This window comes from Apaloderma vittatum, unplaced genomic scaffold (genome assembly GCF_000703405.1).
Source record: "Apaloderma vittatum isolate BGI_N311 unplaced genomic scaffold, ASM70340v1 scaffold14051, whole genome shotgun sequence".
NCBI classification, from domain to species: Eukaryota; Metazoa; Chordata; class Aves; order Trogoniformes; family Trogonidae; genus Apaloderma; species Apaloderma vittatum.
Genome location: NW_009697464.1, coordinates 1 through 56,765, shown reverse-complemented (window position 1 = coordinate 56,765; position 56,765 = coordinate 1). Strand labels below are relative to the sequence as shown.

Here is a 56,765-nt window from a genome sequence, read left to right as displayed (position 1 = left end):
CTTCCCCCAGTCTGTAGCGCTGCATACATAAAGATTGTTTTGAGTTTGCAGTTCTTGAAAGTGAAGCTAAACATACCTGTTTCGTATTCTTTGAAGTTGTAGTCTCAGCAAGGAAAACAATGTCAGAAAAGACACTATACTCTGTATTTTCTCCATTGACCCTGTGTTTGCAGATAAAACAATTCAATACTTTCAAAGCCATAGAGAACAGTCTCCCCACTGATAAATAAAGTAGTAATTTAACAAGTAGTTCTATGGAATATCAAGAGATAAAAGGTTAAAACCAGAAAGGAATTACTAACTCCACCTTGAACTACTGTTACTACAGTCTCAACCAGGTCAAGTTTTAACTTTGTTACCAAAAGAAACAAGAAGAAAATCTTTCAAAATTGAGTGACAACTCTTTTTGAGCTTTTTCAGGTTACCAGCATCTTGCACCTAGAGGGAGAATAAAGATGCTCCCCACACTGAAAACCCCCAACTCTCTCAGCCTGTCGTCATGCTGTCCTTCATGGTGCTCCTCTGGACTTGCACCAACAGGTCCATGTCCTTTTTATGGTGGGGTCCTCAGAGCTGAACACAGTACTCCAGGTGAGGTCTCACCAGAGATGAGTAGCGGGGCAAAAATCACCTTCCTTGACCTGCAGGCCACGCTTCTTTTGATGCAGCCCAGGATGCAACCGGCTTTCTGGGCTGTGAGCACATATTGATGGCTCGTGTTCAGTTTTTCATGCACCAGCACAGCACCCCCAAGTCCTTCTCTGCAGGGCTGTTCTCAGTTCACTTGTTGCCCAGCTTGTATTTGTGCTCGAGATTGCCCTGATGAAGGTGCAGAACCTTGCACTTGGCCTTGTTGAACTTCATGAGGTTTGCATGGGCTCATCTCTCAAGCCTGTCAAGGTCCCTACAGATACAAATCTGCATGTATTTATAAAGCTAACATAAAATGCAGTAAAATGACAAGAAAAATCACTCAGGAAGGGCTGGTGAGAAAACAGCAACTTCCATGATACTCTGTCAGAACTGAATAAAACGCCTAGGATGGCAGGGATTTGGTAGGAATTAAGCCGTTTTTCAGTTCAGTATAAAAGTACCATCAGCATAGTGTTAAATATGTTTTGGGAAGCACTGATAAAACTAAGTCAGCAGTCTTCAGTTCACACATGTACAATGACACTTTGCCGTCCTGAACAATATCTAATTGGAAAATGCAGTGGCTGAGGTCCTTGACAAACTTCCTAAAATATTTAGCAAAATAAGCACCAACTCATATCCTGCAATTCCATGTTACATTTCTGATACTTACAAAAGTATCTCCAACATGACTGAATTTATGTATCAGACACAGAGCAGTGTACCATTGATATGTGGACCCAGTTTCAGATTGTTTCCATCTCAAAAACTGTTGCTGAGTCTGAAGAAGGCCCCCAGGAAAAATGAAGGCAAATTTTTGTTTGGTTGTTTGTTGTTTTCTTTTCATTCCAGTGTCCTTCTGCATTCTAGTAAAAAATCTTGTTTCTAAACAACTAAAAAATAATTTTCTACTTTTTAAACTAATCGTGATATCTATAGCCAAGCCCTAAATATTTTTACGACACTTTTCCCAAACCTGTTCCCAAAAGATATCCTAATTGGGAGTTATTGCAGTTGGTATATAGGATAGAATTGTCTTGCATGTCTGTGCACAAAAGCGACAAAACAGATGAATCTACAAGATCAACAGAGGTGTAGGTTTGAAAATACAGATTTAAGTTCTCCAAAAATTCTAAGCTTACGTATATTGGCAAAACCTTTCAAAGTCAATAGAAGGTTTGGCACTGCATCGTCTACATCATGAATATGTGTACTTCTTGAAGAACCATGGCATTTTTAACTTTTTGCTAATTAAGATGATTTTTATTTATGCTTTCAAAAAAAAAATCAACCTGTGTGGAAGATCTATAAATAAAGACCTATAAATAAAATGAGAACCACAGACAACTGGAATAGTACGGAGACCTTTGCTGTATTTATAAAGAAATGCGAAAAGGTGGTTGGTTTCTTTTTGTCAGGTAGCACAAGCTTTTAATATCTCTAGTCATTCAGACCTTAGACTGAGATTTATTAACTTGTCAAACAAAAGCAATTTTATAACATATACCACCACAGTTCATTTCCGAACATTTATTCCTCTGTAAACAGAAAATCTAGATTTTCCTTAAACTATCTGTCTCTTTTCTTCTCCTTGAAGCAAGAAGGACGGCATGGTAGATAAAGAAATTCTACGTGAAACAGAAAGAAATATTCATGAACTTCTTTACACTTACTTATTTATATCTTTATATAAAGATCATAAAGCTAGAGATTAGAACAGACTATTACAGTGACTACTCCTATTGAAAAAAATTTTTGGTGCCAGTAATCTGCATCAAACAAGATCAAATAGGGGCATAAACCCAAGAAACTGTTTAAATTGAACGTGGTAACAATACTGAATGGAGGATGGCCTCTGTCCAGGAGATGATGTAGAATATCCTCCACATTTGAGGAATATGGATGAGAAGGAAAACAGAACAGGGCCACAGCTCCATGTTTACTTTCTGTATTTTATACTATGCAATTACCTAGCCAGGAGTTAAAGCTACAAGAAGTGTCAGGTTTCTGTCTGCTCTTCAAATCTTTAAGCGCTGAACAAAACAATTCCAAGGAAATCTAAATAATTGTGGAAAGATATTTGGTTCATAATTTTAAGTTAATAGTATCTGTGGAGCAGAATCTTGACTATGAAATTCTGTGGCTATTTAGTGTCATAATTCTCAAATACAAGTTTATTAGTCATTAAAATTAGGAAAGAAAACAGAATGAATATGATAAATGCCAGGAAGTCCATCAAAGGGTCATCAAGATGGCTAAGGTGGTAGAAATTTGCCCTATGAGGAAATGCTGATGCACAGCTTGGCTTGTTCAGCCCAGAGAAGCCTTTAGGAGGGCCAAAGAGCAGCTGCCCAGTATCTCTGAGACAAGGTGCTTAATATTAACATTTATCTATCTCTTTACCAATGTATATAGTATGAACATGACATGATGGTCCTAAGTTGAAATAGGATAGGTTTTATCTGACTAGATATAAAGGGAGATGGTAAAATAACCTCACAAAACAACCAGAACAAAGAATCACAGCAAGAATTAGGCACTGGAAAATGTTGTCCAGAGAAGCTGCGTGGTCAGAACGAATCTTGTCTGAATTCAGTATTGACCTGCTCTCAGAGGGCTGGATTAGTTACTTTGCAAGGTTCATTCTGACCAGAATAACCAGAAAAGTTAAAACAAAGTACCTAAGTATCATCAAGCACTCCTCTGCTTCAGTATTCAATCCATCAAAGCATTAAGAATAACTTCTAGAATACCAGAAGTATACTGCATAATGACCTTTTGTATGTACTGTATATCAGAGCATTTATTACCTAGAAGCCCTGCCTGCCAGGCCAAAGGTAAATATTCTCTTTCTCGCACATGCCACTTCCTGCCGTCTCTGCAGTATCAAGCAAAATCAACAGATATCTGAACAATGGAAAGACTTTTCCTACCATAAACCAAGATGATTCTATGATAATACAGTCAATATTAACTTCAGACATTTTTTGATATCTCAGTCTTTGTCTAGACTATGAGGACATCCCATTTTCTGAGTCAGGGCATGGGGAAGGTAGGTACAATAAAGTGATGCTCCCAGGTGGGAACAAATGGATTAAGACTTGTCCCAGCAGAACTGCAACAGAAAATATGGGAGAAGATACTGCAGATCTAATGTAGCTCCTACAGCTGAAACTCCTAGGAAACTAGGGTAGAAGAGCTGAGAGATGTTCAGAAAGCAGGGTTTTTATTAGGAGACTGAAAGAGGACTAAGATATCTACTTGGAAAATCTACACGTGAACTGGTTATCTATGCTCCCGTTAGGCAGAGAAACATGATCATAGAATCATAGAATTGTCAGGGTTGGAAGGGACCTTAAAGATCATCTAGTTCCAACCCCCCCGCCATGGCAGGGACATCCCCCACTAGATCGGGCTGCTCAGAGCCCCATCCAGCCTGGCCTGAAAAACTTCCAGGGATGGGGCTTCCACCACCTCTCTGGGCAACCTGTGCCAGTGTCTCACCACCCTCATGGTGAAGAACTTCTTGCTAACGTCCAATCTGAACCGATCCATCTCTAGCTTCAATCCATTCCCTCTAGTCTTATCACTACCTGACATCCTAAAAAGTCCCTCACCAGCTTTCTTGCAGGCCCCCTCAAGATACTGGAAGGCCACAATAAGGTCTCTGTGGAGCCTTATTTTCTGCAGACTGAACAGCCCCAACTCTCTCAGTCTGTCTTCATAGGAGAGGTGCTCCAGCCCTCTGATCATCCTCGTGGCCTTTCTCTGGACACGCTCCAGCATGTCCATCCTTGGGAACAGGCTACTGCTCTTTGGGAATAGGGCTTAATCTTATAGCCTGACAGAGGAGAGGCAGCTGCAGCTCTGTGCCCCCTGGTCCAAGCAGTAATGAAGCCTAGCACATATTCCCAGCAGGCATATGCATACAAACACATACATAAATATATACATTACATGGCTAGCCACACGGATCAATGTTGTTCCACTCAGCACTGACACGAGCCCATGGCTCTGCCCAGTGTGTGATTCCAGTTGCTGGCTCCACACGTAGACACACAGAACAGATGCCCTCCAGCCAGAAAAAAAGAGTTACAGGTGGCATTTGTTAAGATAAGACAGACTGTGTTGGTCAGAAGCAGGGCAGGGCCAGACAAATGTGTCACCTATTTACACATATCCACCTCTTTTTATCCTCTTATCCCTCTATTTCCCTGTAACAAATCCTGAGCAATTCAAAATGCTCTGCCCCTGCAGCCCTCACTACGTGCCATACCCCAGGCAGCATCTCTCCTTGGTCCAAAAGGGGATTCAGCACTGATTCACCTTGATGGGTCTCATGGCTGAATGATTCATCTGTATGGCTCTCCTGGGACAGCCCTGGGAGGGCCCGGACAGCCTGTCCCTCCCTCCAAGTCCTTAATCTGGACTTCTGTCTGTCTTCAGGACCTTGTGTTCCCCTGGCTTTGTGTATATGGGTCTCCAATGGGCTGGTGGCTCCTGTGGTGGGCTTGGGAGCAGCTGGATAGGATGTGGATTGGGATGTCCCACCTGCCATCACCTCTCTGAGCTCTTTCGTGGGTCTGCAGACAAGCATTTATCCTACAACTTAGGAGCTGCACCCTGTGGCAGATCTTCCATAGGATCTATCTAATTCTGTGCAAGTTTATGCATCACATGCTGCGTGATTCCTAACATGCAAGACCAGGAATCCAAGCAGTTTCTTTCACAGACCTTTATAAGTAGGGCCTGCCACACTATACAGTACACTAAATATAGAAATCAATAGGAGAAAAAGAGATGCTCAAATCAGACATCTTATTTTTTCTTTCTTCTCGATGCTGCTATTATTCCAGCGTTCAGTCTGATCCTAAAGCAATACAGCACAGCATGTCACAAGCATTATTATGTCTTCATACTGCCAAGTAACTGAAATCCTTTTATTAAAATACAGCATTCTGTGATGGATTTCTTCATCCTTGGAGTGACATTGAGCCTGAAGCTCTTACGAGTAATCACTTTACACAAAGCCAGATCACATACTCAACTCAGACAGAGAAGCTAAGGACTCAATTCACAGATTTTTTTAAATGGTGTGAAAGCTGGTTGGACTGAATTGTTCCTGCAAAGAATGGATACATTGCAAAAATTCCTGAAAAAAAAAAAAATACACTGAAGGCCTTTGCTGAATAATTGACTTATGGAATCTTTTACTCATCCTTCATTAACACTGTCTTACTGAAACAAAATGAACTCCCAAAATTATGAGAGAAACAAAAAGAAAGTTATTCCATTGAATATTAATCATCTTAAAAAAAATTTAGGATGTCATATGCTAACATCACATCTGTAGAAAAAAGAGCTGTAAATAGTAAGATATCAGTAAAACAGTCTTCTGGCCTAATCAAAGTCAGCCATCATCTTTCAAGTGTACTTTCTCTTCAACTGATTGCTAAGATGATAAGAAAATAAAATCAAGTGACAGGAGAAAGGGACAGTAATAATTTGTCCAAATGCCTTAGAATTAGTAGTTAATGTAAGATAGAATAGCAGATGAAACTCCAACATCAGTGTTTCTAAAGAAAACCTCTTTACTTTGAGAGACATGCCAAAGTATGTATTTGCAGCTGACTCTTTCCACTATCTTCGTGAGATTTTAAATTTAGACTTGTAGCATCCTAAATGTTTGAAGAGTTTTTGCTCTAATGTTAGCCCTGTCACATCTACCAATCCTCTTGAGACAGAATGCTTAGCCTCAAAAAAGTAATGCTTTTACTATTTCAGTATATACATCATTAACTTATCTACTGTTTCCTCTCTCTTCATCTACACTCCCTAAAAATGTTTGGGAAAACGTTAAGGACAAATGGGCTACTGCACACTATTAACTCTTCATAATTTATAACAAAGCTATAGAGATTACTTATTGCAGTTACAAATTCAAGTTTTCATTTTCACCTTCAAGGCCCTATATTATCTTGCCCACAATTACTGTATAGGTCTTGCTTTTATTTCCTTCTACTCCCTAGACATCTTCCATTCTTTCACTTAATTGCATTCTTTATCTCTTTCTCCCACTTCCAGTAGTATGTCTTATATCATGCTGACCTTTGTGCCTTGTACAATCTCCATGCCCACACTCTTCATCCTTCTTCAGCAGTATCTTAAAAAATACACTCTTTCAGGAATCACTGGTACATCCTCTTCTTCCTTTCCTTCTTACTGTTGAGCTATTAACTGAAATTTGTCTTGCTTAAGCCAGAGAATACAGCTGAAAATTAATGCAGAGCTGGCCGATTCACTTCCTAATTCTATCAGAAATGACCTCTGCTAACTCTTTTAACTCTGAGGAAAATTGAGGGACGATACTTGGATGTCATCTGAAATAGGAACTGGGAATCTTGTTCACTAAAAAAGCCACAACATTCATTAAATAAATGCCAATCAGGACGTGTGTGTGTTTGTAGCAACTATTTTCCACAAGCTATGTCTGTACTTCTTATAGTCTTAAATGTTTATATGTATTTCATAGTGCTCTGAAAGCTGTCCAGAGCAGGCTCCATGCCCATCAGGCAGTGTACATGAATTTGATGCTTTTCCCTCCCTCAGTGTTCAATGTGCAATTAAATACAAATACAATGTACACAGTGAGCAGGCATGACACACAAACATCAGGGAACGCAAAAGCATTCCCAGGTCTAGTAATGGTTGCAGTATGGCAGAGCCATAGCATTATTCCTGACTCCTAGAACACCTGACTGCAGGACTCACAGCTTCCTAGACTTCAAACATCTGCTCTACACAATGCAACTCTTCATGGAAGTTATGGCATTACCATTGTATTAGTTATTACTATATTCAGAAAGTATTATTATCTTCTAAGGAAAACATTAAAATAGCTCAGTCAGTTAGAGCATGGTGCTGATAATACCAAGGTCACAGGTTCGATCCCTGTTCGGTCCCCATGTGTTGCCTGATGTAGTTGAGAGGCGTCCCTGACCATGACAGGGAGTTTGGCTTAAATGATCTCTAAGGTCCCTTCCAGCCTAGGCCATTCTATGACTCTATGAAAATAATTGCAAACACTTTTTGGTGAAGTTTAAGAAAAAAACCATTCTCAGTGAAAATTTATGGCCCAAAAAGTTAAAAAATTACAGCTGAAAGCAGTCTTCAAAGGATATATCACAGCTAATCTTAAAACTGCAAATGCATTCTACCTAAGATACATGATCATTCTGCGTAGAATAGAAGATTCTGTTGACATTCTCTTGGGATAATTGCATTATTGAAAGTAGAAAGCAGTAAGATAAGTTACATACTATTATGCTTTTTGCCCAGGGCAAAAAGCAATATTTTGAGTCTGCAATAGCTTTGAAGCTCAGGACAACAGGCTTCAACCTCTAATGTTTCCACTCTGTAGTTTGAAGCTGCAGGATGCAATAATGTTATCTGGAGATATCAAGTGAATGCATTGCTGTGATCAGGTATCTGTTCAGGAGAAAGATGACAATTTCCTAATGGAGGAAACCATGTTCCATAACAGAAGATATTTTCAGTTATGGATGAAATCTCATCAGCTAGCCTTTGTTAGTCCGTAAGACCCTGAGGCTTTGAAGCAACTAAATTATGAAGTGAAGGAGTTACTAATATTAAAAAACTTTTCTCATTACTATGCTACTGCTTTAGAAAGTAATTGTAGATGCATTTTACAATTCTGGTGTTACTCAAGGAATTATTGACTAGTAATCTTTACCTCTATACTTGATAAAATCTGCTGACACAAAGTTATGGAGGTTAACTGGGATAAGAAACTTGGGAGTGACAAGGTAGTCTTCTGGGCAGTCAAGTGTCAAATGAAATGAAATGGTCAAGAAATGCAAGCAATACATTAGCTGGAAAAAATAAATGACATGTACATCTTGTAACATTCAGTTGAAGTACTGGACACCACTGTAGACAGCCAAGTGTAAACTCAGAGCTTGGCTGGTATTGTATACATTCATAGACATGTATAATGTTATCTCATGTGGAATATCCTATGTACTGTATGCTACAGACATTAGTCTATGTTAAAATGTTTTTTGATAGGAAGGGTCCAGAGAAAAAATTAGAATGCTCATGAAGAAAAAATTATAATAAAAAACATCCACCACCACCTGCCACTCCACCCCAAAAATCCCAAACACAACCCCTTCAGATGGTGAGAGTTTGAACAGACTGTAAAGTATTTTACTTATGGAGCAAGAAATAAAAAAGGGATCTGACAAGAGGTACTTAAAATACTGAATAGCATATCAATTACTTCTTATCTTTCTCATCCATAACATAAAAAAGCTGACAGTCAGACAAGTTAGAAGGTGAGAAATTCAGAACATACACAGATTTACAGAATTTATTGTCTCAGGTAATCATCAGCACCAAGAAAAAAACAAATACTGTGGAAGGATTACTAAAATCTCTTTTTTTTCTAAAAAACCCCACGAAAAACAAAAGAAAAACAAAGCCTTCAGTTACTCAATACAGGAGCAATAGAATTTAAGTAGATAAATTAACCCCCTCTAACTGTAAGGGGATTATTAAGCCTCTGGTATTGGCTGTCATCAGAGATGGTACCAAATAAGATGGACACTGAATCTGAGCATGAACAGTAATTCCTATATTCAGTACTATTTAGACAAAAATTAAAATCTTTCGCAGAAACACAGAATCACAGAATTTCAGGGGTTGGAAGGGACCTCAAAAGATCATCTAGTCCAGCCCCCTGCCAGAGCAGGATCACCTACAGTAGGTCACACAGGAACGTGTCCAGGCGGGTTTTGAATGTCTCCAGAGAAGGAGACTCCACAACCTCTCTGGGCAGCCTGTGCCAGGGCTCCGTCACCCTCAGAGGGAAAAAGTTTTTCCTAATATTTTTGTTGAACTTTCTATGCTCCAGCTTGCACCCATTGCCCCTTGTCCTGTCATTGGATGTCATTGATGGAATGGGAGGACAACATTTCTACTACTGCCTGGAATTGTTTTCTACTTTTAATCAGAATCACTTCAGTCTTACTGAAGTTTAGCATGAACCATTTCTTTCTTGGCTTTGAATCACGCTATTATTCTAAGATAAAGGGATTCTGGAATGGAAATGTTAAGCATCCTTTTTTAGCAGACAAAGCTGTCACTTCTTCAACTTCTGTGTGTGCTACAAGGTTTTTTATCTTTATACCACCAGTCTATCACAATAATAATAATTAAAAAACCTCAAACATTGCTTTATGGAGTACACTTTATAATCATCTTGTAAGTGCACTTATTTTGTAATACAGCAATCAGCCTGAGCAAAATGCTTTGCCCTGTTTAGACTATAAATAATTTGTCAGTGTTAATTGATGGCCTTCTATGTAGGTTTTCTGCAACTCTGCCAAAAAAAACCCCGTTAAAAATTCTTTACCACACAGCAGAATAAGCAGAACTCTATCATGATTATCATCTCTCTGGAAATTACCTACAATCGCATCTCCATAAAGATTAAGTAACTTAAACACACAAAAAAGAAGCAAATTAACTCTCCTTCCTCTAGTCTCAGTACATTAAAACAAGATATAGTTGACTTTAGTCTTTTGAAGGTTTCTGGAGGTCTCGCCATGACAATAATTTACAAAGAAGCAACGAAAAAATACTGCTAACAACGGAATTCCTTATTTCAGTTTCATTCTTTGTCCTGAAACTGTTGAAAAGTATTGTTAAAACAAGCTCTCGGGTGATTACAAAGGTAACTTGAGATATAGAGAGGATCACTACACTAGATCTTTTTGAAAGGGGATTTATTCATGCTTGTTATAACGCAAAAGACATTAAAAACATTTTTTTTGTGAAAATTCTTGTTAATTAAAATCTAATTATTCAATGACTGCTCTGTTTGGCATCTCAAAAAAATGCTCAAGGTCTTGAAAGGAAGAAGAGATAATTCAGCGAGCAATTTATTATTAAAGAAGGATTTTCCCCCCTTTTTTACTACTTACTATGCATAATTAATATGTGATAATACCCATAATGAGTTCCCTAAAACAATTAGCAATGCATCTCCAGTGACCTGCTAATCTGAATACAATGCTTTTAGAATTTGGAGGTGTACCAGTCTCTTTGTGCTTACACACTCACCTCACGTAGAAGCCAAGGCGGCTGTAGAACATAATTTCTTATTCTGCATCACATTTCTTCAAGTCCCTTAGCAGCTGCTTGATACATTATCAAGACAAATGCAAGGAATAAAAAATATTCCTGCCTCCCCACTCTCTAAGTTGGGTACCCCAAAGACTAAGAACCAATTATAATCCTTCTTTCCTCTTCCTATCAGATACATTAAGTGAAAGCAAAGCTTGAACAAGTTATCTTTTGCATGGAATTTCAATAACTTTTTTCATCTCCATAAGACAAATACATCCATAAATAAACACGCACTGCAGTAACAAGGGCAACGTCTGGAACACTTAAGAGCTAAATTACTTTCAAGCCATGCAACATCTCATTTTTCTTCCACAAATACATAATAAACACTGCCAGCATGAAGGGTGGGGGGGTTCACACACACAAGTACACATGCCTCAAGAGATCAAGGAGCAAGAAAATCAACCATGTGAACTGAGAGCATGATAACTGAAACCAAACCAAACAACTTTATAAGTGTCTCCTTCCTTCAATTGTCTTGTAAATATAAAATAGTGGTCTACCAACGGACTTAGGGAAAAGGTGCATGTGTGTAGCATGAGAAATCCTGGATTGTTAGATATAGTGAAACATCTCACATTTTTCTCTCCACAGCCATGTCTGTTACTCTTATAAAGCTGGAAGCTGACCTCCATAACCATAGACTTCCATCATTCAGCCTAGGAGACACAAATAAGGGCTAAATACTTAGACTGTAAGCCGAGGAACGTATGGGATTCACTCAACAGACTGTCCAGCTGTGTATCACTTAAAAAGTACATTCCACTACAGTGCATTCTACCACCTTTGTATTCTATGCTGAAAGTTTCTAGTCGTATTTTGAGACAGAGGTCTTAACACATAAAAATCTACATTGCTCAATACCTACTTACTTTAAATTGCCTAGTGGGTAATTTAAAGGTGTAATTTATTAAAAATTTATTCTCATAAATTCCTCCAGTGTGTCTCTGAAATCAAGAGCTTCTCCAGGAGAGAGGAGGGGGGGAAACGTAAAAAAAAGTTATGCTGTTTGTTATTCTGTGGTGCCCCATAACAACAGGAATTCAAGAGTTGGATCAGCAACACATACTACTACTCAAATCACATCCTGTCATCTAGAAATAAGTATACAGTCACATTGCAAAGCAAGAAAAGCAAAGACTTTATGAAGTCAGGGAAAAGTTCTCATCAATGTCACAGGTTAGGGCTGGGCCAGCCACTAAACGCAGACAGACGCTCTCTACCCCCCCCTCCCCCCGACAAACATGAAGGAAAAGGGAATGAGGCAGAGAGACTTATGGGTTAGGAAAGAAAAACTAGAACAGGTTTAATGAAAAAGTAATGGAAGTAATAGTGAAATGATACAATTAAGGAACTCTATACAACTATATATAAGCCCAATATCGAACTTGACTCTCCCTCTTGTAGCAAGCCCCACTGGTCCGGCAGAGCAGGAGGCACGGGGGAAGCCCCAGGCTCAGCGGCGGCAGGAGCTGGATACAGGAGCTGGATTCGGGAGCTCAGGATCCAGATCAAAAGCAGGAGATTGGACAGAGTCCTCCCTGGACACCGGACATTGCAGAAAAAGGGAAAAAAGAGAAGGAACTTTGTGATCACTCAGTTCATACTAAATATGATGCATATGGAATGGAATATTCTCGTTGGTCACCTGTCTTGTCTATTACCCCCCGGAGGTGCAACCTTTCACTTCCTTGTGACCCCTCTTACTACCCGGCACCCCCAGCGTGGCACACAGAGCCAGCAGTGGCCTTGGTCACTACAGGAATAAGTATCAGCAAGAGCCTTTCTGCATCCCAGTCCCAGGCAGTAACTGTAAACATCAGGTGTTATCACTGCCAGTAGCACACACTGTGTGCAAAAACATGCTGCTGACTTCAGAATGTGCAGCCTTTTAGAAGAGACTAAACTGAAAAGTAAAAATCACTGAACAGAATTGGGGGTTTTAGCTAAAACCAGGACAATCAAGAACTTTCCTGAGCAAACAGCCGCTGTACTGTCTGGTAAGTAGGACAATTCCCAAAGAAACTCAGAAACCAGAAGACTGACGTCCTCAGGTTGAAAAGTAGTCAAAAATCTGTTTTCCCCAAGTTTTTGAGGAAGCATTTCACATAATAAGACCAACCCTCTCTTCTGATCTGCTTTTACAAGAAAACATAAGTCCCAGATTGCATTGTTCTCTACGGAGCCAATTTTTCTTGACATTTTAGGAATATAGTGAGACTACTTTTCCAATTATGCTTTACAAAAGACTAACTGCAAAGGATGTTTGGCTCCTGAGAAACTGTTTCGCAGATTCCCAAGTTCAACACAAGCTGTTGTGATTGAGAAATTCTGGATGCACGTATGAAAGCAAACTACTTGTTTCTCAAAAAAATATAAAGACAGAAAGGAAGGTTCCTACTGAACTTGGCACCTCATCTTGGTTAGAGGGCAGGTAAGTGGAAACATTCTCTTCTCAGGCCAAGAGACGTACCCTTTCAGATTTCACTTGCAATTCACTCTCAACATTTCAGGGTCTGTCTGCATGGAACAACTAAACTAATCTGGGTACGCACAAATCATGCGACCTAATTCATTCACCTCCTAATCATCCCACGTACAGTAAGAGTAATATCTGCCATACATAATCTCAATTAATCAAGAAAGTGAACTCTGCTTTAGCTGCAAGCTTAAGCACACTGTGTGCACACAGAAGCAGTGTTTTCAAGCTCTTGTGGCGCTGCCTCCGCTGCTCAGCAGTCCCAATCCCTCCCAGAGAGCATCGTTCCCACCACACGACACAGTTCTGTCATGAGAGAGTCTGCTCTGCTCTGCCTGGAAGCTGGCTACTGTGCAGCACAAAATGCAAGGCTTATGGGAACGGTGAGGGAGCACCACCTTGAAGACAAGGGACTCTCTGTGTAAGCAGTTAGGTCTCCAAAAAGCACCTGAGAAAATACACCCACCTGAAACACTCAAATATCCCAGGCCTTCAGTCAGTGTACTAACCTCGTGGATACACAGGAGTTGGCACCAACAAATCAGACAACACAGGAAGTTCTTTATCAGCTCTAACCCATCAACTGCCTAATTTAATGAACTGTAATTACATCAGTACAGACAAGAAAGCCAAGTGGCTTCCAAAAAGAAACCCCAAATTCTGTTTTCTACCTCAAAACACACTGGCAGCTAGAAAGTCGCAGAGCAACACATATCCCTCTTTATGCAGGCAGCGGCCGCTGGCACGTGCTATATCTGCTTCTGCACAGAGTGCAGTGTTTGTGAGCAACACTGATCTGCTAAAAAGCCTTCTTCATCTCTCTCACCAAATGCAGCTTAATGCTTTAAAAATCAGGTGTACTTCATACAGTTGCAGGCTATACCACTAGAAAAAAGCAAGTATCTGGCAATATGCTAATATAACTGGTAAAAATCATGAGTCCAAGGAGGTAAAACAGCAGAGTTCGGGTAAATCAGAATGGTTTATACCGTGAACAGGTGTTAGAAGAGTGTTTCAGCTGAGGAAGAAATCAGTAATGTACGTCTATTCAAAGGACAGACTAGAGCCACAACTGAAGAGGCAGCCATTGACATAGGTTTGAATTAAGTTGAAAAATGTTTCTGTATTTTTACATTTAATGCTTTGTTATTTCTAAAATAAAATGTCTGATTTGTGAATTGTAAACATTCAGGAAAGACTGCAAGTCAATTTATTTATAAAACAGAAAAGGGATAGATTTACGATGACTAAAATACACGACTTCAAACAGCAGGGGTTGCAATTTACAGCTCAGTACACCACCTAGAACAGCTGTTCATGACTTTGTAATTTCTGTACCTTATTTAAAGTACTCCTAATAAATTCAACCATCAGGTATACATATGGAATAACAGAAACGTTACTAATAAAAGAAATGCTCATCTAAACCCCATTGTGAAACACATACACTACAAGCATACACTAAAAGTGGTGCATTTGAAGGGGGGGGAGTAGGAAAAGAAAAGAAAAGGGTGGATAAGATATACAAAACAGGGTTTAGTACCGTTTTTACACAAGGTCATTATAATAATGGTCATGTTAAATGTTAAGTGCTAAATCAGCCTTCCTCACCCTCTGTTTTCCTTGTACAATACGTTTTAAAATTACAAAATGGTCATCATGTTCTGAATCTCTGTTACTCTTTTGCTACATCTTTACAGCAACAAAGTCTCAGAAAATTTTTCTTTGAACTTCTCTTTTCTACGACAAAAAAAAGTCCACTGAGACTCATAAATCCTAATGTCATTTAATCAGTCTGAAAAATTTTAATGAGCTCTCACTAGATTTGGTACAGAGAGTATTTGTAACTATGGGATTAATTAATGAATTAGAAATGGAAGAAATTGCAAAGAAATAATGCTTTAAATTAAGATAATGATTTACATTACTTGGATAGAACTATTTCATTCTTCTTAAGAGAGATATGACCACTTGTATTAGTACAGTCTTTTTCTCTTTTTAAATAATGGACATATATGGTATTTGTTTGGTTTAAATTACGCTACTAGTAAGGTACTTTATTTTACAAAAAAGCTATAGGCAAAACTCCCAAAATAGTGGGAAGAAAGGCTTTAGCTCACCACATCCTCAAGTAGGTAAATAATCAATTCATATATTAATGATATGAGTATATTGGAAGTATATATAAATGTTTGCATGGGAATGTCAGAAAACCTTTGAGTTAGAGCCATATTTGAAATAGATTTAGTAGCACAACATTTTTGTTACGATGAAAACAAAATTGCTTCAAGACAACATTGAAAAGTTATAGCTCATTTATATATCTCATATACCAATATAAAAGAAACAAAGTTATTATGAACTCTTTTCAAGCAAGAATTGACATTCTAACATTTATAAACTCCAAAAGCATAATTTTAAATAATCTGAGCCTTTTAAATTTAAATGGAACAGAAAAATATTGTTTAATGAAAGCACTTTCGAATGACCAGATGATAGAGGTTGGAAGGGACTTCTGGTACTTATCTGGTCCAACTTACCCACTGAGGCAGGGCCACCTAGAACCCGCTGCCCAGGACCATGTCCAGATGGCTTCTGAGTATCTCCAAGGAGAAAGACTCCAGCACTTTGTACAACCTGTGCCAGTGCACAGTCACCCTCACAGTGAGAAAGTGTTTGCTTGTGCTCAGACAGACCCTATTGTGTTCGTTTTTGTCCTACACCTTTGGTTCTGTCACTGAGCACTGAAAAGAGCCTGGCTCTGTCTTCTTTACACTCCTTTCTTCAGATTAAAATGGCATCTGCCAGTTCCCTCAGGATTTGTGGGTGCATCCCATCAAGGTCCATTGATTTTTTATGTCCAGTCTCCTTACATATTCACTGATCTGATCCTCTTCCAACAAGGGTATATCTTCCCTGCTCCAATCTTTTCCTCCCGTTTCTGGGACCTGAGATTCCTGAGTTGCTACATGGAGTACTCCCGTCTATTTCAAGTCCACCATCTACTTCACCAATGGACCTACTTTTTCCTCAGTCTTCCTTTTGTCTCCTACGTACTTAGAGAAGCTCTTCTTGCTGTCTTTGATATCTCTTGGCATATATAGCTGAATTTACTACATTTCTCATTCATGTCATCAATAAAATTCTAGATTTTGCCTCTGCAATACATTTTTAAGGTTCCCTTAAAAGGAAATCATATTGTAGAAAATTTTAAATATAGTAAAATACTAAATAAATAATTCTAGAAAAATATGAAACAGCTTATTTTCCAAATTATGATCACATAAAAGTAGGAAAATAACAAAAAAGAAAAAATAATAATACTTAGAATTATTTTTTTCAATTGTCTAAATAAAACGTATGAAAAAGAACACAGTGTTTTTAACATTCTGGCTGAAATTTCTACAATATTCAAGCATACATTTATATGTATGCACAGCTCCAGCTGGTTTTCATACAAGTTGCATCTGTGCATTTGAGGGTAGAACTTGGCATATATTTTTTAAAAAAAAAGAAAAGACTTTTAGTAAAAGACAAAATTTCAAGCATCTATTCTGCAGATCACATTTTGGCTGCCTGACTGATTTAATTACTCATATGACAGTGCATTGTTACTAGTATTGGAAGTTCATATGAAACTGCATTGCAAGCTAGTGAGAGCTAGGCTCAATTTCCAGGGTGTATTTGGTTCAAAATTCTTCTGTGCTGTGGTTATTCTTATTAAGTTCCTATTTACCAAAGACTGCAAACCAAAAGCTCAACATTTAAGAAATTCCCAGATGGACAATTATGACAGCCTTCAATGACAGTAAAGCAGACATCACATCCTTTTTTATATCATTTTAGAAGCGCCTACTTGTAGAAGCATGCCTGCACAGGAACAGCCACAGGCTTGTATGCCACCACAGCTAAATCCTGGACTTGGCCTTCCTACATTACGTTCTTCTCTTGGAGCAGCAGTGAAGTTTTGAAGCAAATCTGACAGTCAAATCTGACACCTGATGGTTTGTTTCCCTAAGTCATTCTGGTGTTAGGTAACAGTCTGCCGTAGCAGGAAGCTGAAGTGGAAGTCCTCTCCGTGGATGTATTAAGCAGTCTCCAATGCTCAGGCAGACATAAAGCCCCAAAGAACACTTCTATGTGGCTTTCAGCCAGGGTTTAGAATAAATCAAATCCAACTGAAAGCATTCAGATTACATAGAGCATAGAGCTATGGGCCTAAGCACCAAATACATTGCTTTAATAATCTGTTTCTCTTGAGTTGAACAACCTCCTTATGCAGACATTACCTATACCTCCTGATAGTTTGCTGCAAACTTGCTGATTTTTGCATGAAATCCAGACCTATAGCTCTTTTAGTTTACTGCCTGGAACTAAACACTGCAGATGCCATCACTACAGTGCAATCGGTCATGAACGTTTCAGATAGTTTTGCAAGTACTGTTTTGATTTTCTTCTTCTTGGGAGTTCTGTCCTTGTGCTAAATTCCCACACTTTAACATCTGTGACTTTTGTAGATGCAACAAAAAAACCACTCAGACAAATTAGCTGCACTAAGCTAACTTTGAATGCTGTTGAATTTCATATAAAGGAAAAGCATGGGTTCAAATATTTATGCTATTCTTCAAAGATTAAAAAATCTATACAAAACTACCAGGAGCACTCTAAAATTTTATCTAACATACTTTCAAAGCCTACAGCTTTAAGTAAAATATAGACGCTATTAGTATCTTCAAACATTTTTTCCTTGTTAACACCGCTAAGGCTACTTACTACTTAATATATAAAACTCTCTATAACATAGGTTCCCTGTTATTGTTTGGTCTTGGTTTGGTTTTTTTTATATTTTTGTCCTTTTTAATTATTATCACCTTGTGAATAAATTAAGAGTTTTGGGAGAGCTGTACTGGATATCAGTATTAGGCTCCTCATACAAAAGAATAATAGTTTAATTTGTCATTAACACAACTGACATTTAATTTCCATACCTTTCCTTCAGATCCCAGTTATAACCCAGCTTTACATAAATTCTCAATGCTTTCTACTGTTACTTTCAGAATTACAGAACAGCTTACAGCCACCCCTCCATCCAACTGAAAAGCACACATTACATGACTCTCAGCCTGTTTCATAAAAAGCACACCATACATTATAGGAACATACCCACATCTTTTGTTCCCCAGAAACACAGTTAAGCAGAAAGCAATAATTTTATCCGTAAGCAACACTAAGCTCTGGTTTATGCTTGTTTTCAACTTCTCTCTTACTCCCTCCAAAACCTTAAGGTACTTCCCAATATTCCTTCTCAATTGAGTATGAACATGTTCAAAACTCACACCTGACTCTAAGGTGAAATTACAGCCTTGCGGCTCAGGGCCGCACACACAACATGACCACGTACTTTTGGTATACATCTGAGTTTCCAAACAAGGTTGATGCACATGCATGAGAGAACTTGAAACAGGGAAAAAAACAACAACTAAAAAAAGCAACAAACAAACCCAAATCCCACCCAAACAAGATCCAAAATTAGTATGGTTAACACTGTTCATAGTATGTCATATTGCAACAAACCTTATTTCACTGTATTCCCCGGAAAAGCAAATACTATTTAGATTCTGAGTGAGAACCTGAAGTATTAAAGTCTGAAGAATCTTAATCGTTCCATGTGTATCTGTGTAACCATTTTCCCCTCAATAATCCTATTGAGCAAACAGTAATTATAGTCTAATCCACCTAAAGTTGTTTCTTAAAAATTAGTATGTCATGCATTTCTCTGCAGTAAAGAAACTCCAGAACTTCAGAATTTACATTCCATTCTGAATGCGACAGGAAGTGAGAAAAATATTTTAAAGGAGAAATGCAATTTAATTTAAAATAAAAGCAAATACATTATTTTAACTAACTCTCATTTTATCCTTCAAATATTCTCCCTACGGATTTCTATTTCAGAATCAAGTTTAGAAAGTTATATATAAGAGAGAGAAACTAACCACCTCTACTGTCTAAGAAAGACTGCTCAAACTGATCGGTTTTAAATCAGAAAAAGAGAATTATGGTCTCAGAGATGTAAAATGCAAGAGGAAAGAGATGGCTTAGGAAAAATATATGCCCCCTTCACAAAGAAGTATCTTTAATGTTTAGACAGTTAAGAGGTAAATCAGCCATGAATGTATGAAAAATAAACTGATCTATGTTTAAATAACTGTTTCCAAACTTTGTGTATGGAAGTTAAGCTTGCAGATTTATGCATAGAGCAGAAAACCATTATACTTTCCTATTATTTCACACTACCATGTAGTAAATCAGAGCAATCTGCATTACAAATATCATATGTAGTGGGAGGAAATGATGCTCTCCAACAATCTCTTGCTTCAACAGCATAAACACCTTTGAAAACAGAGGTTGCTGATTTTTATAATGTTTATGTTAAATCTTAATCTAAGTATTTATCACATTAAAAAACTAAATCAAAATAAAGCCCAAACAGAATATTCCTTTTCAGTTTATTTGTTACCTCCCCTTCTTACCTTTTCTGGAGGTGCAGGAGGGTGAAATCTCTTTGCACAAACTAGAAATGCATCAGGCTGCGGCTTGCCACACTTCACCTCAGGGTCATCTCCCAACACAATATGATGAAAAAGACCGAAGAAATCCTTATGTCTGGTTGTTTTCACCTGAAACGTCACTTCAGCTGAGCTAGTGGCAACGGCTATGGGTATGTTGTGCTTGTGTAAGTGTCGAATCAGCTTATCAACCCCTGCAAGATAAATATATAAATTTTTTATTTCTCACATATGCATATATGTAGGTGTATGTATTAATATTTATATCTACTTAAAATATATTTAGCAGTATCCCAACAATGTTCTCGTACTGAACATAACAAGCTATTTCAATTAGCTACAGTAGAAGAAACTTGCTGGATCTGAAATATTCCTTCTCCACACAAAAACTGTGAAACATTCCTCCAGGTATATACTTGTTCTGTAATCAAATAATGCTTTTTCCAAAATATGCCAAAAAAATGAGTTCGACATCATTGCACAAGCACACCCATTAGAAGCTCATTAAACAATATCCTCAACATTATATATGTTTATTATTTCAAACTCTTTGTGAGAGAAAAGCACAAAAGGGATCAATTTCTTTTACATGTAGAGTTATGCTCCTAAGAAAAAAACAAAACAAAAAACCACCCAGGTCAATGAAATACACTCTTCTCACTGAAAGGTGTAATTTTAATTTCTGAAGCAGGCACCCAGCTGATTTATACCAGCCCCTAAAAGAGCTCAGTTTCTCCCTTTTGCAATTACGAAAGCAAGTAACAGCCAGCAGAAGAGGGGAACTGACAGTCGCAGTTGTTAATACCAGAGCTTTATCTACTGATGCTGTGAACTCAGAGGAAAAAACACCTCAAGCCTAATGGGTAGAAACTTTCAATCTGATCCAGCCTTCTATGGAATGCTAACGCAGGGAACAGTGAAAACACAGCAAGCAGCCTGTGTAAGAGGAAAACATGGTGCAAGGTTTGAGTCTCCTGTGCAGAGGCTTCAATGCTTCTTCACTGCAACATTCTACATGCTGGATGCCTCTCCCAGACTAAACAATTAGCACTGTCTAATGGAGAAGAAGATTGGACAACTCGTTTTTATCAATTCAAAAGAGAAAAATTCCTCTATATCTGTAACATCATTTCAGCTCTGCTTCGTGGCATGAATCCAAACTGTGTTCGACTCAGGATATTGGTTTCAAGTAGATAAGCCTTCAGCTGACTTTTGACTCTTTGAACAAAATTGAGAGCAATTCCTTGTTTTCATCTTCCAAATGCACGAATTCCTATCCTATTTTTCATGCCTCGTTATACTACAGTAATCTTATTCCCTTCCTCCTGATTCACAGTCATAGTTATGTCTGGTCCTTGCTCCCTCAAAACATTCTTACTTGTCATGTTCTTTTAATTCTTTCCTTTGCCACCCCAGCATCTCTGATTTGCATTTCCCATGTGATCCAGCCTTTCTGCTCCATTTTAACAATTCTATAAACAACAATCTCATCTGCAATGCATTTTTCCCAAGTATGGTCATATGCCCAACTTTGAGAAATTAGAATGAGAGTGTGTAGGTAAGTAAACAGATGCATTAACTAACCCTTCTATCTGGAAAGATGACCTGCAGGTGTGGTCCTCTGCAGATTTCTTCTCCATTCTCTAGAAACTAATCTAGAATCTAATAACTGATTTTTCCAGCTCCATGCTTGCATTTAAAGACAGTTTTATTCCTCCTCTAATGTCAATGCATCACCTATTTAAAAGTCTTCTTATGCTCCCTTAAATGGTTATTCTAATAATAAGCAAGTGCATTTTTTCTCAAACGATGCTACTCTGTCCTCTCACTGAAATACTATGCTAAATACAAGTTAACTTTTTATTCTAGAAACAGACTATGACTTCATTCTGAAACTTATGAAGTAAGTCCATATTAAATTAATGGAAGCACTAAGATCCCTTAATATAAAGCAGTAGCCTAAATGTCTCTTTTTAAAAATAAAATGCATTAATTCAAAGGAATTTATTATAAATAATCTGCAACACTTAGCAAGGCTGGCATATCGTGTGTGTAGTAACACAAAGAAGTCTAAAGATTACATAAGAAGACTTCTCCTATTTCCCATGCTCTTGTGATGACATAGTTAATTTTCTCTAAAGTTGTGCTCTTTTCAAATAAATTTTCTTCAGTTCCACTGCATTACAGCTTCAGTTCATCTGTCATAGGGTATGTTTATTCTATGTTTCTATTGGAGGTAGCCAGTCACAGAAAAGCACTGTTGCAGAAAGGTTATTTCTGCAGGGTTCTCTCTTATATTCCCCCAGCATATGTCATGATTTTGGTGTGTAAATGTGTGTGTGTTTACTTTCTCCTTTTAGCTTCCCTCACTACAAGGGAGCTAAAATTCAGATGTCCCTAATAGCTCCAAAGAGCAAAGATTTACATTATTCAGAAAATGCACTTTAATAAAAATATGCCATTTAAAAATTATTATTTGCATATGTGTAAACATAGCAAGATACATTAGAAAAAAATACAAGAGCAAAATCAGCTGCATGGAAAAAAATTTAAATTGCATATAGAAGAACAGCTAGCATAACTTAACAAGCTCAACAGTAGCAGCTGAAAAACCTTTCCATTCCAGGTTTGTTATTTCTTTATAAAAGCTACAGATCAATAAATCCATTTTTGTTTGCATCAATTACCACCAATATAGATCTAGATACTTTGCCACCACAGCAAATTACTGACACATTTACTGTACTAATTCAGCATATAATTCTTCATAAGGACAATAATATATTTCCTAGTATCTTTCTTTTGCCCTTTTAAAAAAAAAAAAAAAAAGAAAGAGCAGAAGGGGAAGTGGGGAACTCCTTTACAGATCTTTAAGAAACTTCCTCTGGCATACACTTTACAGTTATATACCCTATAGCTATAGAGATTTTTCAGTCATCAAAAACAACCAATTAAAAACTCAATGGTTATAAAAAAGTGAAAATTTCTCTGAACTCACTGACTTCTAACTTGTAGCTACCAGTTAAGGGACTGAGACCCATTCATCACAGAAGGACTCATCTGCTAAGCTTCCTGGGAGCTTCCTCCTCCCCTCCTACTGAAAGCTTAGTTACATGGAGCAAGCTCTTTTTTTTCCATATTTATTAATTATTTTTTTTTTAATTTTGGCATCTTTGATGAAAAGCAAAAAATAAAGAAAGATCATAAGAAAAAAGGTTCTCTGATTTTCCAGCACAAGGATACACTCCTCATGTGGCACACGTGCAACAACAGTATCAGGCACTACAAAGTAAGTTTTTCAAGTACTAATAAAAAAATCAGAAATAAATGTTTGACAATACTACGCTTTTTTTCCAAATGTACTCTTGCATTGCAAATAATCAAAAAGGTAAATACTGTTTCCATCCTCTGTTGCTTTAAAGTTTTAGAACAGACACAGAAACTTACTATAAGTGTAATTGTTAAACAATGGCCACTATTGGAAAGAAGAATAGGTGAAAGGAATTGTAAACCAAGGTTAGTTACAGAAGCTGAAAAGAAGAAGGATCAGCTTTAAATGTCAGCATCTTTAAAACCCAATTAATCACAAATGTCAATGAAGTTAACAACTTTGGAAAAAGAAAACAGACATTTTAAAGGAAGAGAACAGCACTTTTGTTCTGAGAGCTGTATAAAAATATTTCATACATACGGTTTTTTTAAAGGAAATATTATTCATTCATTAGATTCTCAGTGTAGTGTTTCTTCAGCTGAAACCATTGTGACTAATACATTGGATCAACTGACAAACTAAAATTAAGACTTATATTGAACAACAAAACCCTTGGGCTAACTGTCACATTTTCCTTTTCATTGACTAATACAAACATGTGCAGCAAGAGTTCAGGAAACCAAATAATGCTATGCTAAAAAAATCTAACAGCAGTCCCTATCTAATTATTTATATGCTATTACAAGACTTTTTTGTACATATTTTATTTTTTGTCAGTTATCACATTTTATAATCAAATGGCATTATTCATTATGAATTGAAAATTCACAAGATATAAATCCTGAGAGCTAATTCAAATTGATGGAAATTGAAGGGAATTATTTTCCTTTAAGCTTTATATATACATAAGCTCTGTGTCTTACAGAGTACTTCAGAACAGTGGACAACACATTTTTGCTAAACTTTATTTTATATACTTTCAATTTTTCATACCATCTCTTTTCTTGTGTTTGTCTACCACTGAACAGAACACTGTTCTTATATCACTTCTGGAATTCCAGATTCAGACCTATTTCTTGTGAAATGCTGTGGTGGTTTGGCTCTGACTGGAGGCCAGGAGCTCACCAAAGCCACCCTATCACTCCCCTTTTTTTAAGATGGACAGGGGAGAGAGAAGATATAACGAGAGGCCAGTGGGTCAAAGTAAAAACGGTTTAATATAGCAATAGCAAAGGCTGCACGTGGAAGCAAAGTCAGACAAAGATTATTTTCTACTTCCCATCAGCTGGCAACATCCAGCCACTTTTTCAGGAAGCAGGGCTCAGGTACTCGTAGTGGTTGCTCCAGAGGACAAACACAAACAGCGAATGCCCCCTCACTTCCCTCTTCCTTCTCGGTTTTATATCTGAGCTGAGGTCATATGGTATGGAATACCCCTTTGGTCAGTTTGAGTCAGCTGGCCTGGCTGTGTCCCCTCCCAAGATGTTGCCCTCACCCAGCCCACTGTTGGGGGAACGCTGAAAAACCACAGCCTTGGTGCTGTGTGAGCACCGCTTAGCAGTAGCCAAAACACTGGGGTGCTATCAACACCCTTCTAGCTACCACTCCAGAAACACAGCACCGAGAGAGCTGCTGTGGGAAGATTAACTCCACCTCAGCCTGACTCAATGCAAATGCCTACAGACAAATAAAGAGATAATATAAAGCTCTTCTATTTTTTTCCTAACACAAATCTCCAAGCGAACTTTTGTCTCACCAAGTATTTTTTATTTTTCTCTTTTCCTGAAGTTTCTATGAACATGTTATAGTAGAGTGTAAGAATGTTTTTCAAGTTAGAAATGGAAGCGCTCTCCATCATACATCGGGCAAACACATGAGATAGGGAAGAGGATTATTCAAGCCGCTTCAGCACTGAGCCATAATTTAAGTTTCCTCCATTCACCAGTTGAATGATTTCTGGCGTTCATATTTCTGCTTGCAGTCAATTCATTTGAAGGCATAACCGCACCATCACGCAGACCAATCACACACTAAGCTCTGTCAGTACCATAATCTCAAAATCCACTGTTGATAGTCTTATAGGCAGAGTCCTATATTCTTACGGCTTCAGGAATACAGCTCAGCTGGTAGAGTGCAGGAAAAAGGTCATACAAATGCCGAGGCCTGCACAGATAATCCCACCATCTCTTCTAATGTCTGTTTCAAACTTAACAAGTTGAACAAAAGCTATGTATGAAAAAGGCCTCAAAAAATTAACAGAACTCCCAAAGGCCTTCTCTTAAGCAAATGCAAACACTGTAAATAGGACCACAAAAAGCTGGTATCCTAAAATTTACAGGGTAGCTTTTATGAAAGTTAAGCTTCAAAATTACATTACCAAGCTCCCACGTGGCTGAGAAGGCCTCAAATGAACAAACAGTGGCGTTTTCAATGGCAAATTTCATAAATATCACAGTGTTCTGTATCTCTGTTGCATCTCTTTAGTCCTTCCTTGAGTGCCACACAGATACTAATTACATCTAATTTCCAATTAGTAGTATTTTATGCATTATGCAATCCCAGGAAGAGGAACAGGAAATCAGTGGGCAACAGACAAGACAGTGTGTGTGTGTGTGTGTGTGCTATGTCTATTTTAAAAGCAAGTAAACCTTTTCCTATATATATTTTATTGTAAACACATATGATTGATTTTTCTTGGACTTTGAGCTACTTACCAAAAAAATATCTGGTTTTGTTTTCCTTTTTGTATCACATTTGACCCGCCTGTTAATCTACTACCTCTTCTATCCTGTTTCCCTCTTCTTTCTCTGGTGTATGTGCATGTGTACATGTATGTGTACGTGTATTTTCTCTCCCCCTGCCGTACTTTTGGAGCTCATTCACATTATGTAGCCTGTGCTAATATAAGTATACTTACTAAGTCTTGTACCTGAGATGCAGCATAATTTGCAGAAGAAACAACATTGCTACAGGCTTTTTTAGAGGATACTGACTTGATCAATAGAATTTTGCCCTGTACACTGAAATTTTTGGTGGAAGAACTATACTGGTCACCACGAGCTTTCTTCACATAGCTTGCACACAAATTATAAACCCGAACAGAACTTCACACTCTTTTGCAGACTTTCAGCACTCCCTCACAGCAGTGTTGCTCTTCACGCATCACCATGTAGAGATACAGTTAGCTTTCTACTCACACTAGCAGCATCAGAACAGAGGACACTTGACCTCTGCAGCACCAAAATCAAGGCTCTTTGGAAACTCATATTCAAGTTCACTTCATTTTGCTCTAATGTTATACAAAACGAGCTGTCTGAAAACCTTCAGTGTGTATTTGGAAGAAAAGATTTACTGCTGAGAAAAAGACTAAAGGAAACCAAAGTGCTCCATGCATTGTTTAAACTAACTGTGTACATGCACTGTGCATGTCTTGTCTGATTTATATCCAGTTGTACATAAATGGAAATCTTAAGGATAAATACAGCCTCTCCTCCTCCTTTTCAAAATCATTTGCAGTTCATACACCGAATGCAATATTAGACCAAACGTAAAGCTCTTCAAAATACCATCGCTCATTAATCAAAGAAAAGTTAACATTGCCACTCAGAGCTCTGTCACGTTGATTACATTTCTAGCCAATTCAATAATTCCTTAGGTTCAGAAAAGTGATTCTATGGTAAAAACCTCAGCAGCTTCTAAGTACTAAAAGCATCCAACAGAGAAAAAAAAAAAATCCCACATAGAAGCAGCAGCTTTCTATTCACTTATGTCAGAAACTGATTAAAATATATATTTTAAGTAGTCTCGTGTGCTAGAACAGTTGCAAGTCTATCAGTACAGCACTATCTATACTTCCTTTCAAAATTCAAGTGAAGTCAGCATTGCTGCTGTGGAAGTGTCAGTGTGACAGAGGTGAGGCTATGTGTTGGGTTTGTGTCTGGTGGTATTTTGTAGCAGCAGCGGCTCTAGAGAAGTGGCTCTTGTGTGAAGCTCCCAGAGACTCATCTCAGCCTCAGGTAAAAGTGAGACCCACCTCTGGCAAAAGCTAAGTCATGCAGGCCTCTGTGATCAATGTATTAAGAGAGGAAACCTGTTGGACAGCTTCCATTCCTTTGTGTTGGGGTGTGCTTTGTTTTTGAGAGGAGTGGGAGGTGAGGAAAGCAACCACGAAGTCACCAAGGTCAATGAAAAGGAAGGAGGGGTAGCGGGCCGGTTAGCTTCCATGAGCAGGAAGAAGCAGCATGAACAACGTGTAATGGACAAATTGAAATCTGCACCTCCTGCCCCTGGCACTGTTGGTGAGGAGGAGGTAGCCATAAAGAAGGGAGGGGTGGGGGGAAGGTTTATTTAATATCTGGCTGTATTTATTTTCTCACTATCCTACTCTGGTCTAGTGATTGGTAAACTGGTGGTGGTTCTATTGTCTACATTAAATTAATGTTTTCTTCCCAAGTGTACCCTGTTTTTTGCCTGTGACCATAAGTGGTGAATCGTCTCTGTCCTTAATCTCAATTGTTAAGTCTTTGTTGAATTTTCTCCTACCCGTCCCGAAAAGGAGGGGGGTGGGCGTGGCTGCATGGTTCTTTGTTGTCAGCTAGGTGGGCTCAAACCACTTGATATGATTGCCATGAATCTGAAGAGATTATGGAAACATAACTCTCAGACCCACGTGTTTCTTTGCTGAAATATTAAAAATCCTGTCTGCAATGGCATTTTTTTTTTCACTGAGTTATAAAAGTGGAGGTGGAAACTAATAACCTACTTCCCAGTTTGGAAAGTAGTAGGCTATTAATAAAGAATTATGTCTTCTCATCTTATTGCTCTCTAAAAAGTACCAGAGATCCTTCTGGTGGCACAGACTCTCTGTTCACCAAATTGATAATCTGATTTTAGTCTGTACATACTGACACATGCATGGCCATGCAAAAATGTAAGTGCTAAACTTTAAGCAATTCAGAACCTCTGTCAGCTGTGTTTCTGACTTCCTTTAGGATTTAATGCAAAGGCCAAACTTTCGAAATCAGTCAAACAGACAGCATCACTTCAAGTATGCAGGTAATTGACTGATCTGTAGGGGTTAAGGGCTCACTGAGCTCAGCATGGACTCAGTAGAGCTTGCTACCATTAAAACAATAATAGCAAGGAAAAGAATATATAACACGGTAGGAAGTCTATTTAACTGTTAAGGGCACAACATGAATGAAGGAAACAATAGCTAAGCAAACCAGACTCCTGTTTGAATCAAACTGTTCAAGAAAAAAAAATAAATTATGATTTTAGATTTAGCTGCCACTGGAGCCGGTTTTCATTCTTTTTATTTTGCAATATCTGACTGATTTCATCTAGTACTAAAACTGAGCTATGAAATTACCTCCTCATTTCTGCAAGGGACAGTCAATCGTACTGGAACTGGAAAATAGTTTGCGCATCACATTCTGCACTGGCTGAACAGGAGCTGCAACAAAGAAATCCTAGTTATCAGGAAAAGGACCTATGAATGGAAAACTTCTGAAAGGCATATACAACAACACAGTCCTTAAGGATCTGTGTTTTGTGATGATGATGAGCCAAAACCCAGACTGCTAGGAAAGAATGGCAGTAATTTCATAACCCTGACATGATTATAGTAACTCTTGGCAGCCATATAACTTAGAGTTAGGTTTTTCTATCTCTGTGTATATGTCTTTGTATTCTCTTTGTTTATGTCAAGCAAAAGCACACCTATAGATGTATAGGTAAATGTACAAATGCACGATTTTCTTCCGCTCTACTTGTCACTACTTATTCTTCTGATAATCCACTTCTCTGCAATGTAATAAATACTACACTTGCAGAAACAGAAAGCCTACTGTGTTACCTTTGCAGATAACAATGCCTCTACTCTGACAGAAATAGAGAAGCAGCACAAGTAGCAGCCCTGTGATTCTGTCAGCATTGTCTTAGATTACCTCCTTTCTCCACTGAAATCAAAACCAGCCTTCCTTAAGATTCTTTCAGAACTAAAAATAAATCTGTGAAAAATTCTCAAATAGCTATCAGGAAATTCCACATTAGAAATGGATATATCCTCTTACTAGATAAAATCTGTATTTTGACCACAGCTTGATGCACTGAAGCTTGTCAGTTTGGCCATACTGAAATGGTCAAAATTTCATCCTCAAGAGCTAATGTCTCAGAATTGTTGTACGTTAAGTGACACAGCTGTGACATAGCCTGCCAGGCAAAGAACTGCTTTACCGATTGTATATTCATACAACTTCCACACCATCCTTAACCATAACTGACATAGCTGTCAATTACTTGATTTCTTAATTAACAAAGTTATCATTGCTGAAACAAACGTGCATAGCTCATTCTATGTCCAGAAACAAGAGCTGCTTTTCTACATCTAGAAACAAGAGTTGCTTTTCTTGAGTCACTTTTTCAAATATTATTGGTCATCATTCAGCACCAGTCTCCACCAAAACAAATTTGAATCTTAGCTTTTGGAAAAACTGTAGAAATTGATTGAAAAATAGAACCTTACCTGCCTATTAACTGTCAAAAGACAGCCAGAGACTCAGCATGTCAGAGTCATCTTACGCCATTAAAAGATGTGACAATTAGCTTTCACTTTCCTGTATTTACCTGTAGCTATCTGAACGATCAGTTTAGTCAGAGAACATTGCAAATTCAAAATGTCACCATAGTCTTCCATCTTACACAACACTTGTATGAAGCCCATTTTTACTTAATGAACACTAAGAGGGTGTACAACAAATCTAATAGGATTACATTCATAAAGATCCTCAGATGACACAATAAGAAAAAGAAAAGTATCAGATTAAAAAATCTTGTTATCAGATTGAAGAACAGGTCAGTTCTTAAAGAAACTAAGTAATAAGTAGCTGGAGCCACTTCTGTCTAGAATATTAGCTGACATCAATCTGTTTTTCTCCAAATTCATGGCAATACAGCTTGTATCTTATATGCTGCTACACAGTAAAATACAGATCCCACCACTTCAGTGACCAAAGCTGCCTTTGCTCCCCACGATGGCCAGTAAGCATAAAGTATTTAAGTTCACATCAATTCTGCTTTAGAAAATAGCCTGAAGAAAGTTATCACATATATTTAGTTGAACTGGAAAGACAATCAGTTGAACAATTCCAGCAATGATAAAAATATTTACTTGCTTGTCCCAGTAAGAATTTTCCTTGTCTCACCTACAATACCCCAGCTTCGGTAAGCCCAGAATTCACTTCTAGAAGGCAGAAACAGCACAAAACTTCAATTTCCTTTTGGCTAATCTGTTCTGTCACCTCTCTGCAACTCTGTTCAAGCCAGCGCAGCCACATTATCACAATCCTCAGCAGGCACAGACTATCCACCCAATGGCATCTATTACCCTTGCTGTTACATTGCAGTGTTTCTGCTCTGTGTGTCCTAACATCTCACCCAGTCTGTCCATCTGGCATTTTCTAAGCCCAGAGTAGGTTTTTTTTTGTTTGTCTTGCAGAAGATAAAGCTGCGGAGTTAGTCTCAGACGTTTGACATGAAAAATGAAAAATATATCCCTCCATCTTGTTTTCCTGGACAGTTTAAATAGGCTTACAATTTTAGGTGGATCTGTAAGTGAGAAAGATGCTATTGGAAAAATCTTCTATATAAAAGACAGCAGAGAAATAACTACATAAGTTGGCTCCACAAAATACTCAAGTTTTTAAGCTGCCTAAAAAGATTACACCTTTTACTTTTGCTGCTGCCTGTTATTTATTGCTAGCATATCACATTTTTAATTTTCATCCTCTTAATGCATTATGAAGCTAGGTACTAAAAACATCTAAAATTTAAACCAACATTAACATTCTTTAGAGATTGCCAGAAAAAACAAGCTCACATTCAAAGAGAAAATATTCTATCAGTTGGACTTGTTTTAAAGGTGAAATAACTAGATGTCACTAATACTCTTTTTTTTTTATTCCTTCCTCTCTCCTCCTTTCCTCCCTCTGCCAACCTTCATAAATTATTGCTCCAGGAAGTTTAACATTGTAAAATAAGTTAACAGCAAGCCTAGCTTTTTGCTTGTCTTGCATGGCTGAGGATTCTTCTTTAAGCATTTCAGATGTAAAGATAGTGGAATACAAAAGTATGAGTTCACACCACAGAAAAGATTCATCCTCTTGCTTATCTTGAGGTGCCTGATTTAAGCTACTCATGGGCTTCCTGCACAACCACTGGTAAAAGACACGGATCTTCAGAGGGTGATGAAACTTACCTGTCTTAGGATAACCTGAGAAATCCTTGCTCTTCATTGACACGCAGCTGGCTCAGACACCACACTTAAATTTCAGGCAAGATTAATCCCAGCTAAAAGAACCCATGTTCTCATACATTTGTTGAGCATATTTAAAACTGTATTTGTACTTAATAAAGTCAGGCTATGCTCACAGCCAGAGAAAACTAACTTGCTGAGTTACACACTGGCCAACAACAATTATAAAGAATGTCTGATTCACAAAACAGAATTTGTGTACATTTGCCTAGTCTTTTTTCTTCTTTTAAAACATAAAGAAGAAGAAAGCTCTTCTCCAAGTAAACAAGAAAAAAAGACTTTTCAGTACTAATGGGTAAAATATCTCTTTAATAGGTAGATTTGAGTAAAACGTGCTAAACAAGAATGATGAAACTGAATCTGTAAGAGAAATTGTTTTGTGGAATGCAGATTATAAACTTTTCCCTAGATTAGCATTTAAGTAATCTCATAAAGAGTTTATAAATACTGAAGAGAAACGTACCTGGCATCAGTTCAGCAGTAGGGAATATCTTCTCCTGCTTTATTATACTTTCATGTAACAACTCTTCTTTGGTTATTGGAAGATCTAGAACATCTCGAACAATCTGTGCCCCTTCTAAGGCTTTTTTACCCATGACCAAAGATTTCACATCCCAGGTATATGTCTTTCCATAACGCCCACAGATCTCTTCAAACACTTTCGTATAGAGATGCTCGGTATCTGTCAAAATAATATTTAAAAAAAAAAAAAGATTAAAACAATGTACAGCCAGCTGAGCAGCCAGTCTTACAAAGCAGGACCACGTAAATGGTCACTGCTGGGAGCCAGCGGGCATATCAAAGTGGGCAAAATTGCCTCTATTTATTTACAGAGGGGAAGCCAGACTTCTATCACAACCTCAGAGGCACCTAGGTCTTTCAAGTTGTCGTGTCAATGTTAAGAAAAGGTTACTGAGAGTCACAACAAAGAACTATCTGGACCTGCTCTTTCATTACCTTTCTTTACTATGCATGGTAACAAGCAGAGTCATAATTAAAATACTCTATTTATTCTTTGCATGAGAAAGAAAAGAAGGGAAGGAAATCTGGTACCTGGGGGATTCATTACATATTCCATGTAAATTGAACTAAGAAAAAAAGAGAAGATTTAATTATTTAAGAGCATCTTTGAACGGAAGCTTCAGAGTGCCTTCAAAGACACTACAGTCATTATTATAGCGCTGCTGGCACCTCTGCATTAACATGTGATTACTCAAGCAGAACACACCCACTTGGATTTCCAGAGGGTTTCTGCCAAGAGTTAACTTCAGGCTGAATTTTGCCAGTGAAAATATCAGCTTCTATGTCAGAGGTGTTTTTCATTTTCAAACTTTTTTTTTTTTCTTAAATACAAACAAAAAATCCCTCCTGTCTTTCCCCCCAGACAAGTCTTTGAACAACAGGGTCAGTAACATTTAATTTAGCACTAAAATGGGGAAGAAAAGTCCTTTCAACTCCTGGCTTCATTTCATCATAGATCTTGAACAGTGGCTTTTCTACCAGTCTGTTTGTCTTTCTAAGCAGTCTCCTCTGAAACACTAGCAACTGCTGTTAACCATGCTTTAATTTCCTTCTCACGCATGTCTTTGCCTTCTGTATCTCTAAAGGAATGTTTATCATTATAACTTTAGCAATGAAAAGCAAAAGCAAAGAAAGAAAGTAGTTGTTTTTATGAAATTTATTTAGAGAAATCAGAGACATCGCTTATCAACACATCCCTTGCCATGTAAAAATATTTTTAAAGGCATAATAAAATAGTAGAATTATTCATGCGGATATTGCCTCACTTTCTCAGTACAAGCATCCAACAGAGTTTAAGCTTTAACGTAGATACAATGAAGAAGAAACTGAAGAGACCAGAGCCCGTGACACCGATATATACAAAGATCTTCCCTGCAGCCTGACAAATGTGCACCGTTTAACCGCAGCAATCTGCTCGCCCTGAGATCAGCAGATGAGTCCGATCTGAAATCAAATGAGAAGCACAGGGGCCGTTACCCCTCACCCCACCTACCAGCCTGTGAAGGACCAGCAGTGCAGAAGACATGCTCGCCACCTGCCAGAGCACTCTTCTCCCTGTTCCCCTGCAGTAACTAGAAACGAAGTTGAGCCAAATGATCAGATGAAGGCCCAAGGTCTGGACTGCTTGACAGGGCAGGAAATGTTTCACAAACACCTCTTAGCTTAAAAAAGGAAGAAAGGGGAAAAAAATAGCCCCTGTACTATTCTTTGCATATGCTTCTTAAACAGCAACACTCACAGAAAAAAGTTAAAGAGCAATCTTGGAGATCCAAAAAACACACAGGAAAGGTATCACGGCAGGATCACAAGCTACTGGGCTTTGGAAAGTGTTAATGTGACTAACATTATAAAGGAAAAAAAAAAACAACAAAAAAGAATACAGTTTTTAAAATTTCACAGTTCTCTCATTCCTCTTTTCTGATACACTGATCTTTCTTCTATATCTCAGACTCACTGGCTGAAGGACATAGCATTCTTACTCTAAGTTTAAAATTGAAACTGCAAATGAATCCTCATCCTATCAAGTAATACATAGCAAACTAAGCAGAAACAAAACAAAGCCAGGAATCAAAAAGAACATGAAAATTTTCCTACAAGTCTATAAAATAACTATATGTTTAGCTATTTTAAAGACTCAACTATTTAGCTAAAGACACTCAATTTAATAGTCTCCTGCATTTTAAATATCACATACTTGACTTCTGAACAAAATTTTCTTTTGCTTCTCAAAGAAATGCTTAATCATGTCCAGATTGCGGACTTAAAAATAATCTGTTATGCAATGTTGCAGTTTGCCAACTGAGGAGTACTCATGAACAAGTCTGAGTCAAATCTGTTAAAATTCTGTTGTGTTAGAACTTACTTAGTTTCTCAGTGCTAAGAAAAAAACCACAAAAAACATACAACCCCCCCCCCAAACTGGTTAAGACAACACAACTGATCACTGCCTACATTTAATTTAAACGTATGTTAGTCTTAAATATTACTCAAGTGTTTAAAGCAACACAAACGCTTATACAATCAAGATGTCAGCAAGTTGTCTTTCCTTCCCTCTCTTCATCAATTATCTCTTAAAAGAGCTAGCTCAAAAAGCCTTCAACTTTTCTTTCAAGGACATTACTTTCACTCTACCTGAAATCATACCGTTTGCATTCTGGACAACAACTTGGTTCCAACTAAATTTACCATCCTCTCAAGATTCATGGCCTCTTGTAAGCTCCTCTGTAGTTCTAATTCTTGAGCAACAACATGATTTTAATTCTTATGATTGGATAATAGCACAGATGTGGGAACTTTACTTGCTCAAATAGACAAGTTTTGTGAGACCACATGAATAAAAACTAAAATCTGGGGAAAAATACTACACATACATGAGCACACACACACCCTGTAAAATCTCCATTTGGAATGTAAAGAGATCACTGCTGAAAAAGCTGCACTTCCTACACGTGTGTATAACAGATAAGGACATAGATTCCTCTTGACTGAATACAAAGGAAAATCTGCATGTCCCTGTTATAATTAGACAGCAGTAAATAAATACTATATAAAGATACAACTCAAGATTTCTTATTCACATTGAAATGGAGGAATCTCAAAAAAAGTGCTTAACAAATACGAGGTAGGCTAGTTTTTCACCCACGACTCATTGATTTACTGATCAAAGTTTAAATATAACAACAAATAATCATTTCAAACTACTACAAATCTGCAGTAATTAAATCTAATACACACATGAATACAATGAAATGAAATGAATACAATGAAATGAATACAATGAAATACAAGGAAGAGGAATAAGAAGTTTAAATGCCTAACCGTAGGTATCTACTGGTATCTTAGACACTGCAGTACAGCCAAGACATCCGCACAGGGCTGACACTGAAAAAAAATAATCTGGGTGAGACTCACACCTTACTGCATGAGCAGCCAGATGCCCTACAGCATTCCAAATGGTAATAAACACACACATTTCAGCAACTGAATCCAGCTCCAGCTACCAGCTCCCATCAGGAATACAAGCTGAGAACACAACAGGACAAACGTGGCAGTGGGAAGGGAAAGCAAGTCGTCCTAGCTCCTGCAATTTGCACTAAATATATAACCTCAGCTTTATTCTCTTCTGCCTTTTGAAATAGTCTTTATCTTTCCAGCTTTTGTCCATTGACAGATCTTTTACACGGATGTTGTCTGCACAATGTACTGTCCATCCACTCACTACATTTCACTGGCAATGAGTAATATTCATTCCCCAGCCACATATCATCTTCTAGTCATTTTTATAGCAACCCTGCTTCTATACAAAAAGCACAGTCAACTCCACCGGTGCTGTTTACAGTGTGTAAAAGCCAGTCACAATAAATACAAACAAAGCGACAGGAATGACAACGGGACTGGATTACTCAATTTGTGATCCAGCACAAAAATATACTGACACATATTCAGAAAAACCTACAGGTCCCTTGGCACACAGTGCGTAACTGGAGTGTATGATCTGCTCAAATCACCCCAGAGTCAGAAACAGAAGTGCAAATCTACCTAGGCTGTGGGTACAGCAAGCATCAAGGCAGTGTCGAAATCTCAGCTTTATCAACCACTGACACATAAAGACAGCTTAAGACAGGTGATTACAATTTCATGAAAGAGTATGAAACTTGATTTTTTCAGAAGGTTATACACCTTCTGAATTTATTAAAATTATGTTATTGTATTTCTAAAATAATCTCTGGTTTATCAAAGAGATGGTCTTAGTAGACATGAAAGCTCATGTTAGCATTAATGACTACTTCTTAGTTCTTCTTTGTTTGAATAACCCATCTCAACTTTGCATCAAGCTTCCTAGTTGTAATACACCTATGATTTACCCTTGTGCTAGTAGTCTAAATAGAATTTGAATTGTGTACATTTGGTGTATTCCAGTAAGTCAAAATCAGATCCTGAACAGATAAACTCTACAAAATTTTTATTTGGTTAAAGGGAAGAATTCTAATTCAAGCAATAGGTTCCTTGTGTCCATACCTGTGAGGCAGATTCTTGTCCATACATAGAAGAGAAACATCTTCAGTATTCAGTTTAGAAAAATGTAAACACAATTTAGTAATTTTTACCAAGATTTTGACCCAAGATTCGGAAAATCTCATTAATTTCTTCACCATCGATACTAAATTAACACACAAGATGACTAGGATTTTTTTTCCTTCACCATACCCCTGTAATCTTTTTAGGGTATGCAACAGTGTAAGAAGCCACATGAATTACGGAAATGCTCATTTGAGGTACAAGACATAAATATAATTATAAACCAGAACATAATTATAGAAGTGGAAATTTTTGCTTTGCTTTTTGCAACTCAGTTGGTGGCATTAATACAGTACAAAATGTTAATTTGCAAACAAATCTACACAACTGTTGAAATGGTGAGAGCAATCAACATTCCAGAGAGTATTAGAAGTTTCCTCTACTTATGGAGCTACAGAAACAGTAATGACATTTCTATCATTTTAAATGTAGAACAGGTCTTTGTGTGTTTAAACTCCCACTATATCGACTGAACAGTGTTAAAGAACACAGTAATGACAAAGCCAAATTAGTGACACACTTCCCATCAGAAAGACTAATTTTGTCAAGTCTTGAGTACCACATGCAGAACTCGATCAATGGTCTCCATGCCCACTTATTTCAAAATTGGCAAAATCACGAACTCATGGTTCCCCCCCACTCTCTCCAGCATAAAAAAGACACGGCTGATCAGCTCCCTGACCTGTTGTCCCAAGCCTGTAAGACTCAGGAGTATAACAAATGCTGCAGCGCTGCAGGAAAGCCAGGCAATGGATGCCTCTCAGTAAGGCTCTGTGCTCTAAGGAGATCTGTCACCAAGCCTGACACTCTACAACCCCTCTCCCCACAGGCAGCACATGCTCTTAGCCTGTTCGATTACACAAGTGAGCCTATTCCTGAAATATCCATAAAACTGAGGGTAAGAGTATCAAGTAGTGGTGCATTCATCACGTTTCCAAATGGTATGTGGACTACTACTGAGTTTAAGAAACAACACTGCCAGGATAAAACCTGCATAACCACCAACTTGCAAGATCCTGCTGGTGGTTTTGGTAATAATTCAAGGTACTACTATCTACAGTCTATGACTTACAGCTTCATCTCTAAAAAAACCCAACATTATTATGTCAAAGTACTGAAATGTAAAAATACAACAGCATTATAAAAATTAGTCACTGAGGGAGCAAAAGACTATGCCACTGAATAAAGCACAGTGCTTTATTTTCATTCCCCATTTTTCTCCTATCCTTCTCATGTCTTTCAGGGGGAATCTGAGACTTTCCCCTTAAGATATCTGCAGTATAACAAGGCAGACAAAAACAGTATAAGCAATGCAAAAGACTAGCCACCATACAGCTGTCACTGGAACAGGTCTGAAATTCCAAAAAATTAGTTGAAACCAACCAGAACCACTGATGAATTGGAGCTGAAGGCTCCTGCGTTAGCAAAACAATCAGGGGAAAAAAAAAAAAAAGGAGAATTTTAAGATTTTTCTTAAATAAATGATCTTTAGCAGACAACTGTCTTGCAATTAGTGGCAAAAGGTCAGTCTTGCAGTTCCCTCCCAACATCCTTCCATTCACACTTTCACGACTGTGAAAGCTAGCTTAAAAATGCATGACTATGTTTGCCCATGATGGCTAAGAGGAGAAAAAACCAGCAGTTTAACAGCTGACCTCAGAATCACTTACAGCAGCTTAGCAAGAGTGGGGATGAGGAAGGCAAGCAACAGAAATTACTTTTTGCACAATAGCCTAAGTGTTACAGCACTAGTCCAGAAAATGGGACTCAGCCTTTCAATGTACCCTAAGGGTCTGAGTCTACTTCTAACATCCCACATGATTTTTTCATGCTATTATGTTACATACATATATATACACATATATAAGTATACACCATTTATATGCCCATGTATGTATATATAAAGCACATAAACATATAATTTCATATATATACACATACATATATAGTACTGTGTTTTAAAGGCAAAAGCTGTCTTTTAAAGAATAGAATTCAAATGAGTGCTAGCCAGTGAATACAAATTAACCTGAAGCCTGTTGACTTAGGGGCTTACTAAAGGGATGTCAGCTCAAACCCCTTAGCAAAAAAGGCCTCCTGAGGAGATGAAGAACAGGAATATTCTATTTTTTGCTGTAGTATTCCCTCCCATTCCTTCCAAATGAATTTGCTTATGAAAAAAAATGAAATTTGAATTTATCACCTTACAGAGACACCCACTTCAGCCATGGTCACAGGAGGAATTAAGCCCTGCTTTTATGCACGCTCAGCGAAAATATTTGAGCCGTGTCTACATTACCAGGCATGTGGTGCTGATGTGCTGAACCATGAAGGCTGAACCTAAATGTGGTCTGTCCCATAAAACCAAAGGGTAATGGTGCTGCAGTATTGACCTCACAATACCTTTCATCTCACATACCTTTCAGCTGATCTACTCTCATAACCAGTACCATTCAAGTTCATCTTAACGTGGAAGTTAAATGAAAGTAAAGCTTCTATTAAAACAAACAGCAAGCACCAAATAATGGCTACTTCAAAATCATAAGCTAGATATAAAGAGCAAGTGTGATTGATAAACCACAACTTCCAAAGATTAAGAAAAATAATGACTATAATTGCTGAAAATTAAAATTACTGCTTCCAATTTAATTGAGTAATGATTTGCAAATCATTATATTTTTGATTAGCACTTCGGAAAATTCACTGAAATTATCCATTATTCATTTTAGTAGGGAGCAGGTAGAAGTCTGTTCTGGAGCTTTAATTTTTGCAGATCTATTTTCTTTTTTTTCTGTTGTACTAGAGTATTAATATAAGTACTCTTCAAGATACACGAATATGCGACACGGTGATTACTTCGCTAAGTCCAGAGAAACATACTGCCACTGGCTAACTCACTCAAAGTGCTGTCAGTCTGTTTACCCTTCTCTGCTATGAGAAAACCTACCATGAATTCAAGTTATTGCTAAGAGGCTTAAAAAGAAAGTAAGTTTGGTGCCAAAAAAATAACAGCTGCACAGAACTGTTCCCAAACAAGTATCACATATTTGGCCCTCTGGGCTTACATTACTGGGACAATTTTTCAATGGCAGCTATAGAAGAAGCCAATTTCTCATTTTATATGCACAGAAACATTATGAGGAGGGGGAGAAGCTGCTGAACAAATTCAAAAGGCTTTTAGTTTACATTAATGCAGCAGACATATCTTAATGCTATCTCGTAGTCACATACGCACTATATCCTATGCACCTTAAGCTACTTTTTAATGCCACAGGGAAGTGAAAGAAACAGTTCCCGAATAAACCATGCACACATTCCTCTAATGTGAAGCTGTAAACAAATACTACACCACCAATGCAAAATAGTATATGAAAAAGAAAAGAGAAGTCTGTATTTCAACTCCAGAGCACGGAGGAATCCAACCTTTAAACAGCAGGCAATATATGAGACTTAATACAACACACTCTAAAACTGTACTTATTAAACACAACTATGTGACAGCATCTCATTACTTTAAAAATAGAAAAGCTATTGATTCACAGAAATTGCCTGATATGCTTTATTAGGCATCCACGTGGGCCCTTAACCATTAAAAATAGAACTATGCAAACAGCCGTTGATAGAGCGCCTACACAATCCCACTTGTTGGGCTGAAACCTGGGCCTAACAGAGATGGAGCTTCTTACAAGGTGTATGGCAAGGCCAAGACAGGTAACAGCAACGCTGTCATGAGCATATGAGCTACTGGAACAAGGTAACAGTATTATTCAAGGACTGTTCTCATCCACAGGATCAATTACTGGCTCTGGGAAAAACAGTTTACAATGTTCACAAGGAAGTGAATCGAAACGCTCAGTATGTTTTCAAAGTCAGTAAGGACTGTGGTAGGTTGAGCCATGCTGGACACCAGATGCCCACCAAAGTCAGTCTTATCACTCCCCTCTTCTGCTGGAGAGGGGACAGAAAATATAATGAGAGGCTCGTGGTTGGAGATAAAGACACGGAGATCATTCAGCAATTATTGACATGGACAAAAGAGACTTGACTTGGTGAAATTAATTCCCAATCAAATCAGAGTAGAGTAGTGAGAAATAAAAATTAGGTCTTAAAACACTTTCCTCCACCCCTCCCTTATTCCAAGGCCTAATTTTACACACAAATTTCTCTGTCTCTTCAGCTCCAATGGCACAGGTGAATGGGAAATGAGGATTGTGGTCAGTTGACTGCATGTTGTCTCTGCTGCTCCTTCCTCCTCACACTTGTCTCCTGCTCCAGTGTGGGGTCCCTCCCATGACAGACAGCCCTCCACAAACTTCTCCACCATCAGTCCTTCCCACAGGAGACAGTTCATCACGAACTGCCACAGTGTGGGCTCCCTGTGGGATCACAAGTCCTGCCAGCGAGCTTGATCTAGCCTGAGCTCCTCTCTCCACAGGTCCTGCCAGGGGCTTGCTCCAGAGCAGGCTTCACGTAGAGTCACAGCCTCCTTTGGGCATCCACCTGCTCCATCGTGAGGTACTCCACAGGCTACCATGAACCTCCATGGGCTGCAAAGAAACAGTCTGCCTCAACATGGTCTTCACCATAGTCTGCAGAAGAATCTCTGCTCCAGCATCTGGAGCACCTCCTTCTCCTCCTTCTTCACTGACCTTGGTGTCTGCAGAGTTGTTTCTCTCACTCCTCTCATTGCACAGTAACTTTTTCCCCTTCTTAAATATGTTACTCCAGAGGTACCTACCACCATCACTGATGGCTCGGCCTTGCCCAGCAGCGGGCTCATCTTGAAGGTGGTTGGCGTTGGCTCTGTCGGACATGGGGAAAACTTCTAGCACCTTCTCACAGAATCCACCCCTGTACCTCCCTGCTACCAAAACCTTGCCATGCAAACCCAATACAAAGATATACTTTCTCCACAAAGAGCTATAGCAGACATAACCTTCTATGAACAGACATCCCAGAGCTGTGCTGTTTAACCCACAGCCTAAGGCAGCAACAATAGAAAAAAGAATAGACGAGAGGAAAAAAAAGAGTCACAAAATGTTACTCAAAAAAACAACAACAAAATGAGACCAAAAAGAAAATTCTCTTCAGCAAGTCAGAGTTCTCTTCTAATACCAGTTTCCTTATTCTCAGAAAGCTTTTGCTTGCCCAGGAGACTACATATATATAAAGACTTACGCCAGCTGCGAATTGTGTTATATGTTTCTAAATCACGATCTGTAACACTGTCCAAAAAGTCAGTTTTCTAAAGAGTGGAAACATTTCGAAAGACAGAGTGCCTTTAATAGAAAAGAAAAGTATTATTTTTCCAGTGTGTTCTTGGGCAATGTTCTAAACTTAATTGCAACAATGTGTCAAACATACTACCACAAAGGAAGTGTAAAGAACTACAGATTAATAAAGCTAATTTATTCTGTCCACTCAAGAACACCTAAAATTTTTTAATTAAAACTGCTGATAGAGTAATTTTTCTGTGGTAGTAACATTAAGGTAAGGAACGCAAACATCATCATTGTGCTTGATTTTCCAAGAGAAAGGATGTTTTGTCATGTCTGTCTGTCTACAGTCAAGAGGAGGCTGTCAGAAATACTGCAAGACCTGATCTCATCATCTCTTTAATAGTTGTATACCAAGAACTCCTAACTCTAACTAGTACCTAAAAAAGAATCACACCTTTGAGAATCACAAGACAAATGTCATATAGCAAACTGAAAATTATGTTTTATGAGCTGTAATCACTGTTTGTTTGAAAACTGTAGATGAAATCTCAAAAGCGTGGTATAGATACCAATATAAGGGACATTCAAAACTATATGGTAAGTGTGGACTTCTGCCCAGGCAAGTCACAGGTTTCTCTGAAGTCTCATGACCACAGCCCTCACCTCCCATGTGGAGCTGAAGATCAGAGTAAAGGGCTATTTTCACAGAGCACTCAAAAACCTCACACGGCACCACCCCGTGTTATCCTACCTCCATACGCAGCAGTCAGTTGGAGGCAAGTCCTAACTTACTCCTGGGTCAAATTTAGCCTGTAGCCCAGAGCAGGGCCACTCAAGAGTCAGCAGATTATCATGACTAACGGTACACAAGCTCTTTTTGTTTCCCAGCACCATGGGCAGAAGCATAGAACAACTGGAAGACTCTAATTTGTTTTAGACTACAATCAGTTTGTTTATAATTGGCATGGTGAAAAAAAAACTTAGACTTAGCCATAGAAGTTTTCAGTAAAGACTATGAGAGGTAGGCACCTAGATCATAGAATGTCTGGAAAGGACCTTTAAATGTCATCTAGCCCTGTCCTGCTGAGTGGGTAGGGACGTCTTTCACTAGACAAGGTTGCTCAAAGTCCCATCCAACCCACAATGCTCTGTGTCTTTGAGTTCATACACCATTTGCACTCCAGCACCTGAATCGCAGTTGTTCTGTGCTGAGGACATCTTTCATGGCAAAAGGAATTTTTTCTATTTCCAGGAAATTAGGCCAGTCCACTAGTCAACTGCAGTCAGACTGTATCAGTACTAGATCTTTGTATTAATATTCTCCAGTAAACTGCCACTCACAGAGTTCAGTATGCAATAACAGTTGCTTAATAGGATACCTTTTATTACCTACACGAATTCCCAGTCCTGCTGCTGAAGAGCTGTGTATTTTCCTCCCAGCACACATTAGAAATTTTGCTGAAAACCTTTAGCCTTACTGCATAGATGATTTAGTCTATCTAGTAATATTACTATATACAATCATACACAGATTATGTTAGCCTTCATTAACTGAAAAATTTTATCAGCATATTTTAAGCTTGGATTCTTTTGTGAAAATTGTTGTACAAGAACTCTATCCTTCTATCATACAGAGTCCCTACTTAATATGGCAAATGCAAACTGATTAGGAAGCCTGAGAAACAAATGCTAATACAAGGTGTCAACAACAGTTTTGGTAAGATGTGGAGGAGACATTTCAAAATTAAACATTTAATGCAAAATACCTCTGAAAGGGTTTCAAATCACCTTCATTTGAAACACCACCAGGGACCTCCATCTGGCAAAATAGTAGCAATCTCTTCATTGCATACAAAAATGATTTCATTTTAGTAGAAGTACTATAGAGAACACTTAAAATTATTTGGCACACATCAGGTACCTAAAAGTGGATGTACTGGACCCAGTCTCAAGTTTAAACTAAGATATTTTACCTTTTATAGCTTTTCTAAGAATAGCATTTCCTGGCAGAGAGGAGGTGATTAAGAACAGATCTTGTGCTTGGATCAGACTGACCTAGTATTATTTTAGCATATTACGACAATTCCAAACTACAATAAGGTCTTCAAACATCAAAATCCATTTAACCTAAATTCCACTATCTCTTGTTCAAAACACAGGAAAAATAACAAAACAGTACCAGGTGATGTTTTATAAAAGGACATAAAACTTACCCACACTACAATCCTGGAAGAATATAGTGATTACAAAAAGGTTCAGACAGAGAATCTCACTAATATGTCAGTGAACCCAATTCACACGAGGACTAGAGAAGAAATAGAAAGCGAGAAGGCGGCTCTCCGACAGTAGCTATTAAGGTTATATTTTCATCTCTCTCAAAGGAGAGAGGCTGAATCTTATTTTGCTGAAGTGGGTCTGGACATAATGGAAATGTTATGTTATGACTCTGTTTTGAGTGCGACAGCTTATAGAGTTACAAGAAACACCACTGTGTATCCTAGTAAATGAAATAAAAAATATGCGTTCAGAGACTCAAGGAGTGGAATTAACTTTAGTCTGTCATTTCATTCTTCCATAAGATTAATGTGCTAAAAAAACCCCCAGATATTGTGAATCGAACTAGAAGTCATTCCACTTTCACTCTTTCTTCCCTTCTACCTCAGTTCTACAAGCTGAGATCAAAGTTTACATCTTGAGACACAAGCAGCTTCACTGTCCTGCGACTGGAATTTAATAACCTCGACATAGGAGTTACTTCACTGGGGCGTACTTATTCCTATTGCAATAGTGTTTGTGAAGAACAGGATTGCAAGTATATGCTCAATAAGTAGATAAGGAGAGAATTTGTATTTTATTTCCAAAACCAGCCCCAACTTACTTCCCTCCATACAAAAACTAAAGATGAGAAAAACCCAAAACAACCAGTCGCTTAATGCTCACTACTCAAAATTAGGGGCAAATTTACTGAAATCAATTAAGTCATAATGGTTTTTAAAAGCAAGAGACAATGAAGCTCAATTTCTGAATAGAAACATGTTAGATAAGGTATGCATTTCCAGTTCCACAGTAATTAACCTGAAATTACGTTTACAAAAAAACCAGTTCTTTGCTTCATAGCAACAATTTACTATCACTCCATTGCATATGCGAAAATTGTTTTGAAGGTGCATTGCAGGCAGCTTCATAGTTACAAAGAGGTGAGAAATTTAAGGAAATTAGGAAAAAAAACATTAAACCTGACTAATGTGACAAGGTGTGGCAAAAACCAACAGCTAGAAACGATCAATATAAGCATCATGTATGCAACGATATATAATAAATATGACAATTCTTATAAACTGCCATATTCAGGAGTATTTAAACAGACCTGACACACAAAATTTAGAAAGAAGTAGAAATTACTAACACCTGAATATAAAATAACTCTGAAAAATGCCATTTGTAACACATACTGTATGATAAATTGCTTTCCTGACCCCATTCTGATAATTTCCTTCTGCTTGATCTCAAATCAAGCTTACAATCAGCAAAATAAAAAGTGTGTGCTTCATTTGCTGAATACACTAAACTCACCCACTGGAACTTAAATGACTTTTAGACAAAGAGATGAAGTCCTAAGGCTGTATCTTTTGACCTACTGAGTTTTGAAACTGTTCGAAGGACTAACATGTCCTAGGCATATAGCAAAAGCTACACACCCATTTAAGCAGGGGAACTCACATTTCCTAAGTGTAAGGCAAAAGACTTGGAAGGTATATAAGCTGCAATAATAATTAAACAGCTGGTTGCCTTTCTCTTCTGAAGAGGCAAAGGCACCATACTCCACATCTTTCTAATAGCCTCTGGATAGCAGTTTTCAAAGAGATTGAAAACTTTGCACAAAAATGCAAATCTGGTATTCCACCAACAAGCTGAAAAGCCTTTTCTTTTTTCCTGTTGTCTGAAGAGCAAGTCTATTAATATATAAGAATCTAGTTGTATGTGCCAATCAAAGAAAACAGAGCTGAACACTGTTGAACATGGCTACAGTCTACCCTCTGAAATATAAAGCAGAGTTTTATTCACTGAGTTTGTCATAAGCAAAGAGGTTGGAGGTTTTTTCTTTTGTTAGGTTGACGTGGTTCGTGGTGGTATTGCTGCAGGGTTGTCAGCCAGTCATCACTTCAGTTATCAACTTTCATCTTCTAGAGCTTTAAAACTTTGCCAGTAACAAATAAAAAAATGGAATTATGCAAGATTTAAAGCTGTTTTCGTCAGGAAGGAGATTTCTCCTGACAGTACCCTCTGCCCTATTATCATTATTAATTACAGAAAAGCTAGCATGGCTCTTGAGAATTTAACTCCCGCCCATGGACTCTCAGACAGCTTAAGTAGGTCCTGAACTGTAAATGGGAAGCACCTATGTTGTCAGTACTGAAGCTATTAAACTGTATCATCATTATCATCACTTTGTAAAAAAATATTTTCCTTGGTAGTCTATAATTGTCTCAAAGGCTCCATTATAGACAATTCAAGTGGGTAAAACATTTTTCAGACTAAGACTACCATTAAGCACCGTTATATAAATATCAGTAGTCATTGATCTTTGTAAACTATTTTGTTGAATACTTGATTTATGCTTCTGAGGCTATATTATCCATAAAAATTTTCATAGCTTGGAGGAAAGGAGTAGGTAATGTTATTGAAATGGAACTGAAGAATTTTTAAAATCCTTTACTTCAATGAAAGAGTGATAGCTGTAAGGTACACCTTATTACACCTCTGATATGGTACAACACGTATGTATTTGGCATCTTGTGACCACTCATGCGTATAAATATAATCTTTCTAAATGATGTATTTCCATGCTGCACTCATCTTTAAAAAAAAGAATGACAGGAAGGAACAAGTTTTTTGGGAGAAGTTATTGATAAGCACTATCAAATGAGCTGCCAAGTCAAGAAGACTCAGATAAGATGAGGATTTTAAGACTTCAGTGAGAACAATTTCTAGGAAACTCAGATCAAACCTCTGTTGGGCCTAAACTTACAGAGTACAATTTTCCAAAAGCAAGACTGCTTTTACTTCACAGCAAAAGATGACAACTTTAAAGAAACAGGAGAGAAGGAGGATAAATGCAGAATCCAACCTAGAAAGAACAAATGGGTACTGAAACTATTTTTCGCATTGCAACCCTTTTGAGATATTCTTAGGAATAATGTTGGAACATCAATGAAACAATTTTTTGTATAGACAATTACAATATGAAGCTGAGAACTGGAATTTACAATTTCATTATACAATATACTATGAAAAGAAAGATAAACTAAATATCTACTGAAGAGTATATAGAGGAAAAATATACTCTGTCTTCCTTTATATACAAATACAGAAACATCTGAGTCAAACGGGAAAGTTGCAATAATAACAGAAGGAAGAAAGAGAAAATAATCTATTTAGGGGGCCGGTTAGCTCAGTCAGTAGAGCGTAGCGCTAACACCGCTAAGGTCGCAGGTTCGATTCCTATTCGGTCCCCATGTGCTGCCTGATCTAGTCGAGAGATGGCGACCCTGGCAGCAGGGAGGCTGGATTAAAATGATCTCTAAGGTCCCTTCCAGCCTAGGCCATTCTATGATTCTATGATTCCATGTTGAACAACAGTATTAGAAAAGTGAATGGGTGAACAGAGGAATAACTTTCATGGTTTTGCTATAAATCTTAGCATGTAGCTTTTATTTTCCTCTTATTCATAGAAACTTCTGAGAACACAGAGCCATTTCTCAATTAACCAGGGCAATGAGGAGAGAAAAAACACGCTAACATACAATTTAATAATCTTGTATTATTGCCTGGGGGAGAGGCAGGGGGAAGCATAGGCAGACTTAGGCAGAGAGCAGCTTTAACCAATATAATGCAGACAAGTACCAGCTACAGATCTTGAAATGCCAACTCTTCAAGCCAAGAGCTCTAATTAGGAAAAAACCCAAGGCCTAGTTAATTCATAGAATCATAGTCATTTAGGTTGGCAAAGATCGTTAAGATTGAGTCCAACCCTTAACCTAGCACTGCCCAAGCCCATCACCAAAACATGTTCCTAAGCGCCCACGTCCACACGATGGTGGCTCAACCGCTTCCCTGGGAAGCCCGTTCCGTACCCGTGGCACAGCGTGGGGAGGAAGGATCACCTTCTGTAACCTGCTGGCAGTGCTCCCCATGCAGGGGGCAGGAGCGGGGATGTCCCTTGGCCAGGACTGCACCCCTGGGATCACGCTGCCTGAGCAGCATTGTTTGGCCAACAGTGACACCCTCAATGGCTACTCCGGGGGCCCTGGAGTTTGACTTGCTCCTTGCTAACGGAGCACCCATCCCCATTACGTGAGGCGGTGACCATTTCAGAGTGGTTTGTGGGTGACGAGGGCATCCTTGCCAATATTTGAGGCACATGCAGGCCAGCACTGCTAATATCACCATGGCAGCCACTGGGACCTATGGGACTGAGCCCACAGAACGGAACACTGGGCTCAAGTCATGCACCAGGGCGACATGGTGAGGAGAGAGTAGGAGAGGGAGAGGACTTGTGTGGGGCTGGCTAGGGAGGAGAGGGAGCCTCAGGGCTCTGGGCCTGGGCACAGAACTTACAAGTTCTGGGCACAGAACTTAGGTGAACTTACAAGTTCATCTATGTGCTGCTTCTCCCTCAGAGTCAGCAGAGGAGTGTTTGGAGAAGATATCCCTGGCGCTGCCAGGAGAGAGACTCTTCAAATGCTCTGTCGACATGTGCCATGTCCACTAGGAAGTAACAGGCCACCCACCTGATGGAGCGGGGTGAGTGCAAAGAGTCCCTCCTGCAGCCTGGCAGGGTGGCTGTCAGGGTGGTCAGTGTTGTGCCAAGAGAAGTGGTGGGAAAGGAAGGAGCTCTCCAACCTCCCCGGGGCAGGGACCCTCCCCTTGTCAGCAAGCAGGGTCCAGGCTGGGCAGTGCGACCTGCTGGGCCACCCATGCTGGCCACAGCCCCTTCCTCTCCAAGGCCCCGCAGCCCTGCCCATCGGCTGGCTAGGCAGGGACAGAGCAGGCCTTTGGGGAAATCCCTCAGGGACCCTTCTCCCCGTCCTGTAGAGGTGCCCATTCCCAGTGGCATTTCCTCTCTCTCCGTTAACATGCGTGCCGTGTCACCAGGCAGAAGCCGCCAGACATATTGGTGGGCGCACGCTGGAGAAGAAAGGGCTCTGTGTCCATGTGTTTTACCTGGTGAGCTCCCCCAAGGCTCCCTCCTGCTTTCCTACAGGCAATTCCTGCCACACTTTCCTCATCAGCTGCTTGTCTTTTCTCTTTGATCATATTTTGCCAGAAAGCTTCCTCAGCTGTGGGTTGAGGAAGTAGGACACGTGGAATTTCGCACTGGCGGTATTCAATGTACAATCGAGAGGGCAGGGCAGAAGGTGAGGACCTGACAAGATGAGGGAGATTTGTGCCAGGAGAGGTTTGCCAGAGCTCAGGCCAGATCCTGAGAAAGAAATTCCAGCCCTTCCATCCAGCTCTGGGACAAAAGTCTTCTCTCAGCAGCTCCACGGAGGCTCCAGCATAGGAGTCTCGTCAGCCAGGCAGATCTGCGGGGTGCAATCCACCAGTGGCTGCATCCTGCGCCCTGCCTGGAGGCATGGGGCTGGCTGTGGAGGCCATGAGGCTGCTGCTTCTGGGGGCTGCTGTTCCCTTTCCAGGACTGCATCATCTGTGGCCAGAGCAGGGTGGCCATCACCTTCTGGGAGACAGGCTGTGAACTCAACTTCCACCTCCTCTGTGCCGTGAAGGGAGGATGCATCACTTGGTTCATTCCTCAGTATAGGTACCTCTTCTCCCCTCCTCACCATCACTAGGGAAGGATCCGGTGCTTCTCAGTTCGCCTCACCCATCCCTTTCCTAGAATGTCAGAGGTTGGAAGGGACCTCTAGAAATCATCTAGTACAACCCTCCTGCCAGAGCAGGAATCCCTAGGGCAGGTCACACAGGAACACATCCAAGCGGGTTTTGAAAGTCTCCAGAGAAGGAGACTCCACAACCTCTCTGGGCAGCCTGTGCCAGGGCTCTGCCATCCTCACAGTAAAGAAGTTTCTCCTCATGTTGAGGTGGAACTTCCTATGTTCTAACTTAAATCCATTATTTCTTGTTCTATTGCTGGGCATCACTGAAAAGAGATTGTCCCCTTCCTCTTGTCACTCACCCCTTAGATATTTCTATACATTAATAAGATCCCCTCTCAGCCATCTCCTTTCAAGGCTAAACAGCCCCAGTTCTCTCAGTCTCTCTTCATAGGAGAGATGTTCAAGTCCCTTCATTATCCTCGTAGCTCTCTGTTGGACTCCCTCCAGTAGGCCCCTGTCTCTCTTGAATTGGGGAGCCCAAAACTGGACATGGTGTTCCAGGTGTGGTTTCACTGGAAAAAGGATGGAATGCAAGATAGCGTGTTTAATGAACAAATTTGGATTATAGCGTATCAGTAGGTCTCCCGTGGGAGAATTAATGTGTTTAAGGAGGAGCATGAGTACCCTGAGACATAATTTCATTTAAATAAATTGTTCTATGGTGTGCCCAGCATGCAAACACGCCATGTTCCACAGGTGCTGCATCCAGGTAGGAGACCTTCCTGCATACCCAGTGCACTGCCAGAGCCCAGCAGCACCAGGGCCTCACTCACACTCCTTATGTTTCTCTCCAGGGACAGGCTGTGTGCTCTGCGTGCAGGCATTTCCTGCTTCCAGTGCCCCCTCCGTAGAGACAGGGATGCCTTTCAGGTGGAAATGCTCACCATGGGCATCTGAATCTCCAGGAGGTGGTTGGTTTTTTTTAATTCCCAGCTCACAAGACAGGAGGGTACAAGCGCTGTGCCATGTAAGATATGCAGCTGTTTCTAAAGGTATGAAGATTCAGGTAATAGACAGCTAAAAAACACACCAAAAGTTCTTTAAAACTCTGAATACAATTAGCAAGTAAACCTGAAACCTTTTTTTAAAAAACAATCTGTAAGAGAGAACTCTAGGTTTTGTTAATGGGAAAAAATGGTAGACCTGGCACTAATATAACAGGTGGTATAGAGAAGTACAACTTTTTTATTTTTTTTAACCTAACTCTTCAAAGCAAGAAATTCAATTTTATGTTGTTATTCTACAGTGTTTCCAAGTGCACACACTCATTGCCTGTTCTCTGGAAAGTTTCAAAAAGGGAAGGGGAATAGTTCACTTCCGTTCTGAGAAAGGCAAAGCCATGATAAACAGTAAACTATGTAAAGTCAATGATGAGTGAAATATTTTATGAAATTAAATTTTACAATACTGTGCAATTTGCAGTCAACTGCCACATAAACAAAGTTCTAGAATACAGAAAAACAGAACAGCAGCACTACTTCTCGCTCTTTACTCTTAGATGCCTTCATTCACAGAAAATGAAGATGTTCCTATTAAAAATGAGAGTAGGATAAATATCATAAAAATATGATCTACAACAGTAATAACAATGCAAGTTATTAGGCAGAGGAGTAGCAATTAGATATACTACAATACCTTAGTGGCCTAAATATTTTCGTTTTCTCGAGATATGTTCCACATGAACCACGGGCTTTAATTTTTAAAGACTAGAAATTTATTGCATTGATACACTCTTCGTGGCTGCATCTCCCCTGAGCCACAAAGCAAAGAAAGTTTTGTTAGTCCAATAATAATATAATGCTATAACGAGGATTCAGTTCTATCACAAAAAGATCCATCGTTCCACAGGTGTAATTTTTTGCAGTAATGGTCTTGTAGAAGAAGCACAGAATCATTCAGGTTGGAAAAGACCCTTGGGATCATCAAGCCCAAGCATTAACCCTCCCCTTCAAAGCTCACCCCTAAACCATATCCCCCAACATCACATCTAAACGAACTTTAAACACATTCAGGGATGGCGACTTAATCATCTCCCTGGACAGCCTATTTCAATGTCTGACCACTCTTTCTGTGAATTTTTTTTTCCTAATGTCCAGTCTAAAAATGACATTATCCAGGCTTATGTCACTTTACAGACATACCTGGGTCTACTCTTCTGCCCTGAAGAGACAGGTCAAAGGAGCTTTCTGTATGCGAATTACAAAGCAAACAAACAAAACTTTACCATAGAACAATTTATTTAAATGAAATTATGTCTCAGTCTACTCATGCTCCACCTTAAACACATTAATTCTCTCACGGCAGACCTTCTGACACACTATAATCCAAATTTTTTCATTAAACATGCTATCTTGTATTCCATTCTTCTTCCAGTATTAATGCAAATTTTTCTTCTTCCTTAGAGATGTTCCAAAATGAACAGTAGCAGTGTCAAACTCATAAAACATTCCAATCCAACAAAGACACTTCCTCTCATGACTAGTCAGTAATCAAATAAGAGTCTATTAGTTTGAATAGGTACTTTGTGTCAATTTACACCCATGGCCTGATTAAAGCAGAACACATTTTTAAAGACATAGTGTTCAAAAAGACACCCTAACACGAACAGGTGATTTGCAGTTCTGGCAACCCTGTGAAAGTGAGCCTGAGTGAACTAATATTTATGCACAGCAGATTATTGGCTCAGCACCCGCTGGCTCAGGGCTGCGGCAAAGGACTCACACGCATCTACCCTTTGGAAAGCTGAGGTTACCCACGGGCTGCTGGAGCTACTGTACCAGGTCAGAGAACGTGCATTAATGAGCTGGGATAATGAGACACGGTGTAACGCTGTACATGTTATGTAATGACAAAGGTCATGTGTAAATTCCTCCAGACATTAGATAGAAAGATTGGGCTGACAAATAATACACTGGGCTTTCCTCTCAGTTATCTTGTTTTACCCTGAGACAAAACGCACATGAAACTTGCCCAAAAGAACCACATGCAGGCACAGCAGAGGTGAAAAGTAACAGCAGAGGGAAAAAGTAATATATGGAGTGCTAGTACAGTATAACTGGTGCCCAAAGGAAAGCTTCCAAGAACTAGAAATAAACCTGTTTCATCAGAGACACACAGCCTACTAGCAGTAGGACTGACTTGATGACTTTTACAAAAATAGTTCATATACCTCAGAAGGGAAGAAAGAAAATAAGAATACATTTTAAAAAGAAAACAGTCCTTATACATTTGCAAGAAAAAGTATGTGAATCTTTTGGAATTTCATGGTGTTCTGCATTAATTTGTTATAAAATGTGATCTAACCATCATCTAAGTCAAGAGTACTGACTTTTCAGCTAAACACTGATACTGTCAAGAGGTGGCAACCCCTCAAGAAGCAAAATATTACCAAAAGAAGAAAAAAAGTTTTCAGCCATAAAGCAAGAGCCACAAGAAACAGAAAATATTTCTCAGTCTTTATTGAAAGAAGTCATGAGTTAAATAAAAGAGGATAGTTTTCTCCTGCCGAAGCACCAAGAAAAATCTTGATAAAGGTTGGCCATACATCAATGCCTTTTATGTCAGAACAATATTATCGTTGTTGTTGTTGTTAATTATTATAAAAATATATCAAGGTCAGGAGTCTCTGTCAGAACCATTTTAGGATCCAAAACTGATCTCAAATACTTTTCAGTAGTCTTGTGAAAGAAAATTACAATCAATGCAGAGAGGTGCAGAAACGTGTAACAAAAGAGGCAACAATCACAGCAGTCTCTACATCATGTGAAAGAAAATCAGTTGCCCATAATGAAAGCAACAGATATCAAGTTTGAAGGGAGAAGGTATTTAGCTTAACTGCTTTTGTGTATTTAACACAGGTCCTGGTCTTTAAAAAAGCAATGATCATAATGTGAAAATTATCATAATCATTAAGGTTTGTTGCCAATTAAAAAACTATTTTTTTAAAAAAAGTTAAAAATAGTTAGAAATAATTACAACCACCAACACCCCTCCCCCGAACATCAGAACAAACGTCAGTATTCAAGAATAAGATTGCCTCTTGGAGAAAATATAAGAGCAGAACTGATAAATTAGAATTTTGCTGTAAACCATCCTAACCAGATAAATTAAGGTATCCTTAAAAATTTCACTCTCAAGAGTTCAATTAGCCCACTCACAACAAGGCTAAGTGAATGAATTACAACTACCCAGAACAAGAGCTGCAGAGCTGGGCCCAAGATGGCATACAGTGTAACTACTCTGAGTATGCAGAACAAGAAATCTAGGGTTGTTGATGTTGTTTTTCTTCTTAAGTAAAAAGCAAATTGGAACACAGCAGCTGGAAATAGTGTTATTATAAGGGAAAATTATATGTACCTTTTCTTTGTGTGAAGTCCTGTTCCATTTATGACACCTTATTATTTGCATTCAAAGCAAAATAATTGGAACTTTATGCACAAAACGGCATACGGAGCCAACAAATTTAAAACCTTATCATCTACAAACAGATTCAAAAATCTGCATTTATGCACAGAAAGAGATTAATTTTTATAAATGGTCAAACTGCTGTGTGCACCTATAAAATCACTAAACAGAACCGTTAGATTCCCAGCACCTTCAAAACAGACCTCTCCACTTGATAACTGCCCTCTATACAATTCAATGTAACAGTCAGAAAACAAAAGCTACATTATTATCAGTGGAAATTTGAAATCTCTTGGGATTAATTTATTTAGCGTGTTTTGTTGTTTTGGTTTTTTTTTTTCCTTTTAAAAGCAAATGCTATGGGTCTGGTGCAACTAACAGATAATTAAATAAGCACCAAAAATACTTGCATGTGCAATACTAAAATCAAATCATGGATCTTTCAGCTTGGGAGCATTCCTCTGTTAATTCCTCAGGGAGAAAAAAAGATCATTGCTAATGCTGCCCATGGCATTTCAAAATATGGTAACCATTACAGAAATGAAAAAAAAAAAGGAAAACCACCCTGTTCTACAGATGCTGAACTAAGCTCTGATTCTGGATTATTCTAAGCACAAACAACAGGCAACCATGTGGATAGACAATTTGCAAATCAATCATGGGAATAATAGAAGTTAGACTCTAGGTTAGTATGTTTGTTATGTTCTTGCCAAAATTTTCCTTGCTGTTGAATTAAAATGTTAGCTTTCAAGCATATGACAAATCTTGTTTACTCTATTTATGGTTAGTTAATTCTCAAAGAGAAGCCGTTCTATTTACCTCCAAAATTTGCTCATGAAGCATCTATGAGGTATTTTAATCTAAAAATATCCTTAACCTCTCTGGTTTTGCAACAAAATACAAGTACAGAATAGAGAGGAAAGACAGTATTTTTATGTTTCTTTGTTCCTCAAAATCAGATGGAAATAGAGAATGGTGAGAAAGTAAGTTTCCACTACCAGGAAGCAGAAAACAGGCTTACAAGATTGCCAGTTTACGGCCTAAGAAGATTAATTCCTGCACTTAAGCCATAATGGAGGACAATTGAGAGAGGACTGATGTTTTGTTGAATCGGTACTATTTGCTCTGATGCAGAAGAAACAGGAAGCTGGTTTAACCTCCCCTTCATACTGTAAAGTAAAAGACAGCATGCAAATAAGCAAACTCCAGCATGGAAATGTTACTAGCTTTTTTGTAGCAGCAATCTCCTAGGCAACTTGTGCAATGAAATGTGAGCAACAGTACATTTTTGACTTCTGACCTTGTGACAATGGGTAGGTAACATGGGGGAAGATATAAACCATGCCAAAACTGTTGCGAATCTCACAACGCTGCAATGAATTTAACTGCAAGTCAACTTCTTTTGTATTACAGACCAGAGATTACCTGTACAACTAGCCATGGCAGGAGTTGCTTAGAAGTGGCACACGCGAGTCCAGTAGCCTTCTCCGTGCAAAGGAGAGCCGGCTGCAAAAGCCGCAAATTCTGATGCTGGCTGCCAAAACTGCTTCTCGCCCCTCTGCGAACGGTCAGAATAAGCTGGCATATCTTTGCCTGCGTGGTCCAGCATGACTTGGGCGTTATGGCAAAGGTATTTTGCAAAACTAAGCTGCGTCAGAACTCGTATCTCTTCTGGATCTACTTGAATACGCCGACATCTCGTGTAAAGACGCTCTTTCAGAACACTAAGGGACACCAGCGAGGATAACAATTTACATAAAACTGTCACTACTCCTGACTAAAATATAAACAAAAATAAATATATGAGTAAACTTTCTATACTAAATTGTCACAATCACTGCATGTTAAATCAGCTTTAGTTCAGCTTTAAGTGCAATGCTAAGAAATGTCTTATCTTTGCAGCAGTTTTCATAAACTCATTTGTCAGTTAGGAAAGGTTAATATTATACATGCAGCTTGTAGAGAATATAATTTCTAATCTAGAATAATTTCAGCCCCCTACAAGTTTAGGCACAGATCAACAAATGCAACATTCAATCCTATCTGTGCTCTGGTGGTAGGGTAGCTACTGGCTACAATTACATAGCCAAATCACTTGTCATAGCTCAAAACACAATATATGCAGTAACTTCAGAAGATAGATCCTGGGAGGCATTACTTTAGTCGTATATTTTGTAGAAATTCAAAAGATTTTTCCTTCTGTATCTTCAGCATTGGTTTTCTACATTTTTACAATATGCTAAAATGCCAGGAGCAAATATTTAACAGTACTATTACAAAAGTAAACAAACTACAACCAGAATATTTATTTAGTTACCAAAGAACACTAGTTTCTGTTCTCTTATTTTTTTTTTATTTTAGCCAGCTAGCCCTGCAGTATGTGTGTTGGATAAGTAGGTTTAATATTTTTAATTATACTACATACTAGTGGTTAGAACAGTAGTATTCAAAGACGTAGCCTCTCAATCACAGGCTCTGGTTCTCATGGGGGATTTCAGCTACCCAGATATTTGCTGGAAGGCCTAGACAGCCAGCCATCCCCAGTCCGGAAGGTTCCCACAGTGCACTGATGATAACTTTTTGATGCAAACAGTGGATGAGCTGACCAGGAGAGGAGCGCTGCTGGACCTTGTGCTCACCAACAAGAAAGGTCTGGTTGAAGCAGTGAAGGTTGATGGCAATCTTGGCTGCAGCGACCACAAGATGGTAGAGTTCAGGATCTTGTGCTGTAG

The 56,765-nt window shown here is 38.6% G+C and overlaps 1 protein-coding gene across 1 annotated transcript; it reads right to left on the bottom strand.

Annotated features, from left to right (window-relative positions):
- Positions 1-19,854: 19,854 nt before the first annotated feature.
- HDHD1 (haloacid dehalogenase-like hydrolase domain containing 1) lies at positions 19,855-41,326 on the bottom strand (the record flags this gene model as incomplete). The annotated part of the gene is made up of 4 exons (XM_009877650.1): positions 41,251-41,326; positions 38,932-39,058; positions 31,879-32,162; positions 19,855-20,084 (listed from the first exon to the last, which is right to left on the bottom strand). Coding segments are annotated over exons 1-4 (717 nt in total), but the record flags the coding sequence as incomplete, so codon positions are not given.
- Between the last annotated feature and the right edge of the window lie 15,439 nt (positions 41,327-56,765).